Source organism: Galendromus occidentalis, unplaced genomic scaffold (assembly GCF_000255335.2).
Source record: "Galendromus occidentalis unplaced genomic scaffold, Mocc_1.1 scf7180000077530, whole genome shotgun sequence".
NCBI classification, from domain to species: Eukaryota; Metazoa; Arthropoda; class Arachnida; order Mesostigmata; family Phytoseiidae; genus Galendromus; species Galendromus occidentalis.
Window position 1 is genome coordinate 2,049,772 of NW_003805518.1, and position 69,731 is coordinate 2,119,502.

Genomic DNA, 69,731 nt, shown 5'->3' on the forward strand with positions numbered 1-69,731 from the left:
ATCATGCCGCAAATCGAGAGAAACGCAAATCATGAGGGCGGCAGGGACCGGAGCCAATTAACGGAAGGCTTGATCAGAAATGGGGTTAAAGGAATGTCTGACTGACCTGCCGTCTCAGATAGTTATATGTGGGACCGATTGACTGACTAAGATTGGGAGCCAAATACTTATCCATACATCAAGGGATCCTCAACAGACTAAAGAACTTTCGTTGAGGAATCCTCCCCAGAGATTTTGTCGCGGGGTTCACGACTTCACGACATCGCGATCACTGAGCGAACCTTCCTCTTCGTCGCGTCTTGTGGAGGGCTCTTGAGCCCCTCGATGCGTCGGATAAGCCTTCATCCATAGCCTCCTGAGAGGTGGAACCTTAATCTTGATTTGCGAATCTCCATGGACCCCTCGCAAGGAAAGTTCGCGCCTGAACGACACATAAGCGGAGTGCGTCAGATGAGTGAGGGAGAGATCGTGTATGAGAGCTACCTTCATCTCACGTATACATATTCATCAGAATGGCTGGTCCTAGGGCCGGAAAACGCTATGTATCTTTTCGGAAAGTTTACGATAGCGCTCTGAGGGAGGTAGGATGCGAGTTATTTTTGTCGATTGATTGATCGGTTGATTGATTCGTCCGTTGGTAGACTAATCGATTGCTCGATTGACTGACTGACTGCATGATCGGTTGGTTGAATTATCGATTGCACTCTCATTCCTTGTAACCAACTGGGAACGGTGGCTTGATATGAGGTAGGGTGACGATGGTGATTATTATATCAATGGAAGTTATGTACATAAAATTGTATTATATTTTTAGGTGTTGTTCTGGTTGCCATAGTGACGGCAGGTTTTCTGCAATGAGTTTTCTGATTCTAGTTCGACCGCCTCTCGTGCTCTGTCTAGGACCAGGGGTCGAGCCTGCGCTTGTGATTGTTTAAGGCGACTAGCGATGAATATTCAAACGACGTTGAGGAACACCTGCTAGGGTCGAAAGACAATGAAAAGCATGATATCTCTGACAAAAAGCTTCCGTCAGTAGGACGACTCGTGAGAGTTTTGTTTGAGGAAACTTCACTAACGCATTGGAAGCACACTCCTCGGGGATTTTTTGCGCTCCAGAGTCTTCCGTTGAACGGCTTCGTGGCTTCGTCATTATTATTGTCATTATTACCACCATCATCATCATCATTATTGAAACTGTCGAGTTGCCAGACGATTGAACAAGGACTTGATTGATTTGCGGCTCCCCTGCTTCCCTTCAGGGTAGACTAAGTTATCTTTTCTGATCGATTTAGTCAAGAAACTTTCGAGCTCTTGGCTCTGTCTAGTTGAGACGATGATGATGGGGAAAACTCACAGGGAATGAGTCGCTTCCTACGAAGAGTCATTTCGGATAAGAATTGGAGGCTATGTATTCGGGAATGCAGAGGAGAAGAAACATTCCCGATGCGATGTGAAGCACGATGAGGGATGAGGCAGGCACGCGCACGCTTGAGCCTGATTGGTCTGGCTGTGGAATAACTTATGCTCAGCGACACGGTGTCGAGCCGAGGAGCTGAATGGCCATGACGAGGTGTGATCGCTGATCGAAATTCCGACATCGATCACCGTCTATTTTTATTTGGTTCGCAGACAAGTTCTGCTCGACCTCAAAGGGATTAACATCGAAACGAGATATGTTAGGAACAGAGAAAGAACATCGGATCGAGGATAGTTGAGCGAATTCCAGCATGAATCTAGCAGATTCGACATTATATTTGACGAGTCTCTCAGCCGAACATAACCAAGACTGCCTTCGACAATTATGGAGTCGATAATAGTTACGATGATGATAATAATTACGATAATGATAACAATAATAATGACGAGACGGATTCTACCGATTCCTATCGCCGGACGGAGGCGAGGCAGAAGTCAGAGGAATATTCCTTGAGAGAAATCTACGATAATAGCTGCAGAAGCTGAGATGAAACTCTCGGCATTATAATTCAAGAGAAAGGAAATGGAGTGTGGGCGAGCAAGGTGAAGAACTGCTTCACGGAGTGTATTGAGGTCGTATGAGAACGAACATGCGAGAAGGGGAAGGTTGCAGTTATGAGATGACGAATAAAGAGCGTAGATATCATCACTACATGCAGTCGCAATTCAAGAAACCGTAACAGAGTCTATTCATTTATTATAATGGCCACGACTTATGGTGACTCGTTTCTTCGTCTCTCCTTCAATATTTCAGTGATAAGGATGCTCTGATCGAACAAGATAAACTGGAAGTCTAGCCCCCGTCAGACGCGAATCCCGAATACATAATTCAAAACAGTCTACTGTCTTCAACAGTAGGCCATTGAAATTCGACAGCTTTCAAATTGAGCACGCTATCCCTCGTCGATTCATTGTACGAAGGAACACTCGCATGGATGAGACTTGGCTGCGATTGCGGAGTGAGAGAGCCTTCCCTCGCGGCAGCTGCACCGTCTGGGCCATCGAAGGCAAAGAATTCTAAAACTCTACGGTGAGGGCAAATCAAGCAAGCGGCATGTATCTTCGAAGAGCTTTCTTCGTCTGTCGGGGTCATTGACTCTCCAGTTATCCCATCCTACACCACAGTCGACAAAATATTTGCCTGTCACACCCTCTAGGTCTTTGCTTACAGCCACGTAAGTGATTGCTTGAGCTGCCTCCTCAGGACTCTGAAAATAAAATGAGCAGTCACTTCCGAGAAAGGCGGCTTCGGCTGAGGTGCATCGTACTGACGGAATCTTGGTCTAGACGTCGTACGGGGAGACTCTGGGCGAGGAGAGTCAGCGAGGGAGATTCAGGTTAAAGTGCTCCGCACCTTCGCATAGACCAGAAACTACGAAGCGCCTCGAGCGACGTCATTGAGATTTTTTTCAAATGATTTTTCGGTGTTAATCCTCCTTATCGAGAATCCAATGTTTTCTTGACATGGGGGTGATCGGACTTAGATCCCGAAAGCGATTTGCCCTTGTTGCTTGGTTAATATGGAGGAAGCGGACCCTGCGTCCAAGGTGTGTGAGATTGCCAAGGCTTCTGGATGACTCACCTTCCCGAAAAGATGATATACGAAATGAAAGAATAAGGCCATCGATGTGGTTCCTTGGAGAGTGATTTTCGTCTTCGTCGCTCCGGGATGCACGGTATTAACATGGATGTTCTCAGCTATGAGGGAAGAATTAGCAATCATCAGCTGCTTTGTCATTGCGAAACGAGCAGCTTCTCTGAGATAGGTAGCGGATCACTTACGCTGGAAGAGTTTCGCGAGCTCTTTCGTCACCATGTTGAGGGCGAACTTGGAGTTCGAATACATCTGTAGAGGGCTTTCAAACCACGAATGTTCCCTGGTTGCATCTTCCGAGATGCATCCCAAGAATCCGACGTGATGTAAGTTCGAGGAAACATTTACAACTCGTGCAGAGGGACTCTTCCGGAGGATTTCTAGAATAAAAATTACATCCCTTGATGGAGCGCGTCGAAAGCCCTCGCTGATAAAGAAGAGAGCTGCCAGGATAAACGTTTGGCAGATTATCTCGAAAAATTCGAGGATGATGTGTTTCCCCCTTGTGGTCTCGGAATCAGGCATATCGTTCTGGATCAAGCTTTCAGTAATGAGAGTAATGAGCAATGACGATAGGCCTCAGGAATTGACTTCCTCAAAAGGCCCGATTCTCATGATAGAAGACCTCGCTGCCAAGCAGCTCAGTGTTTCCAGAGAAAATAAGAATTTGAAACTAAGAAAGCATCGGCTTAGAACTGTTCATCGTCTCCAAGTGATTTCCGACTGCAGTCCGGGATCGGTTCATAGATTATCCGCTTTCCGAATTCGCAGACGTCAAGCGGATGAGAGACGATTCATGGAGGCGCTCCTCATGCTCTCGCGAAATCCGGAGTTACAGGACAGCTCATTGTTTGGAACGTGTCTTGCTCCTCGTAAGCTCCGAGACAGCATGAACGAGGCCCTCCATTTGCCTCGTTCTTCGTGAGCGAAATCCCCGGGATGTTATCCTATGGATAGGCGATGATATCGTGTAAACTCCCCACTGCCCCTTATCACTCACCGAATAGAAGTAAGGTGAGATAAACCACGCTGAGATAATTTGTTTGATAAGTTGCTTCGAAGCCGTCCTCGGTAAATATATTTGTGCGTGCGGCTGCAATTTAGGTCAATCGGTCAGAAAAGGGAATGATCGTCAAACTTCCAATGATTCCCACACTTTATGAGTCGAAGGTCACCAAGGCCAAGTTTTTTCGCGAATGGGACTTCGGTGCGGCTCCGCAGTTCGGATAGTTCTGCAAGGTTGGATACCTTGTCGGACTATCTTGTAACTTCAAATAATCGTGATTCCTTCGAGGTGAAGCTTGAAAGCCGCCAAAATTTTCAGCAAACTTCTGAACAGCTTAAATGTATGAAGTGCTTTCTTGCGGGACGCGTAATTTTTGTTGCAGGACCTTGGAAACCGATACCGTGAAGCTCGACCAATCCGCCATGAAATCACCGGGTACATATTTCTTATAAGGTTCATGCTGACTCACGAATGACGGCCGCGTTGTTGATGAGAATGTCGAGGCGAGGCTCCTTTTCTATCAAATGTCGAGCTGCTCTCCTGACGCTAGTCAGGGAGCACAGGTCCATCCGGAGGAGTTTGCAGTCTCCCCCTAGATCCTGCGCGACTTCCTGGCCACGTTTGAGATCACGGCAAGCTATCCAGAGTCGACAGCCCCGACGGATGAGATCTCGAGCAACTTCAACTCCGATTCCTGAATTTACAGAGCGCCGAGATAATTTGAAAATGCGTGATATCTATTGCCGCAGTCGTAGCCCGGGCGCAGAACATCCCCAGAACACAACCGAGCTCCCATGTTTCGTTCCTCCCAAAAGTTGGGCGCCACGGACAAGAACTGTCGGCTCTATGCTCGGCAGGGAGCACATTGAGCTCGTCGGAGTTCGACGCCTATCTCAGTTTTCTTCTATCGATATTCTCGTGAAGACCGCTCGAGATGATTGAACGACTCGAGGAATTTGGCGACCGACTAACCTTGTGTGGCTCCAGTGATCAACACCACTTTTCCATCGAGGCGCTCCTTTCCTGTGAATTTGCCCCTGCTCTTCTCGAGGTAAATTTTCAGAACTATGCCGTACACAACACTGCCCCAGAGAAGCACGTACAGAATGCTCAATCCCAACATAGTAGCTGAGCCTCACTCGAGACGGAATCCTCAGTCAAGTTTTCCGTCGCTTCTCGCTACAGAGCTCCTCTTCACTGAACTCAACCCAACCCAACCAGGGATTCACTGGCACCATGCGAAAAGCACCTCGATGTTTCCCTCATTGGCGATCAGAAGCGATATGCAAAAATCTCAGGAGAGAGGCAACGCACAGGGGATTTTCCTCCCGAGAACTTCTGAGACGTCCGGTATTAGCACATAGCGAAATGGATTCTGTCGCACGCACTATCCAAACGTCTCATTTGTGGCCCAAGAAAGCGAGCCGAAGCCCTGTCGGGGTTCAAGGCGGGGGAGAGAGTTTTTCTGGAGTCGCGGCTTTCTGCCCCACGGTTACGGCACCACTACAAACGGATGAAGGCCATGTCTTCTCATTCGGTAGAGTCGAGCTGGGATGATTGAATGCGGAGTGATGGATACGATAGTAAGCGGATGTTTCTGCGGTCCCCTTCTGTCAGAGCCGCTGCCACGAATTATTTTGCAAATCAGACCTCGGATCCGGTCGCGCGTCACTTGACAATTTTCTGAGGTATCGGACCCAGCCCACGGACCCGAGTGTATCGCTTGAGCTAATATCCGAAGAGTTCTAATAACTGCTTACACTGAGCTCGGATTCAGAGGTTACTCCCGGTATGAGATTTCCGCGTCAAGCTGTCTCCAGAGCTGCATGGAGGAGCTAGGCCGCGGTCACGCTACTCCCTACGAGCGAGGGTAGCTGGTCATAGCGGACTGCAGGTTCGCTCCTGGGAGACAGAATTACGAGAAATGCGAACATCTGACGTATCGCAGACGGAATGCGAAATGCGAATGGCTCATGACTCATGATGAAATGGATGATATGCATACGTAGAATGCACGTAGGAGCGAAATGGGCACGCGAAACCCCTATACGGTGATTCCAAAGGACCCTAATGGGTGGCTTCGACTGGTAAGTTTCCGGGCCGAAATATGAGTTCGTAGTCTGTTCAGGCAACTACGCGAATCTGTAAACGGGGGGGAGGAAGACTACAAGGATGTAGGATGCCGTCCAATTCATCTCCCTCGAGCGCTTAGACGCGAATCAATTATCGTTTGATTTGATCGGAGATTCCGGTAATTCGTTCCCTCGTACCTCGTCTCAGAGTCGAAATCAGTGAGAGAGTTAACGCGCTTTACATGGAGGAAATCCCCTCTTGCGGCGATTTTTCCTATTCAGCGCCCATAAACATGAACCCGCGTGCGCTAGACACTTGCGTTGATCTTCCCCCTTCCGGGAGTCTTGAAAATTGTATAATTCGCAAGGCCGATCGGACAACCGGCTGCTCGGCAATCGAAGTACCCACTACGAGTCCACATGCGCAGACTACACGAGTAAGCCGGATCAGGCGAATCACACCGAATTTTCGGTCCTCGCCGCCTCTCCTCCTCGACCCTTAGAAAGTCAACGGAGTTCACCGTCGTCTAATCCAGAGGCGAAGCATACGTATGAATCTCTTGAGAAAAGAGCAAGATGGCTTTCCAAGGCTTCCCCCGTCGCTCTCGCCACTTCGGCGGAGTCACATGAGCTCCTCTTAGAATTTCGCGGATATACAGCGCATTCCCGTGCGCATGGACTCTCACCGTTCAACAGACGATTCGCGCTCACACTGACATCAAGACTCAGTCTCGCTCAGCTCGCGAAAAGCCTCAGTGACAGCCATTCCTCGCATACTGTGTTCTGGCCAATTCCTAAGTCCTACTGCAATCCTTCTCGCATCGACGGGAATTACGGCTAAACGACCGCGCTACTGTCGACATTTCCGCTCGTTGTGTCATTATTTATTCAATATATTCCTTCATTACCATGTGGATCATCTATGTTCTGCTCGTACTGCTGGCATCTTTGTGGCTGTATGCTAGGCTCACTTGCGGACGATGTGTTTGTCCTAGAGACCGAGTCTCGGGAAAGACTGTCGTGATCACTGGCGGGAACGCAGGTGAGTGGCGCTCTCTGTAATTAGCAGCTGCGGTGCATCCTACTCTCGATAGGAGGGTTCTGTCTGAGGATCATGCATCGATCGCGTCGGCATGATTCTGAGCTTCAATCCCTGAATTCATCGTATCCTGTGTGCTAAGGTATCGGGCGGTGTGTCTCGACCGAGCTCGTTCGAGGGGGCGCGAACCTCATCATAGGCTGCCGGAATACTGCCAAAGCTGAGAGTCTGAAGCTTGAGTGCGCTGAGAAAGGTTTCAAAGGTGAGATGTTCCGGGTTTTCCGAGGATTTTATTCTTCTAAGAACCGAAGCCCCCTGCGCTCACTCATCGGGCTTTGCCATGATCAGAATATGATGAGTGGCGATGCACTAAGGATGCGATGGACATTATTCCCCACTCCTCCCAACAGGTAAGATACAGGTTCTGCATCTTGACCTACAATCATTCGCAAGCGTCAGGAAGTTCGCTCAGGAAGTTATCGGCATCTCCCCGTCCATCGATGTTCTGATCAACAACGCTGCCCTCGGTGGTAAGTACGAGGAATCGGCTCCTCGATGGGTACTCGAAATTCCACTCTCTCAAATTACGCGTTTCCGCTCAGAAGACCCGCGAATTATTTATCCACCACTTCCTCGAAGACAGGGGCCGCAAGCCTGGGAAAATTTGAGATTAGAAACATATTTTCGTGCTTATGGATGGGAGAGAGATACCCAGCTGAATATTCATCTTTCGGATGAATTCCGACTCCATTCCTACAAATTCATGCTCCCTTCTCGCTAAACCATATCCCACCTCGCGAATGCTCAAGGAGTCTATGATTCATCTGGACCCGGATTATTATTGGCCGAATGCGTCCTTCGAAGAATGAATGTTTCTCGCTGGCGGCTGTCGGTGCGAAAAATACCGCCTCGATTCCCTAGTGCTGTTTTCCTCTGCGTCCATCGTGATCCATGATAGAGACGGATTGCGCCGTGCGAGGTTGAGATGTGAGACGTCCATCGTCGTCAGTGAACGGCGATTCCTCTCCGTATCCCGGTCTGGTTCCAATTAGAGTCTTGTCTGTCACTATTTGATAAGAAATTTGGCGCCGCAGTCGAGGAAAAAAACTTCTGAGAAATTTATGCTGGGGGCATGTTTGGAGAAAAGCTGCCAGAGCTAACGCGGCCAGGTGCCCCCTACGCAAACATCTGGCTGGACTTTAATCTCGGAATTCTGTTTTAAACTTTCCCAGTACCGGAGGAAATTGTAAAATCTGAGGACAACTTTGAAGTCACCTTCCAGACAAATTACCTCTCGCCCGTTCTACTGACTCATCTCCTATTACGTGAGTATTTTTTCTCAGGCGATTGTCATATGAGTGCCAAAGCCACCAATTAAAATGTGGTGCTAAAAGCCAGTCGGGATAATCAAGGCATGTCTCTGCTTGCTCTGTCCTGTTGATGTTTTTTCTGGAGAAGGGTGGAAAACGGCTGGATAACTACGTAATAAAGGAATTTCCGCAGCGATTATCAAACGAGACGGGGGACGCATCGTGAATGTTTCTTCAATTCAGCATTTGATGGGCTCCGAAGTCCGCCTAGCGAAAAACAAGACTTGTCCCAGACGGATAATGTGTTTTGGGAGTTTTGTTTACGGCGACACCAAGCTGGCAATGAATTACTGGACGCGAACTCTGGCGCAACGCTTAGCTGGAACAGGTAAATCCCCAGAAACTATAATCGCTGTTTCCTCTGGGGTGATAAAAGTTCCACGACTGGCGACTTATCGGTCTCTCGAATGGGAAACTCCACGACAAACCTAGTCGAAACTCCGAGCCGGAGATGAGGCTCATGACAATGGATTTTTTCAAGGTATCACTGTCAACTGCTGCCATCCCGGATTCGTTCTCACTGACATATTCTCGCACTCATACGGAAACATCGCGCACTTCTCGCTGAGACTTCTGGCTAACATTTATGCCAAGGTGGGTGAGCGATGAAAAATTCTCCCGCGTCCTGAGAAACACTCAGAAGCTTCGTGTGTCGAATATTGCTTTGCATCAATGGCTCCTTATCCCACAGACTCCGGAGGAAGGAGCTCAGACCATTGTTCACCTCGTTCTGTCCAGAAACGCATCGATAATATCCGGTAAGTAGAAGTCTTCGACCATAAACCTGAGTTTTCTCAATAGGACTACAGACCCGTCAAATTCTGATCACGATTTGAGCTTGGCGATAGGAGGACGCTGTCCTTAACTCGGACAGGAATCTGCGCTCATGATCCCCATGATGTACCTCGAATCTTCTTCCAGGCAAATACTGGTCCGATTGTGCCGAAGTACGTTTCCCAAGACGGCCCTTGAAGAAGTCTACGGCCGCGATTCTGTGGAGAAATACCATGGAACAATGCGGTATCGAGGAAGACGACAGACAGAGAGAGGAGATGTCAGGTTCCCGATGATGTGTGCGCCTTCCGAATATTCTCCAACGCGATCTGGCTCTCGACTTGTAGACTGAACCTTTAGACGGATTTCAATTCGTTTTCGCTCCTTCGACTTCATGCATGTTTCTATCGCGGGGAGGTGGTCGGCGGTTCTCCAGTAGGAAAGCGAGCTAAAGAGCCGAGCTGGTCAAGACGATCGAAGATTCCGCGATGCTGAGGGGCAGTGGCCCCCGCCGCTGCGCATGCACCTCGAAAGTACCTAAATCTTTATCGGAATGCTGCGTATTCTTCTGCTCCCCTTCGCCATAACAGAGACAGCCGGAGTCGGAACAGCTCCGATTGAGAAAGTCTTGTCTGTCCCATGGACATGTATCGTCCTTTGAAGTTGCTGTCGATCATAAGTCCGTCCAAGGTTCTCCTTTTATTACGTTATATGTATGTACGTCCTAATCACAATGTTCGGAACGATCCATTCTACATACAATAGAGCTTCTCTTGTACATTATTTGCTCACAGTTCTGCATGAGGAAATGCTGTTTCTCTCGACCGAATTGTGGAAGAGCGAGGTCTTCATTCATAAAGCCTCCGGTGAGTCAACATACCGCTCGGCCAGATGATGTCGTAGGTTTTCTCCGCTTGTCCGGACTACTGGACTACTCGGCTAAGAGCCGGGACTTCTGGTCCGAGAGGCCATCTAATTACCAAGCCGGATATCAAAATCCCCGTCAGACCAGTCTGCTCCCGTCCCGTTCCCAACTGTAGTGTCTGCCGCCGAGGAGATAGCGCTCTTCTTCTGGCAAGAAGACGCAGACGCCCCCGGAAATGGCTTCGGAGGATCTCTCTCTAGACTCGCTAGACCCTTTTGCTTCCACGGATTTAGAGCACTCAGAGATTTTGGAAAGTATTTATTAAACTCTTAATGATTATTCTATTCTACTCCAGAATATTCTTCGCCTCAGTCATAGATAACGCCGCGATTCTCCCTCCATACCTTTCTTCTCCATCATTAGCAACCTGATCCGCTTGCTCAGTTCGGCCGTTGCCCCATAATCGGCGAGAAATCGAATATTAATACTAAACTCGATTGGAACAATATCTGAGGGCGCTCCCACATCCGAACGAAAGCACGGTGACCGCGCCGAAATCGAATATGAGCTCACTGTGATTCTGCTTCTGTGAGGATGACTTGTCTCAAATCGAAGATTCTGAAAAAATCGCCGACACGCCCGAACTGCGCAAATCGGTATCCTAAGTCTTGAGATGCGGGATTTTTTTCATCAGGGGAAACAAGTTTTATTAACGATTCTCGTTGTAGTAGTTATAACTCACGTTATAACCTCCACCTGCTTTGGGGTTCTTCCGCTCTCGATCAAGTCAAGGTGAATTGCAGAGTACCTACGAGGGGTATTTTAGTCATGGAGAGTTACGTCAATATTGTGTTCACTTTCAATAATCATAGTTTCCCACGTTGTCAACGTCTCTTCCCGTCTTCAGCAATGGTCATTTGGTCTCGGATCTATTAAGTGGTTCTACAAAGTAACTCTCTCTGCGGCTCACTTCCTTACTTTCTCCAGTTAAAGAGTATGTACCCATTTCACCAGCATTGTCAACAAATGATTGTTGAGTTGGGATTCGACACTTCCTGACCGAGCACCTCTTAAATTCACTTAAATCAGAATTCTGAACAGATTTCCTCCGTGAATGACGGAGTCCTCCGACGTTCAACCGTGACTATCTTAAGATTGATTCAGGTCAAAATCAAGGGGAGACGATTCGTTCGTGTGTGATCTTACGCGAAGTGAAGATGCTTGCCGAGTTGTCACAGGTAACAGTGGGTTGGTTATCAGGTTCAAGTTTGAGGTCAAGGCCAAGGTCGTAGGAGGTCGTAACAATAAACTCACAAGGGTTCAAATGACATCAGTGGATCGCATAGAGACCGAGTTTGTTTGTGAAAGTCTGAATGTGAGTCGAGATTCAAACCTCTCTTCTCGTACTCGGGACAGGGTATTCTGAGACCCACATCCTGGCAACAAGCGAAGGGAGCTCACTGAACTAGAACATCAGAGATTAGGCTGGAAGTCTTCCTGGTCTTCGAAACAATCACGGCCTCGATCCTGAAGCTGTATTATATACCGGAGGAATCCTGCTCAAATTTCTCATCAATCGCGCAATGCCAAAGACGCGCAATTCCAGATTGATATCGGACAGAAACTCAAGAAGAAGCATGACGCAGCGAACTCGCTGTTAGAGAGTCTAATCGGTTCTCGTCTAGTTTTCAATTTGCCAGGACGTGGGTCGGTTCGAAGTATTCGCAGTGTGGGCTTCCGTAGGTTGGGATAGGGCTAGGCATCAGGTTGTCAGATATTGTATTCTTGTTGTTCTCTGTCAGAGATCGCTGTCTGTTTCGGTGATTTACTTGTTCATTCTTTCGTCGTGTCCAACTTCAGGGTCAATGATTATAAATGTTTAGGTCTCACCACTTCATATTGCTTTTCATGGGGCGGTAAAAGAGGAGGGCATAATAACCCCGAGTGGAAAAAAATCGCTTGAGGAGGAGCTCTTGTTTCGGAGAGACGAGGCGTCCACTCAAACGCTTTGCAACGGAGGTTTCGCTTTTGTGATCGGAAATCCTATGAGTATTGTCAACATGAATCAGCGGATTCACTTCAGAATGTTTGATACCCATTTTTCGTTGCATTGCCTCTGCATTCCGGATTCTATACAGCATTATCTACAACAATGGCGAGAAGGTAACAGCGTCTTTCGCAACAATGACTGATTCAGAAACGTATAAATCAAAGTCTACAAGATTCAGTAACAACTAACAACCGAATATTCCGAAGAGCCTCTTGGAAGGAAAAAACAGTTCTCCTCGCGGTTCTAGCGGTGTGGTTTCCAGAACAACGATATTGATGACGTTGTACCTCATTTGAATGTCAACTCTTTTTCGAACGATCCGACGCCACGAATGGTTCCCTTGCATAATTTGCATATATTCCAACGGCCTTCCATCGCAGACGAGAAGTCGCCGTCGCTATTGAGGTATTTGCACTCATCTCCCTGGATTCGATGGGAATCTCCCATCGCTTCTTTGTAGGTAAGTTTTCGTGAAAACCGGAGCCGGTTGGGTCGAACTAGTGGAACCCCGTTTTCTCTGAAGATGCATAAAGTTCATAGATGGTTCGAAATTGAACCTCGGGGAATATTCAGAAGAAGTCTGATTCGATTATCATTATTACCGCGAGAGGTTTCATTAGTTCTACCTGACCTCTTAGTTGGCGATAGCCCATCAACAGTAAAACGAATCCCTAGGGATCTCACTGGCGCGCATGGGACACAATTCGAGGGGTTTGATGATCAGATCCGGAGCATTTTGTTCGGAACATGAGAAGTCATTGGTTGGTGTCAATAACTAGGAACTTGAGAGGCTCTACTTGATAGATTCGTATCGCTCCCGCGATCGACGCGTACGTATCGCCGCGGGCGTAGTCACACAACGACGCCCACAGCAGCTGCACGTGAACTGCGTCAGTCCGCAGTCTCCGCCTTAGGAACAAGATGGAAAGCTTCCGGAACGCGAATGACCGATGCACATTGTGGGTAGGATCAGATATATCCCATGTCCTATTGGTGTTGATGTCATTAGAAGATTCCTAGTAACAAAGAGGTGATATTGGACAAATCAAGTCCTCTGCGTGTGGAATTTCTGGTTCTTAAATCTTTATCTAGTAGATCAAACATGCCTGACGTGACTAGCAGATACAGTATGCGGCGATTTCCGACTATTTACTAAAATAATATTATCGGACCGCAGGAACAGCTAGTCTATCCAGTCTGACTGCCCTATTAGGAGGAGTTCCCTAGAATTGTTGGAAGCTCGACACTCTTCTATCGTGCTTCTAGGTCAGTTCGAATGAGTTCCGAGTTTTCGTAACGAAGCGTTGTCTCTCTTCAAAGATTCTGTTCGTTTGTAGCTTTTCGAGTTTCTGAGTTGAGTTCAACGCTTCACTTTTTTCTACCGCCAGCCGAGGATCCGTCTTTAGACTTCGAAACGGCGGCAGTCGTCTTCGGATCACTGCTTTCTGTCGAACCCTTAGCTTGGGCACCTCTGATTGTTGCTTTGCTTGAGTTCGGCTGCTCTTTCTTGTTGTCTCTCGCAGCATTGGTCGCCGTCGGGTCTGATACGACAACCACTGCGGGAGTACAAGGAGTGGCTTTTTCGGCTGCCTTGCTCGATTTCGAAGTATCTTTCTTCTCCTTCGTAATGACTGTAGACGTTGGCTTCTTTTCGGGACTCGGAATCGGCCCAAGATGAGACCCCGGCGCTGCCGGAACCGCCGAGCCTTGGCTTTTGCTCCTCGGATGTACACTGCTTGAAGCTGCTCCGATTGTCGACGGAGCCGTTTGCGTAGCCGGAGTGGCAGGCGTTACGGATAAGGTAAGCCCTGTCGGGGACACAGGTGGACAGGGCGAGTTGAAGGGTGCCATGCTCGACACTATGGATGCTCGGTGGAGAGATGTCATTGTCTGCGATGGACTCAAAATTCCCGGTTTCCCGGGATCGGGAGACGGAGCTAATATCTCCATCCGAGGGAAGCAGCATTCCGAACGCGGCCGGGGTAATCCGCCGTAGCGGCTGCCCGTCTTGAGGAAGCCTTCGGGCCTATCATCATCGAAGTCCTCCTTGTTGATGACCGCATTATCATGCGATAGTAGCACCTCCACGGTACTCATGTCGACCTACGGGAAGGAGGAACGTCGTTAGAGGAGATTTGGTACTCGAGAGGCTCGGCTTTGGACAAGGCATCACACCACTCCAGACCGCACAAACGCCGTAGGTCTAAATGTCTACTTTGCCGACCGAGGAACTTCGAAGCATTTTTCTGGGCCTCATTCTTCTGAAAACAGCGGCCCACGAGTCTTTATTCCTATCGAGAGACAGTAGCTAAAGAGGTCTCTGCATTCTATCTAATCCTGAGAGAGATGGTAGCCTTAGTGTCTTCCTAGCGATCGCCAATCCGAGTGCAAGAGCCGATCCCTACAACCGTCTAAGTGGCCGTAGCGAGTGTACGATGCGTTCCCACACGAACAAACTACCAGCGCCACGCCAGCACTAGACTATGGACGGGGCATTAGGGAAACCTGATGACGTTCTTTGCTCTTCGCTGACCGGCCCTAAATTCGTCTCGAGACGAGACGCTCTGGAGCCAGGCAACGACCTACCGGAAAGATGATCGCAAAAAGGCTAAGCTCCCAAGAAGCAGTCTCCCGCCAAAATATCCGCCGAATATCCCCGGAAACAATACGTCGACGTCCCTCGTTCGGAGACAGCGTTCTCCGTCTCCCCTATGAGTTGCCAAAAGGACTGTGATTTTCCGAGTGCGCGTTCAATCTGAAGTGAGCGGCAAGGTAGAATCACCTGGCGTTTTGACCGATCCACAAGGACCGCTGTGCTCGCACGTGATTCAGATTCAAAAGGAAACAGTTCCGTGATATCGATCAAAGAAACTCGAGAGAAAGACGAGGGGGAAAGTAGTAGTAGTAGTGGTAGTCGGGTTAGAAAAGTAGCGAGGGCAGAGAGACAGTAGTTGGATTTGTGTTCATGGACGGCGCAAGAAGATGGGTCGTGTTGTCGCCTCAATACTAATCAGACAGGAAACATGCCATGGACCAGGCGGCAGACACAGCGAGGTGCGCTGATTCGGAGGAGGATGATAGTTGTAGTAGTTTTCGTAGAAGGAGGCAGAGGCGAGCGATTGAACTGACCGTTACCAGTAGTTACAGGAGTAGGATGACATGGCAAAGAACAACCATAGGAGGTAGGAGGTAGAGGACTCGAGTAGGCAAGGTAGTAATTGGACACGACTCGACGCGAAATGCCGCGACTTGAACAGACACGCCATAGATGAGCCGTTTTAAGCCTCCTGTTGTTGCAGAAGATACATAGCAGCCCAGTCAGTTTGTCTCTGCATATCTGTGGGCAAGACTTCAAACAATTGTAGTCGACTGGAATTCGATTTCCGCTCTTTCAGATCAAGCGCCTCCTTTCGATCAACCAGTCAGTCATCGCCATAATGAGTGGAGTCATCATCATCACCATAATGATCGTCGTCGTAGTAGCCAAGCTTTGTGGACGTCATAATGACATTCCTCGCCGCACCGGGCAGGATCACATCTTGCAGCGACGGAGACATCCTGCCCACTCGTGCGAGGTGCGGAATGCGACGCTAGAAAAGGTTAGAACGTTTCAAGCTCGTCATGAACGATGGCCACAATCGATCGGACCTATCGATTCCTCTCAGAGTGCCGAGGGTCGTTCGTTAGACCCATCGCGCTCCGCATTAGGCTCTCAATCTTGAAGCGAATGCTCCTGATTTTACGGTCTTCCTCATGAAGGAAACGCCGTTTTTTTCCGCGGGGGAAATTCTCTCATATCGCAACCCTACTCATTAGCTATGGGTAGGCCGTAGGCCTGCGCCTGAAGAGCCCGTGTCTTCGCGTCAGACTCAAAGTAATTCCTAGTTCTGAGCAAGAGCGGGAATCAAAGGGGATCCGTCGCTGGACAGAGGTGCTCGCATCCCGTTGCGAAAATTGAGATTCGATAGAGATAGTCGCTCACAACAGTTTCCGATTGGCTACATGAATTCAGGATTCGAACTCCGATTCTGTCCCCCGGGACATGACGAAGAGGAGTCCGAACGGGGTCCTCGGCTCAGAGGCGTCCGTTGTGATGATTCGAATTAGGCTAGGCAGGCTGCTCTTGAGCTACCCGGCGGTGCTAGACAACCGACTGATTAGTCTATCATATATGCGCTAATCCATGTGAAACCTGTCCGAAACGCTGCGCAGTGCACCTGTCGTTCCGAGCAGGCATTCTATCCTATCCAGCTTAGGGATCTCAACGGGGTATAATGGACTAAACTCATCCGGTCTATCGTGGATTCTAGAGCTCTGTAAATAGTTTACCTTGAGCAAATCTCCGTCGGAGTGTTGACTGACGACGATACTGGGGTCGATGCCAATTTTATTTAGGCGTTCGGCAGCGATGGACTCCATAGTCCGCCTTACAAGCGGGTATTGGTCCAGCACCGTGTTGAAATGTTCCACAGACAAAGAGAACAAATTGCAATAAGTCTCCGCCCGAACGGAGGCCACTCTTCGCGCGTTGGTCAAGAGACAGATTTCGCCAAAGTATGAACCGTCACTTAAGCTGGTCGCCACTTCACCGCTCGCCGTTACGATATCCACGATGCCCTCCTGGATAAAGTACATCTTTGTACCGATAGTTCCCTCTGCAAGAGGAAAGGTTGGAACGAAAAGTTAGTTCGGCTCCAATGATATCGGGGCGGGAGGTTGTCCGCGGACATCAAGTTCATGCTGATGACGTATTTTGGATTGAGAGACTCTTGATTTTCTTCCTCCTTCATCTCATAAGGAGGTTTCGACATTGAGCATTAAATCGAAATTCCCGTGCGTGTCGTTGCGAAGGACGGGCCTTGTTTGCTCGGAACGTGAAATGCGTGGGGATCTGGCCGTCTTCCGACACGCTAGGAAATACTCCCTCATCATGGTTCGAAATATGAGAGAGACTCGGAGTCTCAGCTGACGGATGATTCCGTCCCTCACTTGAATCAATTGCTTGCGGATTCCGCTTACCTTTGATGATAAGGTCTCCGGGTTGGTACACTTCATACTTGAGTTTCGTCACCACGTCAGAGACGAAGTCGGGATCAGCATTCGCGAAAAACGGCACAGACGCGACCAGAGAGCGACAATTATAGTTTACTACATCCTCGTGCAGTCGCTCGGAGAGTTCGTTGAGAATATCGTCTTCATTGAAAAATTTGCCCTGATATCGGTGCTCGAAATAATCCGCTATTCGTTGACGAAGGTCCCTTGGAAGTTTTCTGATGACGACGAGTTGGAGATGGAAAGGATAAAGGAGAAACGTCACAAACAGGCACCGTTGGGCCTGATAGGCTAGCCAATTAGATCACTGAAGTAGGTGGCTCATCCGTTGCAGTCTCTCGCGTCTCCCGCATCTTCCCACGGGATGAGAGTATGAGTAATAGGCTGGGGCCTATTTCATCATCCGAAGGTTCACGACAAACCTAAACTAGACTGGTTCAGCGGATAAATTAGACCGCCGATACTCAGGCCTGGAGAGCGGCGAAGGATGCGGCCGCTATCCGAGTGTGCCATTGTGACATGGGTTCGGAAGATGCGGTTCCATGTGTCAGCCCGAAGATCTTTTCAGCCCGATATGACATGATTGTTCTCACCACAAAGAGCGTGGTGCTTAGCTCCGTCACCCATAACTATCAGTCGCGCTGTTCTGTTCGGGCTCTCAGCGAACTCCCGATGCTCGGCTTTTCCTTATCGAAGTCTTGACCTTCATCTCAAAAACTCACCTATAAGCCATGTATTCTTCAACCTGTTTCAGTTTCTCTCTATAATGTCGCCTAGAGGAGTCAAGCGACTGGATGAGGTTCGTCGTATGACCGAGAAACAGAGCGTAGCAAGTGGCGCCAGAAATCATTGAGAGCAAGGTGAGCCACATGTCGGTCACAGATTGGGGCGGAAAGCGTCCGTACCCTGCAGAGGAAGATTCCAATGTTGATGACCCTTTCAATAGCTCCGGTTGGCCGAAACTTTCCCTCAGCCGTCCGCTTGGATAGCCGAAGATTTTCGGAGTTCCGTGACAGGAAGTCATTCCGTGAATATCAGGAAACATGCGGCAGAGGAATCTCATCTCCCCGACACGTCACCCTGACGGGGAAACTCTAAAAACCCGAACTCGATCCCGTAAACCGACGGGGTCAGGTCGAATTTGTCGAAATCAGTATGGCTCTTTAGAGAAGAGGAGAGAAAGAAAGAGTTTCGGCCGAAGACCTGGTGAGCTCGATTTCTTTGAGGAACATGGAGTCTCCCCCCTATCCCCACAGTGCGTAGAACGTCGTTTGTTTATGCATAAGTGTATGCTCGAAGCGTTCGACGAGCCTCTCGCATATCACGTATCGGAGGCCTGCCTCCCATTTCCCTCATCGTTTTTTTCAAGCGAACTCCGTCTCGGGATCCACTTTCCGCGCAAACTGAAAGAGCGGCCTCCGGCATCGGCGCGATGTTGCATGCAGAAGTTAGGGACGCTATCAATCGAAACAGACTGACGATTCCCACTACCCGTCGCGTCGGTGCAATCACTGCGGATCTGATTCCTTGAAGCCCTGGCTCACTAGTCGAGCTCAGGCAGAATGTACATACAGGGGAAGAGAGGACGCGGAAAGGGAGCGTCTACGATGCCGCCGGCAACTAGGCTTCGAGCCTTGTAGGACCTACTGCCTATGCGTTTTCATGAGATGATTGCGCAGAATAATGAAATGGATCCAATCCGACATTGTCCAGCGCCTTACTGAACTTCGACAAGTTGCTTCGTCGGATTCATCAGCATCGGTGGGGGAATCACACCAGAAGTTTCTAGAAGCATAGATTGAATCTGAGCACCTCCATCGGTTCAAAGGTCTATCCCGGACCCGGGAGATCCACGACCAGGGCATTGCGTCTTCAAGCCGAGAGTGGCATTTTGCAGCCGAAAGCGAGGTTCCTGACGACATCTATGCTTGGCTGTCGCAATCCGCCCGCGAGTGGCTTCTTTGTACGTACTTGAGCGGCGAGAGATTCTCCGGCGTCGATCAGCCTCAGCGACTTCCGGGAAGGAACGAATAACTCAAAGATTCTCATTCTGGTCGAGGCGCCGCGCTCTGAGCGCCGCCGCCGTCGTGCAGGTGCAAGAAAATTCCCTCTGCGACAAGGAGTCTTCGCGAGGCCGATTCCCTCATTGCCACAGAATAACCCGAATCGCCGAGCTTCCAGGGGAGTACGAGTTCATCTCAGGACCTTCCCCTCGCGAGCTGCTAAGTCAACGAAAGCAGAATTCGAGAAGCACAATCGCGTACTCGGCCTCGACGCAAGGGAGATATTTTTCTTAGTCCGCGAGGCTGCCAGCTGCTCAGGTGGACCGACCTGCCTACACAGCTCCGGATCTGACGTTATGCATAATTGCGGGGGAATTAAAATCCAATTAAGAGCTCAAGTCTGGCGGACCGTTGCTGCGCCCCTCGAGCTTGCTCCGCGCAGGAGAATGGGAAGGAGCTGCGGTACCGCTTCGCATTCACAATCGGAAAAGTTTCCCCTCGATTCCCGCGCGGAGTCTCGTATCAGCAAGAGCGATGAAGCGAACAACGCTAATGCCAGCGTTCTAGCTTCTCTCCTGGAAACATGCTCATCCAGTGGCGCTTCTCGGTATCATCGGAGCACAGGGAATTCGAGCGGGCGTCGCACCACAAGTAAATTGTATCTTGCTCCGAATGATCCACGAGCACAGACAAAACGCGTTCGTGAGCAGCTGTCGCCTTGCCGGCGACCGACCGACCGTCGCGTCGGATCGAGATGCGTACACATTGACACGATCATCTCTCACCGACAGTTTTCTAATTATCAGCTCGTTAATCAACGAGCGGGCTGCATTCGCCGGGATTCCCCTCCGCCTCCCTGCGCTCATGGATCGGATTGGCGACTACCAAGAAGGCATTAGACACCGGAAGGGTGTCTGAGTGGTGGAACGAGGGGATCGTTGTGGGAAAAGATCAAGGGAGACAGGAAGACTCATAAAGTTTGGTCGTGGTTGTTGTTGTCGTCGTCGTCGGTGTCGTAGATGGTGATGTTGGCGTTGCGGTGAAGGTCGACAACTTCATAGCATTGCTTATCGGTCTGTAGCGACATTTGCTGCGGATGTCGTTTAGCTCTCCAGCTAGCCGGCCTCTGTTCGGTGTCCAGCAACTTGACTCGTCCAGCTGCTTGCTATCGGCACGAGGACATTTACAGCGACAAGGGGGCTAGAAGCCACGCCGCGAGATGACCGCCGTCACCTCTAGCCGTAGGAACCAACCATGGTTACGGTTGCAATAGGGGAATCGAGAACGGCGCCGCGCTGCCTCAGTCTACGCTCCATGCTCCACGGCATTCACGTCTCACACGTCAAATTGAGCCACGTCACTCGTACCACGCTCGTGCATGTATCGAATTCGACCTTCGGTCGCTTACATCACTGGGTCGTCGTGTGTCATGCAATCTGGTTAGTCTAGACTACTATTCGAAATTAGCTTCGCCGAAACAAGGGATCGCGTTCCTGAATCCGTCGGACACAACGAGGACCAGCTCGAAATACGGTTGTACGCAGTTAGAAATGATGATTCATCGATTGAAGGAACCGTGAAGCCGATCGGCTTACCAACACTCACCTATACACAGCATATGCGACATGGCCTTGAAAAGGGCCCACGAGTACTGCTCGAACCAATCCTTCTTTGTGAGGTCATTGATAGCGACCCAAGAGTTATTAGGGAACCCTTGCAGCATGGGTACGAGGAATTGTAAACAGCCGCTCCAGTGGCCGATCAGAAGCATCATACAGATGAGGTTGATGATCTTCATGAAAACTGATGCCATATTCAGGAAGTATACCTGCGCGGAAGCAAGAGATCACAATTGAGATATCGGGTCCGCGCTCAGAATTTGGCTCTACCCTGATCGATAAATACAGAATCACCCTCTGAACCTCTCGCAGCTCGCTGTGAAACACGAGTCAACGCCGAAATCGACTTCGTTTAAGAGGGTCATCGAATACATCAAGCTGCTCCTTCCAACGAATGGTCGATAGCATAAGAGATGCGCCAATGATGTCCTCATGAATATATGTATATCCAGCCCCATTCAGAGTGTGGGAGCCATAATAAGCGAATTCGGAACAGCCGATAATCCGTCCACGAGGGTGTGAAGGGCGATCAATGCTTTCGATTCGAGGGGCTCTACATGTCATCTCTCTCATAGATTTGGGGCAATCTTCGGCCGGAGAACACGGGGAACTCCCCCGCCGATCATATGAGATCTTCCATCGATATTCCACTCACCTCTTCCCACTGGTTGACATATCGGACCAATCTGGACAGGCGTAGGAGTCGTAAAAGACTCAGCATTTTCGCGAAACGGAGAATTCTCAACGCACGTCCCGCTTGAAGATACGTGTTCACATCCTGGTAGTCTTGGATGAAAATCAGGAAGATGTAGTCGAGAGGTATCGATGATACCAGATCAAGAAAGAACCACGACCGGATGTAGTGGTGCGCGATTTCTTTCGGTTCAAGAATCACCTAGAAAAGCACTGGTGGTAGAAACGGATTCCACTCGGTTCCTTTCCGCACTGTTCTCATGAGCCAGAGTGAATTGTTCAGGTAAATAAGGGTCGGAACAAGGAAGTGAGGACAGAAAGTAGTCGTGCGGCTCCCTTGAGCTCTCGGTTCTCGCCCTGGGCTCCCCTATCGAATCCCTTGCGGGGAGGCTCAACTTCCACGGCGGATTCTCTCCTTGAGATCCTCGATATGCCTTCATCGAGTATATATCAATGTCGAAAAGGAGAATGGCCGTGTTCCCCTCCAGGAACTGATGAGACTTGAATGAGCGAAACGTCCCAAGGCCGAAAAAGATCTCGGAGTCAAGGTTCTCACGAGCGGTGTGGTTTCCCCACGAGAATCGCATGCAATATCGAACGACTGGCCGAGTTCACTACGAGATGGCCCGCGAACGAATCTCTAACAATCCTGAACGAATCTCTCTTGTGAGAGGTCACTAGGAAGCCTCGGTTCACACAAATTCGACCGACATCGACAGCGATCTTGGAACGCGTTGTCCGACTTCACGGCAAACATCGGGGGCAGCCCTGCTCGAAATCGTTGACGATCAATGCAATCAACGACCGGCATGGCATTGCGAGCAGTTCAAAGTTTTGTTATCACCATCGTACACGTTATGGAAATACGTTTGAACCGCCTTCGGACATTTATGGATGATGAATTGCTGCGAGACAGGTTCCGAAATTCGGAACACGATCCAGGAATAGCCGGACGGCCTGCGCTCCGGCACGAGATCAAAATGAATTCGATGTACAATGATCTGCGTCATAGGGGTTCCCGATATCCTAAATGGAAGTCGCGCTCTGCCCTCTGACGATCAGATTTATGTTTTTGCTTTTATAGGCATCAGCTCCGATTCCGTCGAGCGTGAATTTACGACATGGAGCGAGCGAAGAGCTCCGAGGTTTTCTCAGACATGTGGTGCCGCTTGCGAGCATCCCCCAATCCCATCCATCCTGTCATCGTTCTCATTCCTCTTCTGCTTCCATGCTGCTCGAAAGGCGATAATAATTGACCAAAAATTTCGGATGACGGCGCCTCACCTGTTCTGAGTTATCTTGGTTCATTATGCCCGTGCGGAAGTTAACAACGATATCTAAGAGGAAGATTGTGTCCGATAAGCAGTTGAACGCTATCCACCGCGCAGATAGATCGTCGTTAAAGAACGAGATGGCCACGGGAAGCACTATGAGATTCGCCACGAGTAACGTCAACATGCACAAGTCCCAGTAGAATCTGAAAATAAAGGAGAAAAGAATCAGTATAACAGCGAGATACCATTACAGGCCCTCCACGAGACTAATGCCGCGCGATTCCACACGAATGAGAGCGACCATCGTTGAGGACCCTCCTGGGAGAGGTCGGGAGCGCTGACGAGGACTCCGAACGTTAGATTTTCGGGTAGCCGCATCGGGCCTTCCGAGAGAAGGTCAGGACCCTTCCCTGGAGAAAATACTTCGCGCTTCTTGTCACCCGGACACCTTCGACATGGACTCTGATTTCCTGTGACTGTTACGCAAAACGCAAAGAACGAGCGCGCCGCTCGCTCGCTGAGTCCCTGTCGACGTTGACGGTGACCTGCAGGAGCCCAAGACTCTCGAGCTGAGAACTTTTTTTCGCAGAGATCCGCGCATACCTGCATCAGAATTTAAAGTACCGTATGGGCGCCTCTCAGTCATGTTGTTCTCCCTCTTTCCCCGGTGCGCTCCGAATGCTGTTCGAGCCGCTGGGAGCTGGGGACGAACGTGCGGATAAAGCCCGACTCCGTCGGAAGTCCTTTCCCGACGCGCTACAGCGGCGAACTTAGCGGTCTCGAATTTTCCTCCCTATCGGGATCGAGACTACGCGAGGGACTCTCTGGAGGTTAGGTATTCTGACTTGATGTCAGGTTGATCCAAATCCCAAATTATATTCTGAGGATTCAAATGAGGGTCGTGGGCTCTTTCAATGCAAATTCGAATGACACTCTTCAGCTCCGCGGTATCCCGTGCTGCCCTCGCTGTGATCAGAGATTCCTATCATCATCAGATTCTTTCCGTGAGATTGCATCGGGGACGATCACAAGAGACCGTTCCGCGTGAGACATCGATTCTGCGGGCCTCCACCGATTGGGGTACGATCCACGGGACGCACGGAGCTTGTTCTCGAATCGATTGAACATTCGGCAATCTTAACTCCACCATCTATATGTGTCGGATGCGATTCGACATCGATAACGAGCGTTCGATGGCAGACGATCGAGCGAAAGAAGTTCGAACGCCTACGAGAATAAAAGTCGTGCAAGAATTTGGAATCCGTAATCGGCATCGACGGATGAGGTGGCCCAGGCTGCGCAATCTCAACTCAGCGAAGTCACGTCAAACAAACGAATTCCAACGACGCCGACGGGGGCCTCCCATCGGTCTCGGCCGCGTATAGAGCTCCCGCGCGGACCACAGAATTCGCAGGATATCCACCGAGCGCTGGCGCCTCGAGAGAACCATGCGGAGTTGGTTCGACGAGCGCTCATCGTTCCTGCTGTTCGAGAGACACTTCTCGAGAGGATGCCGAGTGCGAGGAGGATTTCGGAGGATGAGCTGGATGAAAACACGGATTGCTTATCGAGACGCGAAAGAACAGCCTGCTCCGTGAATGGATTCCCGCCTGTACGTAGGTGCCTGACTCTACTCCCGAAGGCCTGTTTCCCTGGATCGCTGCTGCGTCGCAGCTTAAGTGAGTCGTTCATTGTTATCTTCCCGCCGGGACGAGGCCTATATATTTTCCCAGCGGCTCCGTCCTCGATTCTCCTCCCTCTCCGTGGATCTTTGACGCGGCCCGGCAACAAGTGGCTGGCTTTGTTGAGAAGTGCAGCACTCGCTGTTCGGAAGGAAAAGCCTTCCCCTTATCGAGACAATTATTGGGTGAGAATCAATAGTGAGGATCCTCGTCCATGGAGAAATGCTCCTGGTTGTACTGTCATCGGTTAGAGCGAGCTAAGTCGATTCCGCTGTGAAGTATCCGGAGAAATCAGCTGATTTTCGATTCCGGGAGGCTCCGAATTAGGGGACTGAAGCCGTCAGAATCGCGGGGTGCCTGTGCGAGGAAATTCCACACGGCGATCTCACTCACAAATTTTCCTCCCGCATCATACGGAAGCTCACAAGAATCACAAGCTGTATGCAGCATTTTGGGAAAACTTGGACTATACTGGAGCCGGTGCTAACGAGTCAGTGAGAGAACTCAGGCGGGAGGGGGCGAGCCTCGAACATTGCAGAGATCGACTTATCGCTGGAATCGATCGATTCAGAGCTGCACGAAGCATAGCCGACTCCATTTTCCACCACTGGGCCGTCGAGGGATCGTGCCACGGCGCAAAGGCTCCGGCTTAGGGCACGAACAACTCGTCGTCGTTCGTCTCCTTGCGAGAACACGCTCCGGCCAGTTTTAGTTCAATTGACCTTTCTCGTTTCCGAGGCCGACTCCAGCGCGGTTTTCTGAGCTCATAAAGCTCGACGGTGCGATCCCTGTTCTTCATGGAAGAGAAAAACTTCGTACGTATCAGACGTAAGAACGAAAATTCGAGGCAAAACAGGACTCGCGTATTGAGTCTTCCGTGCATCGCTTGAGAGGAATCTAACTTCGAGTCGGGTGCCGATTCCATACTCATGCAATCGCGCAGGAGTTGAACAGGAAATTCTATGGATTCCCTGATGGTTTCTGGTACGTCGTCGAGCGCTCGGGAAACTCCAGGACGAACTCGTCATGAGGCCACGCGTGGTGCGGTTTCGAGAGAATTTCCCTTGGTCCACGGGAGCTCCACCGGGCAGGGCCAGCCAAGATGCGAGCAGTTAGCGGGAAGAAAGTCTCCCGCGTCCGCGCCGGCTCACGTTTTTCATGCGTCCTCCCTCGTCTCGACTCGCATCTCCTGAGATTGTAATTAGTCAACTTTTTGAAGCTCACGGACCCGCTCCCGTTTTAGCGAGCCTGGAGGAGAGGAAAAACTTTTCCAGGCCACACGCTCGTGAGGCGGTTATAGGAGACGATGGGCCGATTCCGAGGGGGAACGCGAAACGCTAAGGAACGAGAATACAATCGATCTTGAAAAAATATGTAAAACCTCCCATGCGATGCTAGCGGAAAATTGCGATGCTCTGTGCGTGGTCCGTATCCCGGAATTCCGTGAGACAATAGATCACTCTCGGGGCCGCGGAGGCAGCTTCATTCCCCGGCGCCGTTGGGAAGCCCGGCGTACGGAACTCGGGCTCTCGAACAGACAGAAAGCTTCTGAGCGAGGAAAGAGCGTTCCCCCGTGACCTTCTCCGGCTTATCAACCCCTGCCGGATGCTGTAGATCTATCCGGACATCTGAAGTCTCGATATTCAGGCACAAGATTGAATTCAGGACTAAATCTCTTTTTCCGCTGCTGGCACGTGGAGATATGTTTGAATCTCGCGCTGGGATCCGAAAAGCCGATATCTCCTCAGGGTGGCCACCGGCGCCGATTCCATCGCTGCTTTTCAACGGGTCGAACCGGGTCTGGAGGCAGAATTGGCTCCGAGCATCGTTCTTCAAGAAGTGAATATCTCACAAGCCTGATAGATATTTGATTCGATGCAGCACCAGTATATACGTGTCTCCGTTTTGGGTCCGGGGAACCCCGGGTCCGTTTCACTGAGAGGGACGGCGCTATCGGTGAGATCCTGCTTCTGAGGTGGACGATTTTCAGGCTGAGAGATTTCTTTCTCCGCTGACCGAGAGCAACGGAGGAAAGCTCCAGCCGGCAAAATGATCTCGGACGACTGCGGTGCTCACCTAAAGTTTGAACAGGGATGGATCACCCAGTGTCCGGCCGCCTTTTGGCGTTGGCGTTCGTTCATCAGCGCCTTTTTGGAGCCGAATAGTTTCATAGCAAGCTTGTTGTCCGATGGTTGAAACAACGCCTCCAGTTGATTCCGCATGAACGAAGCCTTGACCTCCTGACCCGGAGCAGCCAGGGGGGTGTTTCCAGCTCCCATGTTGTGGTTGTTGTTTCCCAACATCACCGACGAACCGGGTGCCAACTCTTCCTTGGGTGTTCCATACAGCGAGTTGGTCTCGTCGTGCTGTCGGCCCGACGTGCACGCTCCTTGCTGGTCCTGAAATACGCAAGGGAAATCATGTTACAGAGAGATCGTTTTCCGAGAAGTTTTCACTTCTGGAGCAGTTTCCCCTCTCCCGGGATTCGAACGCTCTTGTCTGCACATATCTATCATCCTAGCGATCCGTCGATGAAATGTTGAAAGCTCTGGCATAGAGTTCCCGCATGGGATCCGACTCGAATCTTTCAGAGATGACTTGACCAAACTCATAATTATCATTTCTTCAAGGAGAATGTTTCTTTCCCGGACGTTGCTGATCGGATGCTTTGAATTCGAAACTCAGGTTTACTTCTAATTACAGCATTCAATGCGAACCCCAGCGGACGATCGCGAATCGCAGGATTGTGCCGCAATTAGAGTAACTTCCAGCTTCTTCGGTTCCCAGATCGTCTCGGTGCCGAGCCTTGTGCCTTTGGGATAAGCTCTTGCATCTACCGCTTTGGCACGGGTGTTTCGTTGCGTTTCCTTCTGCTTCTGACAGCTGTTGTTCGAATCAACGGACGCGTGCCGCGCCCGACAGTCTCGACGAGCATCTGCGAGCCCGACGAATAGTTGCGGATTATTGATTCGAGATTCGAGCTCTAGCGAGAGAATTTGCGGGAGCTGCCGTGATTCAGATGATTATATTAGTCGGTCCCGGCTCCTTCGCCGATCCCGGCGGAATATTCACTGTGATTCTCGCGCAGGTGGGTATGCCTCGGCGAGCTAACCGAAATGTTCGGCTCTAATTCCACCTGAGCCGCAACCTCATGTTATGACGCTCATCATCATGGCGGATGCCTTTGAGCTACTCTAGGTCCACCGAAGCGTCATCGTCATCGTGATTAATCATGCAAGCCAAAGAGCGCGCGGCCGGGCGCTGGGAGCCTATTCCCCAAACTTAGCTTCTAGTTAGCTGTTACCGTTTTGAGGACGCTCGGTCTACTAAAGTGAACTAAGTGGCAACCCACGGAAGTGCGGCGAGTAACAGAGCACACAATGAAGTGGTTATTTCCACACGAACGAGTTTAATGAACACGCCGTTCGTGCGTATACGAACCATTGCGTGCGCGGTTAGATTCTACTCGCCGCCGGCGGTTTAGACGCGCTAGCGCGCCCTCCAAACCTCCAAAGGGTTCAAGATCAGGCCTGGTGTCTGGCGCGCATTTCTCCGACGACGGGAAACAAGAATGAAACCTCCGCCTCCTCCTTGCCCCGGATGGTCGAGGGAAACTACTCGGGAGTCACTGACACCTCGCTGCTGGCACTACGCGTAGTCTCTAATCTCATAACCGAATCCATATTCTCTCCTAGGATGAGCTCGGCATGGCGAGAAGAGAAGGGAATCGAGCAATCGTGTTCAACTAGCACTTCTCCCGAAAGCTCACATCGGGATGTGTCTCACGAGGGAAGGGGGGAACTGTAGAATGCCGGTCTAAGAGGTACGCAGCGGTGATCGGAGATGAGGCAAGCTCAATCAGCGCGTGAACTCATTCCGTTTCTAGAAGAGTAACTCGCAATGGGTTCCGTGATGATCCGAGATCTACTTTGCTGGAGGCGATCGTTCGATAATTCGATCACGATATTTGCCAGCCATGTACGTCGAGACAGCGCGAAGAAAAAAACTCCACCATTGCCGAATATTTATCCTCTCAATAGCATCAAAAATCGCCTCAGGAGCGGAGGCAGATATCGATCTTCTCGGCGAGATCTGTGGAGCTGATCCACATCGAGAACCAAGTCAAGTCAGCCAGAAGACCGGCAAGAAAGTATGGTCTCGAAACTTTCCCCCCTCCCCCAATCTATCTTTCTGAGTCCAAGTCTCTGAGATCACTCGACCTGACGCACATCTACCAAAGGGGGAGAGGGCAGCACTAGTGGGACGCTGATCGGCTGACTGCTCGTCTCTGTTCGATGAGATCAAATCTCTCCTTGACGGGTCCAACTTTGAAAAGTTTGATCTACGCTCGGCAATGAAACTGCAATCAATCATCTAAAGGCCACACAAACGAACCTTCAGACGGACACATAGATGGACAGCCGTGAAGGCTGACGCGGCGAACGTTGGCGATCGGGAAGCGAAACCGGATGCTATCGGCTTGAAAGCTCCAGTGAACAAAGGCATATATTTCGCCAACTTGACCTCAGCACTCGAGGAGTTTGAACAGGGCCGACGTACAGTATACGGGAGCGCCCGCGGCTCTCCGCAAAATCTGAGTCCAAAGCCTGAACCTCCACATACCCATCCATTCACCCACCAGACGGAGAAATCCGAATGCCGGTTTCATGACGTAAGCGCTCGTGAGGAACCCTACCGCTTCATCCCGCTCGCCGAGTGGCCAAGGGAACAGGAATCAATATTTTTCATGATGCTCCCGAGGAAAACGGGAAAAACGAAGCGAGAATCGCGGAATTACGCCCCGTCTCGCGAAAGATCCCCACGTCGACGCACGATCTCCCGAGGCCATGTCCGTAAAAGGTCCCTTTTCGGGGAATATCGCTCCCAACTTTCGTGAACTACTGGCGAGAGTTTTTCTTGTGCGCTGACTGAGAGACGAACAAGACATAGAAAAGTTTCTCCATGATGAGTGAGGGAATTTCCTCCTTGCATGGGGAATTACTAGCTAAGAAGTTTGAACAGGAAGGAATTGCGAAGCTGGTATCGAACCGCGGAAGGTATTGGGACCGAAGTCGAACGGAAGCCAGGTGTTTCAGTCGAGCTACATTGAACGTATCGAAACTTGGACCGGCGGTCTGATTTCCGTTTTCTAATTCAAGCTGAGCACAAGTAAACTCATCCGAACGGAGCGATTGCCAACTTAGTAGGATCCGAAGTAGCGACAGTAATCATTCCTCTCATCAGAATTAAACTTACCAAGGCTCCGTTGACATCTATCTGAATCTGGTTGGAGCCTATCGCGTGGTCGCTGGCATCTGTATCACTGAAAGTTAAGAGAAGAACGATTAGCTCCGATCACCGATTCCTCCGATGATTCGAGTGCGGAACACGAATACCGATCGAGTTCTGCGAGCAGCGGAAACCAAATTCCGATCTCGCTCCCTCTCAGCTGAGATAGCTCGGGTCCGCGTGTCGATAGCTCCGTATCAAATTGTAAGTGTTTATTCGATCGGGTTTTGAAGTCTCGGGGCAGGCTAATGAGCGAGCTTGAGGTTTCTGATTTCGAATTCAAACGAGGAATTCCGAGTTTCATCGATCTCGCGCTCCAGACGAATGCCACCCTCGTGATGGAATCCGTGTAATTGAGGGAGCCCATTATTCGACAGCGAGAAGCAAGCTCTGCATCGATCTCGGGGACGATTACCAAACGACATGTCGGGATTGGCGAAGCTCTTTCGCGGCGAATTCGAAACTCTGAAGAGTTCAGCCGAAAGGCTGGAAATCTCCCGGAGACCGTGAACACTTCGGGCCGGTGATGGTGAAAACTTGTAGGCGAATCAGTAACTCATCAAATAGCTTTGTTCCGCTTGTTCCTTCAGGCTGTTCCCTTCTCGAAATGCCACTGTTTTCGGTGAGGAAGGGAGCCAACTCGCCGAGCGGCCGCAAGATATGATTCTGGTAAACGACGAGGAAACTGAGGACAATAAAGGTGTAGCGGCGGAGCAAAAAGTAGCTGCTGTCGGGATGAAGGTTCGCGGGCAAACCTACTCAGCGTTCCTGATCGAGGCAATTTTTGTGCTGCTTCTACGGATAGAACATTGCCCGCCGTCCTCCTATCCCGCGATGTCTGCGCAGAACATGTAATAGACAGATGAAGAGCGAAATAGTGGGCTATAAGCGCGCAACTGCTGCGAGTTGTCGTGGGTTCGTTAAGTTTGCTCCACTTCGCAGCGAGTCCCGCCATCGAGGTCGTACACGGACTTTCCCCGTTCGTTGGTTCTCACAAAACGAGTCGAAGGAGAAAAACAGCGTATAATTTGGCAACGCGCCCTCCCAATGTTCCTAATGACTCGAGACGGATGGATGATTCTTGCCCTCCGCAAAAGCGTTAGCCTGCTCGACTCCGACTGCTATCAGTGACGGATACTAGATAGCCTTTGCTCCGGGGAACACGTGAGTTCATTCGACGGGGGGAATGTATTTCGGAGCTACGCGCTCGGCAACATAGATCCTTCTCACCTTCATTCCGCATAGAGAAATTTGCATAATGGACCACGACTCGTGTGTAGGATTGGTTTGAGTGGAGATGCCGTGTTGTTCCTCGCACCTTCCGAACTTCTTCTCTACTGTGTTCTCGTCTCACCTTGGGAGCACCCTGCTGCTTTATACCAGATTTGCTATTTTCGCACTTCTCTGTCCCGGATCCCCATCTTTCCTCTGACATTTTATTCCGTCTTTTCTGTACGGTGGGTCTCATTGGAATCGCTGGGGACGGCAAAGCCATCTCGCCAGCCAAGTCCGAAGTCGAGAGCCAGTCGACCTGCGTATTCTCGAATTCAATTCTGATCCCTCGATTCAAAATCCAGATTCAGATCTCGTTGCTCCTTACGGAGCAGGCTAGCTTCGCGGGATTCCAGCCGACGAGCGAGATCGAGAACGACCTCTCTCATCGCGGACTTACAGATCAGATACTAGAAAATTCAGCAAAAACTACATCCTGCCGTGTGCTTATCCGGGTCTCTCGATACGCGAGAGGGTCAACATAGTAAGAGGATTCCCTTCCTCTCCCCTCAGGCATACAAGCTACGATTGTCAGCAGCCTTGAAGCTGGTGGACGGCCTGGGGCGCTTCGAGAAATGGAAATTTCATGACCTCTTTCCACCTGGCCTCGCGGTCGGCGTTGACCTGTATTCTCGCTGCCACTCATCTCATTTGTCATTTCCCCAATTTTTCACCGGCCGGCATCCTCTGCCATCCATTAAAGGCCTCTCCAATGACGCCAAAAGCTTTTCCTTTCCTTTCGAGTCACGAAAAACACGGAATTGCTGCCTGCCTGTCTGTCCGTCAGAAATGCGAGACCCCCTGACGGAATCCCCGCTGATGCCTCTGAGGATTCCACCACACCATCTACAACGTGTCAGCTATTCCGCAGGAGAAGCTTCAATAAGATTCTCCGTCGACGCATCGCCGCAGCCGACATCATTCCTCATTGAGCTTCATCCATCTGGGAATTTTCCGGACTCCTGGTGAGGATTCGGGAAGCGATCCCGTTTGAATCCGATCTCAACTGGCTCTGATCAGGACTGGAACTGCCCTCGTCAGAAGGCTGTGTCCTCCTCAGGATAGAAACTGTCGAGGTTGTGAGTGCATCGGGGACGAAAAAAAATTCGGAGCACCTATATGTTATACATATTATCATGAGTTTCGCTCGGCCCGTGCTCAGGCAGAAAGCACGGGTCGGAGAGGCGAGAATCGACGTGTCGTTCCCCGAACGCTGCCGATCCACATAGACACATGAATATTTTTATATTTATCTGTATATATACGATTCCGTTGGTGATGTCGTCACGAACTTGGTGCCGCTCGTGACGATGACGTCACCACCGGATGTCGAGGTGCTAAACGACGTGTGCGGACTGCAGGCTCAGAGTCGAGGAGGAACGCTACGGGACCATTCCGAAGACGACATAGATTGCATTCAATACACACATGCATATTGTGGTTTTATTGCCACGTCTAACACCGTGGATCCGTCACGAGCATTGCGTGCCACGCGGCCTGTTTCCAGCTGCCCCCGGACGAGAATATCGAGACATCGCGACCGGCAATATTCGTCATTCCGGCGAACGAAACCCCCAGATGATTATCACGAAAAAAGTTTTTCGGAAGAGCGCTCGTGGATCGCATTCGGGAGCCTCAGGACTCGCGCGATATCCGTACATCGAAAGCCTCGAAGAGAAATTATATATCAGCTCGGGACTGATCGATCGCGGGACGAGCAAATAAGTGCCTCCAGTCTGTGGACACACCCCGTTCCTTAAGTCGATCAGTCGACTTGAACTCGAAACTTTCGTGATCACATCGGACGAAATATGTATGTTGCGCCGCGCCGGATGACGTTCGAACACAAGGGCCTTGTATAACGGGACAAAAAATTGGGTATTCATGCGGAGAAACTCGGACCTGCCTTCCGTGATACGCTTGCGTGCCTTTGCCTTCGTTCTCCTCGAGATTTAGCTTCCGAAGCAATTCATTGGAAGCGTTTCTGCGTCTTGGAATCAGCTCCAGGCGCTCCACTGTGTGGTGACGTAGCTCGATCGAGTGGTCGATCACCGGCTTCGGCCAGCCATCGATTCATTCGACTTTACCCTACACGATTGGCCTTTCGGACTCTCTCGTTCAAAATAGTATTTTTCAGACTCGAACACCCTGCTCTCCAGCGCGAGTTCTATCGCTCTCCAATTTCTCCCGGAAGATTCATCGACACTGTCCGGGAGGACGCCGCGCCGCCACAAGCGATGATCGATGAATTGAGAGTACACTTCACTAGTTTATGTGAATTCAATTCGGAGAGGAATAAATCAAATCGGAAGGATGGAGCGCTTGAGCGGAAGGGATGGCTGGCAGACCACGATAAAGGTTCATGTACTCGGAAAAATCCGAAGTCGAAAACCAAGAAGTCCCCCAGAGCCGCGTACTTGATATTTGAGTTGCTCATCCCTTTGGGATTGCGTTCGATCCTAATCGGCTCTGATCTGGAACTTCTCATGCATAGGCGTCCTCCCCCCTCTGACGACTGATTTTCCGAGCGCCATGGTCTTCTGCTCAGCGGCCACACGCGTCATATGAGGCGGGTGACACGGAGGGCAGATCAGAGTCGAACAATAATAATCACAGCTCCTCGCAGACAGGCTCTTCGAGGGCCCCGATCGATCAAGCACGCAAGTTCTAATCTCGTTCTCGTCTGAATAAGTGAATGGGACCTTCTTCGTACTCTTCGTTTGACCCGTTATCTCGCAATTGATCTCGTACCTGAAGAGACAGTGACAGAGAGCGGGAGAAGGGGATCAGGAAGGGGGGACGGCATCCAGACGGTGGCATGAATGATATATACGAAGCCGAAAATAGAACAAACGAGCCTCTCGTATCCAACGCGAGAGTGCGGGCCCCAATAGCTGTGGATATGGTTCCGTACTCAAGAGACTCGATTCCGGATAGTCAAAATATTGCGCGACCGCCTGATTTCGAGCCTCGTGAGTCCTTCGTGCTGTCTTGTTCCCCCTGTCCTGAAGCACACGTCTGTTTTCTGCCCTCGGAGCCTCGATGGCCACTGAGCGCCGCTGCCCTCCTCTGGCAGTTTTGATCCTTCCCCTCCCAGCTGCTCTTGAAGATTAAGACCTCGGGAGCTATCATATCATACGTTGTTCATATCATACGGAGCGAATACGGAAGAGAATTATAAGGGTACCCGAATTAATTGCGTTGAAACCTCCAGCGGAACTCGGAAAGGAATTATTTATCATCGGGGAGCGTTCGGTCTCTTCCCACGTTAACTTCGACAGCTTCGATGCATCGATCTCGCCTCAAGTCTTCTATATCACCCTGCAGCCCTCTCTGCCTCCCCGGATAGCGAATGCCTTTCTATATCGCAGGAAACGTTTCGTCTGTCCTGAGATTTGTCTGGAACGTGCGTGACGACGCAAAGATGTTCTCCAGGCATGAAATGCGATTTCCAAGAATATATGGGAAGGAAACTCGTCGATGGGCTCTGATCGAAGTCTGTTGCGCTTTGCGCCGACGCAGGGAAACCCGCTCCTCCCGTCCGCGCGCAGTCAGCGTGTTTCCCGGAGCCGAGCTCCGGCTCCCCTCCTTCTTGCAAAGCTCTTCCCAACCGAGATCAAATCACGCGGGGAATCAAAGGAGCGTGCCAGATAGGTGTACCGGTCGAAAGCTACAAAACGAAACTCGAGCGAACATAAGGAAGGAGCCGAGCACTCACGTTGCGAAGAACGTCTCTCAGGAGGCTAACGAATGTTCGTTTCGGTAGTCCAACACTGGCGTCCTAAGTATTCATGCATTCAGACGAATCCTCCGATCGCGGACTTTCGGTGAGAAAAATCCGAGTAGTCATTCGAGTTTTCGGTTCTAAAAATAGTCCGAACGTTTCTCAACGCTCGACGACCTCTCAATCCAGGAACACGGCAGGACCTTGGGCGGGTCAGTCCAAACTCGCGGAATCATCCCTTCGGTCATGGGGATCGCGACGCTTTGTTCGAATCATGTATTCTGGATGTTTCCTCGTTTCATTTCCTCATTTCGGATCCCGGAACTCAACCTCAAAATGGATGAGTCCGATCGGGACTCACAGGCGGAGAAGCGTTAATCTGGACTTACGTTTCCCGCCTCCAGCGGAACCCTTATACCCATACAATCATCCTTCGGTCCCCCTGTATACGAATAAGCTCTCTTAAGCTAGCGCCCTGAAAGAGAAGGTGGCGTGGCTCTCCGAGCCGAACTTTGCGACTCTCGAAGCGCCTTTCAAGAGCCGAGCCGTCACATCGAGCCGGATCGAGTCAAGAGAGTCGGTGGAACGACGTTGGGGAGACAGGGGCCTCGCAAGCGGAAGCTGGAATATACGCACGGCGGCATGATTCTAGACCTGAGGGCCAAATGCCAGGTCAGAAACATCCTCGCGGAAACCGGATGCGATTCGAGAACAATCGAGACCCCGATTCGTCTCGTCCAGAGCGTGAGAATAAGTCGCTCGAATCCGACGATTCGCCCGAGACCCTTGCCAGGACATCAGAGATCGTCGATCGGCACATCCGGTCGGATCATCCGCGGGAGCATACATAAGTCCCTGAACTTCTGTCCGGTAGGAGTTTTCATTTCAAAGTTCGGAGGATTCTTTCCGGGTATGATGGTGTTCGTCTCACGCTTCCGTGGGAGCTCGCTCGGGAAGTTTGCGGTCTCAGAAAAACAACGTGGCGATCTCTTCGCATAAACCGTCATCCTCCTGAATTCTATCTGAATCCTTCCTAGGGCTCCGTGAGATGGATGCCACGGAAGACACCGACACTCGAGCCCGAACGCGCTCTGTGAAGATATTGATTTTGGATCTCTCGAGACGGTTGTTACTGTCATCGCGGCAGCCTAGACGCCAAAAGGAATATTATGTTAATTCAGCGACATCGAATCTCGTCCACCGACGAAGACGGATGACGTTCTCGGCGGGTAACTCTCTTTGTTTCGTTTCGGCTTTTTCATCGAGTTTGCATTCCGAGCGGATGCGATGCAGCAGCATTTTATCTGGAAATGTTCCAGCTGCAACATGTCGTCTCGGGATCCCCGTACCCTTGAGGGAGCTCAGAAGCTGACGTGAGGCGTCTGTCTGCCGTCCCGCGAGTGTGAATATCGTATGACGAAATACATATTTCGTCACACGAGACTTAAGAAAGCTTAATGAGTTCCTTCGCCACAGGCGAGGCTCACCGCCGAGAACCGAGTGCTCAGAGGAATAAGAAGTCGCGAAGAGAATCGACAGATGGAAAGACGAGCGATGAAGGACAACTAACCGAACTCTGACTAGGAGGCTGTCCGACAATGGAATCTCTGGCGGGACCCTTCCTCCGGGCGTGTAACCCACGATAAAACGGGCTATATTCAACGGCTACGACCGGTGTCTTTCTTCCTCCGTCGACGGGTCGGACGTGAGCCTGACGTCAGATACTCCCATTGGAAGCACCGACTTAGCTCCTCTGCCCCATATCCTATTTCGGTCTTATCTTTTTTTGTCGCGGTTCTCTACGCTGAAGGGATGGCAATGAACTTCCCCGTGAAGTTTGCTGTTGGAGAACATCGGGCTAAATCTCACGTTCGAACAGAGTACGACGAGCCCCGTTCGAGTATCATGACCGGACATGTAAATGAACAGCTGAGTGAAATGAAGTTTCTCCCTATCACTCTGAATCGTGAGCTGCCTCAAATCGTGTGGGATCTCGCTTCTCGGTAGACTCGACGTCACGAGCTTCCGGAAGAAATCAAGGAATAATGAAGCGGTCGGATAAATTCCGCTTCAGCGTCTCTCGCCAGTCGGTTTTTTTCGGATCTGAGGAAGACTCAAATCCGTCGATCTCTTCGTGAGAAAGAGGAATCACTGATACTCGACGACAATTTTCAAGCTTCAATGGGGAGGGATCATTCGAGCCCGCACCTCACCCGAATGGACGACTTGGCCAGATGAGAGAAGTCGAAGTTGGAATTCGATTCCGCTCGAGAGCTCCCGACACCGAGGACAGCTCACGGTCAGATTGGATCTTGATCTTGACACGGAGCGCTCTCCGGACGCCGAAATGGAGAACCGCACAAACTCTTTGCCCCAAGCCCGGGCCAACATCCGTGTCAGATGAGGGCGGCTCGTCAGCAAGCGCAAAACGTTATGTTACCACCATTGACAGGAAAAAATCTGTTTTAGGCCCCAATGACACGTGTGACAGGAGCGCCTTAGACACGAGAGCGTGTCAACATACACCGTGGGAAGGCCAGCGTGTAGCTAGACTTTTGTCGCGCTCACTCAGATTGTGGGAGTGATAGCTGTCAGATTCGAATGCGGCGCCGAGCGTCCCGTCACGATGTATGATTTGCTCTCTCCGGAACCGGAATCGCTCCCCGTCGGTCGTCACGAAATCAATCTACGATCCCAGAAACCAATCCAGCGCCTTCAAAACCTCGCACTCACCCAATTTTCGTATTTGACACCCTGACAGGGAGCGATCCCCGCCCGCAATTCGTTCTGGCTCCGGAAGAGAATCGACATTCGGGAGCTCCAACTTTCAGATCTGACGGATGACTTATTCCGTTGAACCCGTGGGAATCGATATGGGAAACTCCCCAGCTCCCGATTCTCATTGTATTCTCTGATTTTCGGGAAACACTCTTCCGAGACCGAGACCTTCGACGTAGTGTGGAGCGAGCGTAGTTGGTGTGAACAAGTCATTGGCTGGTATCGCGTCGTCGGAGGTCGGCAACTTTTCCGGGAGTGAACAACAATCGAATTACGTCGAGCGAACCGAAAACCAACGGAGGGAAGCGAACGACTGGGCGCAAGGACACGCAAACTACACGGCGAGCGAAGGAACGAAGAAACGAGCGGAGGTGAAACGAAAACGGAGATACACGACTGTGGACGTTTTTTTCGCAAGGTTGGCCAGCAATGTCGTTATCACCGTACGAGAGAGAATACTTCCCCGCCAGGTTCGGAGGCTGTCTTCTTCGTCGACGTTCTCGTCGTTGTCACAGCGGTCTTTGACTGTTGCTGTGGGGAGTATGTCGGCGTAATCATTGCATTGCCGGGGGTAACAAGCGTCCTGTCGGCCCACGAGCGAGAAGGCGTCTGTGAGAGTGAAAGACTAATCAGAAGTCTGGTGTTGCACTTTTTCTTGGCCTGAAGTCCGATGCCGAGTTGTCGACCATCCGTCCCTCCCAATCCCCCTCGATCCCGAGGACCGGCTTTTGGCAGAATTGAGCAGAGCTCGAGAAAACTCCATCGTAGCTCTTCAAACTTGAAGTTCCAGCTCGACGCAAAAATTTGCTGCGGGACGGGTTGGATGCTCCTCTTGCAACGTCTGCATGGGGAGCGCTCTCGAGGATGAATCGGCCTCGACCAATCTAGCGGAGTTTCAGCCTCGATGGGCGCGGGCCCTAGAAAAGCCTTGGTGGCTACCGTTGATGACGATATATTGTTCGTGACGACGTTCGCCGAATAATTGAGTAGATCGCGTGACTAGCGGGAATGTGCTAAGTGTTCCGCATTCTTTTTGACTTACAGACCCTTATTCACCAACGCCTTTCGTGTACGTCGCAGCTCGACCTGCCCCGCTGGTTCTCCTTGATGGTTCTCTTCAAGGGAGAAAAAACTTCGATTCCAGGGAACCGAGAATGAGCTCAACTCTGATCGAGCGATCACATCGTGCAACTTCAAGACTCCGATCACCGCGAATTGATTTCCTCACATGATATTCCGCCGGAGGATTGATCTGATCTCGTGGAACCGACCTGCATGGGGATCGAATCACAGACTCGAGAACATAAGATATCATTAGCGGATGACCGCGCGAAAAATCCTAGGGAGGAATGCCCGCCTTCTCGCTTTCTATCTCCTTATCAGCATTTTTTGAAGATAACCATGCAATGTTGCATGCTTACTGATTTTAACATATCCGAGCCTGAAGGAGCCTTAGCTGTCCTGATCGCACCCTTGCTCTACATATGTATCGTCTCGCTAGATCTCAGAAGCTCTCGTCGCGTCAAGTCCCAGGACGCCTCCGTTGTTTAAATAAGTTCGTCGTCGACTTTTCAGAGCGGAATCTGTTCAAAATTTAATTTCTCCCTCTCAGTGGGCGACGGTGAGACGTTGCCGCTTATTAGTGCGACACGTTTATTAACGCCTAACAGCCTTTACGGGAATATTCAAGCAGCGATAAAATTTTCATCCGCCGAGAACGATGAAAGACACTGGTGTTCGAGGGATTCAAGGGCGGGCAGCTCGGCTCCTCCCGACTCCGATCCACGTTCCACCACTCGGAGCAGAAAGAAATTCCCTGAAGGTCCTTATCTCGTCCTGAGTCGACAGCCAACAATGAATTCCGCGGAGTCAGTGTTAATACTCTCGGCTGATCCAGACGCACCAGGATCATGGCATATCCTCCCTTCTATTTGTGCGCTCCGTCACCGCGAACGCACTGGCGTCCCTCGAGAGGAGGCCGCTTTCTCTTTCAGAAAGAGCCTGCGATTTCCTCGTCCTTCGAAACGAAACGAAAACACACCTCTCGATGCTCCGTATCGAATATCGATGACTTGGCTCTTGCTCGCACGCTCGCAACATATTCATCGTATCAGATCGTCGTCGTAGCCTTCGTGATCGTCATCATCACCACCGGTGGGGCCGTCATAAATCATCATGATCACCTTCGGCCATCGTAGAGATCGTCAATATCTGCGAAGGCCACTCCGAGCCATCATCGTCAAGTGAGCTTCTGATCGATCACAGATTTCCGAAGGCTGATAGTAGCGCGTTAACGTCGAGATTTGAATAATAATCAGTCACGATGTTCAAGTTTGGTATTCGAGTTTCTTGCGTGTACGCGACCCAGTACAGGTTCACACGAGGAACGGGTCCGTAAGTCTCTCGGGTATCTGATCGACGAACGGAATTTGGGGAGGACAATAATCCCTCGTTTTCCAAGCCGAGCGGGAGTGTGCGCGCGGAATCCTTCTGATCTAATTCTACGACGCGAGTCAAGACTACGATTCGTTTTCAAAACTACGAGTGCAAGTCGAGTGCAGCTTTGAGGGCCTAGAGTTCTCAGCGATAAGTGAGTGGATCTCAAGAGAGGCTGGCACAATGCGGACACACGACGGAACTTTTCCGTTTCGCGGAACTCCCAATTAGCAATTAGCTGAACAAGGTGGACATAGAGACCCTTCCAGCGGTAACACGGTGTGCGGTCTAAAGTGTACTTGAAAGTAACTCTCTTTGCTATGACGCTACTCCCCCGCTCTCCATGGAACAGAAACACTCTTATGTGTCCGTCTCCGCTGCGTCGCCGGGCATCTCGGAGACAACAACGACAACGAGAATCCCATATGCGTCCGGGTGGTATTCTCATCGCAAGAGACTATTCCCGACGAGATCCGAAGCTCTTCGGGAGGAATGAAAAAAAGATGCGCTTTCAGACAACTGTCGGACGGCCTGCTTTCGGGTCGGAGATATGCGCACGCATTCCAAGTGAGCTGTCAACATACCAGCCGAAAACTCTCCTTTGGCCCGAGTGGAAGTGGGCTATGAAAAAACATTCCTGACGCCCTTCCGTATGCATAAACGATTGACTGAGTGAGATTTTTCAGGACCGTCGGCATCGCTCGAGATTCTCTTCGAAAAATAGGTCCTCCGGAATTTCTCGCGATTCTCTCAGACCTTCCTGCATTAGACGGTCGGGACGACCTCTATTTTCAATCTAAATGGGTATGGTGGGCAGTCGGAAGTCGAGAATGGAATCGCAGGAGGGAACGTACTCGGACTCCCTGGACTGTCTTGAGGGACATTGCGGACTTTTCCCAACACTTGCGGGAGCGAGAAGGGTGCTACGGCGTCGTCGTTGACGTCAGAGCTGCCATCAGAGTAAGGCAGGCTTTTAGAGCTGGTGTCTTAGTTCCCCTCGGGGAGCCCCGAAAAATTCTCTCATTCAACAAGTTGCTCGTGTTCGGGTTCCGCGACACCTCGGGGTCCACTGCCTCGTCGAACATAGCACCTTGCTGAGCTTGCGAAAACCTCTGCCGACCCAGTGGAGCGATGGGTCTTCGTTCCCCTGAGTTCATCACTGTGATTGCTCGCTCATCAGTGATTTTCGCTCATCTGCTATTGAAAACGTCATCGGCGATGGGAGCTTCCTCTTCTCGGACGTCGAGTGACCAGTAGCTCTGACCTCCTCCATAAATAATAATTTCGGCGCATGATCGTTTCCGTCTAACTGTTAGACACGCATCCTTCTTGGTCGCCTGACTGCGCCTTGTGTCCAATGTATCCATTGTATCCAGACAGTTGTAGTCGCAATGTTCCTCAATTAGGCTTCGCTTGAGGTCAAGGAGGAGCTCGGCCCCGGGCGGGCGGACAAGCAGCGGTTGTCTTGGGAACCATCTCAAATAATTCCCCGCTCATATCGCCCCCGTCTGGGATCCCCGAACTCGAGTCGCGGCTCTGTCTCATTGCCCCGACCCTGCCTGTAGCCTTTGCTAACTCCATACCGACGTCCCCTTTTTCCCCCGTCGTACCGATCTGTTGGTGACGACAAGCAGACTAAAGTCTCTGAGTTTTCCAAATATAGATCATTTGTTGTTTCTGATCTCTCGGATAGCAGCCAACCGGCAACAACGATTTCCTCGAAGTGTGACGGTGGCATCGTCGACGCTGACGTCACCTCGAGGACCAAGTTCGTCGGGAGAACGGGTTGGCGTTCCCCGAGCAGTTTGATCTGGATCTTGATATTTCAGCGTTTCGTTTTCTCCCCGATCGACGCGAATGCAAGGCTGGAATGAGATTCAAAAGTTCGCAATGATTCTCGGAGGTCGAATGACATCACGAGGGAAGACTTGAGAACTTTGACGGATGGTCTGATCTGGTGAACGCTACAGATGTGCAGCAGACGAAAGGAGCGAAGCCGCGATTTCCGCTCCTCGTCCAAAATGCTCGCGAGGGTCCAGCTCTCCGGAGAATATTTGAACGGCGAGCTCGCTTTCAATCCCCCGGGGAGAGCTCGTACATCATCGGAGCGGACTACATTAGTGACCGAGTTTTGGGTTAGTTAGGCCCGACGAAACGCTAGTCATACGCGGCGCACGAGCGAGCTGGTGAACCTGCCCTATTGCGTGCTGGGCCATTCCTGCTTGTCAAGCGCCCTTGCCCCCCGAGTCGGTACAGAGCGGGACGGAAGCCGCGGCTGACCGCCCCGTGCAGGGGCAGAATAGACACACGCTGCATGATCTCATCTCGGAAATATCCTCGATTGGGTTCTTGATATCGATGATTCGGTCGGAGCGGAATTCGCTGCTAACAGGTTCAATCCATGCGTTGCGACCCTTGTCGTCGACGTCCTTTCCCTCTACCGAGCGCCAAGTCGCTCGATCGGCCGGCCGGCAGACGGACGGTCTGCCCGGGGCACGGGGGGAGAGTCGAGCAAGTCTCTGTATCCAGTTAGTCATCCAGCGGGAGACAGCCGAGACACGCAGTCAAGGAGCAGAGCCACTCGACCAGTTCATTGAATGAGCGTACCCACCCTCAACTTTGCTTTAGTGGTATTGAATCTGGTCGAGGATCGAACATGATGAGCGCAACTTCGGTTTTCCCGACAAGATTACAAGCAAGGCCAGTTTACGATAGCGCTTTACTACGCTACGGACGAACACTCAACTCGAAGCGGCGGCGCAGGAATGAGCACTACGAGCTGCTAGCGCGGGTATCCAGTGCACCTGCGACGGCGCGAGCTCCGCTATTCAAGCTCCGCCGATTCGAGGATCGAATTGAACAACGGTGACGTGCGTGGGAGAAAATTTATTATTTGCCCGGTGGGCTCGTGCGCGGAGCAATGCGCGTCGGACGCTCGCTCGAATTCGAGGCCGATTTTTTTTCTCTTTTCAGTTTATGTTGTAAGCGACCTTTCGGAACATATCGAGCTCGAAATCGCGTAAAAACTCGCTCGACGCACAGCCCTCATCCGAGCTCTTCGATCAACGATTGGATTACGCAAGCTCACGTCGATATCACTGAATGATTCGATTTGGCTCTGTCAATTCCGGAAATTCCTGCAATCCGCTCCATAATTATTGCAGACCACTCACTGTGGGGCAGTGCGTTGGTGAGAGGGTTTTACGTCGCAGGCGAAGCTGGCCACCGATTCGGAGCTTTTATCGCTTTTATCTGGTGCGACAGGAGCCGGGGGAGCGACAGTCGAGCCACTGTCCGGCGCAAATCCCGACAAATGGTGAGATTTTCGCCGAAACAGATGGTTCCTGTGGACTTCCCTCGGCTCAGTCCCCATGACTCGGGTCAAGCGAGTTGTCCGCGATCAACACACATGTTCGAATACAGAGTGCGACATCAGCACTCGGCGGATTCCGGCTTGATTCAAGTGACGTGGGCAAAGCGGCCCACCGCTGGTTGGAGCGCTCCGGCGGAGCTGGGACGCCATGCCAAGAAAGAAAAGGTCGATCCCCGAACGCGTCGATTATCGCTTAGAATCGCTTATGTTATAGAGGTAGTTTCCTCGTCTCCGGCTTGCAACAAAGACCGCTTGGTGACGGCGACCTTTCAGCGACCCGAGACGTTGCCCCTCCGAGAGACCGGGTTCCCGATGTCCGCTTGTCTCAGATAATCTTCAGCATCGCTGCCTGAAATGCTTTCAGGGACGATTCTCCGTCTCTCAGGCCATAGAGGAGGAAGCGACGGGAAATTCAAGTCACGAAGATAGCGGCTCAAATTCATGTACGCCCCGAGAGGAAAATGTCCATGGTCCAGTTTCCGGATTCTTCCCGCTCCGAAACTTTGGAATCTTCGTCGAGGAGCCTGTCGAGCGTCTGCGGGATCTTCGCGGCATTCAGGAGGAACGACCTCGGAGGCCGAGTCGATGCTTGACTGAAAACCGTTTTGACTTCGAGAAGCCTGGCGTTGACAGCGACGCGACGTTTCGATGAAGGAATCCATCAGTCTTCGTCAACATCTCCAGAACTCTACATACTCAAGATCCGTTGTAGTATATCGAATGCAGAGCGTCGAACGGAGCGAGCATCAGACTCGACGCGAGATTCTGTTTCACTACTCGTCGTGAAGCGATCGTGTATGTACCTATGTATTTACTGTGCGGGGCTTTGGCTCGCGAACGGTTCCGACACGACGGCCGACGATGAATTCTATTCGGACAGCTATCGGGACTCTTCTCTGGGAGGACGACAATAGTGAGCCGTTCGAAGTAGACAAAGTAAGTATACTGTGTCTCGTCCCCTCGGCCGACATCGACGACGTCCTTGTCGTCGCTCAATTTCTCAGTTGGTTTGCTCCGAGGCCCGAAGGAAAACGAACGCCCGCCGGCTCGCTCGCTCGCCCAGTCGGCTACTCACTCTTTGCCACCGGAGCCAAATGGCCGGATGTTTCCAATAGAGAGAATTGATGTGACGAGAAGGTCCTTTGAGTAAGATGGACCCACAGAGCGGCTCGACCACAGGATTCAGAGCGCTATTCCTCGTCGAGGAAAGTGTGTCCGTCTCGTTGACGTCCGTCGCTCGGTCGAACAAGTTTCAGCATCGTTAGCTGCAAGTGCAGGCGGGCCCGCCTGCCCGTCTGGCCGCCAACCGAGTCGTCTTTCCTGAGCAGCTTTCTAGGCTTAATCAGGTGGAGGGAATGGAAAGAGCACTTCGGGCGCCTCGTTTCGCCCGACACCCAACGACTGCATACCGTGTATGGAGCGAAAGCAGCTGTTGTGCTACTCTGAGTGCGTCTGTGGCAGGTGGGTGCGCGCGCGGTGACCACCTGCCTGAGGCGGACTCCTTTGTTTTTTGCTGACAATACCATATCTGCCCGAGCAGCAGACCCGTTCCAGAGTCTACGCTCCGCTGTGATAAATTTGTTCGACAGCGAGGCCGACGTCGACGACCACGCTTTTGTCTCTCCGTAGTCCATGCAGGAACGAAACGAGCAGGCGACGCCGACGTGAGGCCCGCCGCACTGTGGCACAACCGCCCTCCGATGCGCCCTCCTTGATCCCCTGATGTTCCTCACCCTTCCGATGCGCTCCTTGATCCTCTGATGTCCCCCCCCCCGTCCCCCACCTTTCGTCCCCGTTTTTCCCCGAATAACTCTCTTTCTTTTCCACTTCGTCGCTCAGTCTCTCTCCCTGCTTTTCCCGGGGCAAATGCACACCAGGGCTTAGATCCCTTGGGAACTTCAACGACCACGTTTCAGCGGCCGCAGGACTATAAAGCGGGGATTATTGTCAACATCTTCTTCTGTCGTCAATTGTCTTACAATTGAACGGGAGCTTTGCGGGCTCTCCCTCTCTGGAATGTTTGACTTCGTGGCTTCGAGTTCGACTCTTACGTGCCCGATCACATGGAGCTGTCCTCACACGGTACGAAGTAGAGCTCCCGGACTGGGTCCAATCACCTGCGCCTGCGGCTCGCCGGGTGCCGCGTGTTTGAGGGAATCACGCGGGTTTCCACACGGAGGCGTCTCTGCATGCACGTGCATTCTGCGACGTGCACCCGAGGCAGGGGATCGCTTTTAGATATTGATATTTACGGAGGTAGGAAACGCCGAATCGGGAACAGAAGACCCATGGGGAAAGAAAACAGTAAGGAAAAAGAAGGGAAAAGCTTCCAGAAGCGTCTCGAGAACTAGCACAGGATGGCAAAGCAACTCAAAAAGAGCTTTGTGCACGAAGGTGCCGAGCACGTTGATCCGAGCATTGGGAGATCCGAAGTGGACTCTTCCGAGTGAACGAAAGGCGAGGATATTCTCGTGGGCCACCTCGGAATAAAACAACAAAAAATCCGAGGTCAAACAGCAGACGGAGTCGCTGTGCGGGTACGTAGTCCGGATTGCTGATCCGAGGATCGCAGAAATGGAATTGTTGTTCGCTCGGTGCGGTAGCTCGCGAGGGGTCACTAATCCCAAACGTGGGTCGGCGAGTGCATAATTTACGGTGGTCATTTGAAATCATCTCGCTCGGTGTTGTTCTCTCTTGTTGACACGATGCTCGTCTTGATTAGTGCGAATTGGACGTCCCGGGCTTCGGTGTATACAAAAGCGAAAGAGCATCCCAGCGGGATAGGGATTCCCCGGTTCTGTTTGGGGGGAAACTGTCGCACGCCTCCTGACCGTTCCCGGGAAGCGAGCAATGTCTGTCGTTGAATCGTAAAATTCATCGTGCCGACCGTCGGTGGAGCGTTTTGGCACCGTCGATTGATCCCGCTGAGAGCTGAATGTCGTAATTTACAAAATTTGTGCTAATTCTGGCCATTGTAGGCGATCTCAATGGCTCGCAATTTAATCAGGTGATGGCGTTTCGTGTGGTATGGTTCCAAATTTTTCGAAATAATCCGTGTCAGGCTTCCTCTGCTTTTAATTGGCACGGAGAAAAACTTGCCCGGCTGGTTGGTTCTTCGGTCGTTTAAGCGGCTGAAGGTGAGTAGAACGTGGTTGTCACTATTGTCGACGGCTGCGAAGAAGAAGAATCGACCTCGTCGCTCGGTCGAAAGTAGCGGAGGAAGAAGCAATGATTCAGTGTCACTAAAATTGGACGGAACTTCCTGCTCCGATGAAAATAGAGTGTGGACGGATCCGCTTTTTCGCGAGACGGGACAAACCTGATCGGTAGGACGTCGGCTCCTCGCGAGGGCGGAAACCATTGTAGCCGAGCGCGAAAATTACACATCGAGCACGATATAAATCTACGTAAATTTCACGGGAGCGCACGAATCTGGGCCGGGTTCACGACGAGGGAGGAAATCGTAATTCTCCTAAGGCAGACCCGACAGACTTTTGGATATGCCCAACTCGTGGAGATACCATCGAGATCCGGACAGAAGTCTCATCGCGCAGCGGGCCCGGGAACGTGTTCGTATTTATGGCGACGAGTCTCTTCTGTCTCTCTGTGGTGACCATCTCGACAGGAACGCTACAGAAGAAGAGTCTCAATCGGCTTGGGGTTTCGACCGTCCTCCACGCACGTCGATAGACGGTCGGCGACCACGAACAGTGTTTCCACAAGGTCTGAGAGTATTTGTGCGGTGTTGTGTCCACCGATGCAGCCCGCTGCCAGCGCTGGACATCCAGAGAGATGTAGCTACCAAACAAATGGCCTGGGACGCCGGAAGGTGAGGCTTTCAATCCACAGAGCACATCTCCTCGAGACCCAGGCATCAAAGGTTCGCTGAGACCCCTGTGAACCACGCTCTCCTGTCCTGCTGTGATACAGCCAGATAATGCAACGTCACTCGCTCGCTCACTCGTTCGCTCACTTGTCCAACCGCGTGGCTGGCTGTCTGCGAGCTCGTACAAAAATGGTTCGCGACGACGAACCAACAAGCAGCACATTCCCCCTAACGACGCACTCATCAGACGGTGCTGAATGTAAGTGAGTGAGTGCGAGGGCGGGAGAGAGGGTGCGGGCCGGCGGGAAAAAATGCAATGCTTGTGTCCTCGGTGTGGGCTCTGCGCCTTCGGAAAGATCATGAATGACGGAAGGACTCGATTCACGAGTCGGTACCGCATCACGCGATTAGTTGCGGCTTTCTCCGCGCGTTCGCAAACGTTATCTTTTTCTAAAACAGAAGAAAATATCTCGTCCTTTCTACTCACCAGGTTCTATTTGGCTGTTGGTTCGCGTTGGTCGAGACGAGTTCGTAGCGCTGGGGCAACAGGCCGCCCCCAGTCCTGATCTGACGCGCTATCACCATCCATTTGCTGTTCGCGGCTTTCGCCATGGTTTAGCTCTTTGTTTCAAAGTTCTCTACGATCTCGCGTGCTCCTCCCGCACCCCTTGCACGGCGTTCTGAGTCTCGCGGTCGAATTTTCAGAAACAACGTTCTCGCGAGATGTCCCGGCTGAGACTCTGCTCACGAAATTCGTTATACGTAATGCCGAAGAATTAGTTTCGCTCCCATGAATACTTTCCTCTCGGAGATCGGAACTTGTCAAAAATCATCACGATTGCATCACCACAGGAACTGGCGTCGACTAAAGCTTCTAGAATTTCCCGCTCAACTCTCCCGATGGTCGTTTTCGGTTGACGGTTTCCTCGCTCAGGGCTTGCTTTCGGGTTTGCTTCTTCAAATCAGCTCACTGACTCTCTTGTTTAGGCTTGTTCTGGCGAAGTGTAATCTTCCAATAAACGCTTGACTGGTCCACTGGGAACTTGATCGGTTGACGGCTGAAATCGTAGACGTCCTCCTCTCGAGATACTTCCCTCGCACTGGTAGTAGTATCAGAAGTAGTAACCGTGTATTGTAGACGTGACTACTCTTGGTCGATGCGTCAGTGGGTCTTCGATTTCGTCTGGATCCCAACTTGATAGAGCTATTGCGATGCTCTTGTTCCATTCATTTGTTTTTCCGTTCGTCTTACCAACGACTTATTGCGACTTTTTCATCTTTGACTGGCTGCTTTTTCTATGCATCCGACGGTTTTTCGGAATTCTTGTGTTTTTTGTTGCTCGAGATGCTGTTCGTTTCTGTCTAGGTTCAGGTGTGTCATCGTTATTGCCTGGGGAATTCTCGGAAGAGTGAAGTAGGTATGTAGATCCAGTACGAATTGATGATGATAGATGATTCACGGACTCAATGACGGTGGCCAGGTGAAAAGATTGATTGACTGATTGGTAGAAGGATAAGTTGGTAGACTGGTTGTCGATTGATTGATTTGATGAACGGTAAGATGACTATCTCGACTCGGGCGCTTCGTGCACCGAATCGATGATGCAACTAGTTGTCGGTCGCGGTGGTTGTGGTGAGGAGCACTCGTTCTACTGGTCTAGAACTCATGCACTTCATTTGCGATTACTTGGTTGATTGAATTTCAACTGCACTCGATGTTTTCGGAGTGGACATCGTTGTGGGTTTGTTGCTTGGTTGGTTGATGATTGGCGCACTGACTGACTGACTGATTGCTTGCTTGAATGATTGACGGTTAGCTTGGTTGACTGAGCGGCTCACTTGGTTGATCGCATGGAGTAGTACGATGTACGTTTTGAACTCTAAGGTGCTTTTGGTTGGTTCAAGCTTGGCTTCAGCGTCTATTGTATCCGTTCCCTTATTCTCTACTCTGTGGTCGTTCTCGCATCCTCGATTTGGAACAGAATCAGCTCCCTCATCGTTCTGAGCTCGGCTTGCCCCTAGTCTTCCCCAGACGTTGAAGTTGGATTCCAGCGTGGAGCGAAATTCGCGGTGAACAGATATCTTGCGTCAGAGGAAAAAATCGATGATGAGTCGCGAGGAGGCAGTGAGGAGACTAGACTGAGGGCAGCCTACGAGGCGGGAATGAAACTCGTCAGCTGTTCACCGGGTGGCTCGAAATCCGCGGTTCTCCTTGTCGTCGTTTCTCAATTCGAGAAGGAGCCACCGGAGTGACACGCTGCTTCTGCTTGGCTGGCTGAATGACTGAGTGGCTGATTATTGAACTGAGTGTCCGATCCTCAGACAGCTTATATCGCTTTGGACTCGAGTTGACCCTTAGCCGGCGTCCCCTGACGTTCTGACCGGGAAGTATCGTTGAAAACGCGTTGTAAGTCGCCAGGAGAACATCGCTACTCCTGTTTTAAGCACTGGAGCGACGTGAGCACCTCCTGTGACCACAATCGAACTGTCTGATTGGCTTCGCACAAACGGACCTCCGCCAGTCGTGGCCGTGGCGGCAGCGGCGCCAGCAGCGGCAGAACTCACGATTTGCCATGGAGACCAACCGAAAGCGAAGAGGGCGAGTTAGTGAGTTGAGTGAGGGCCGCAATCCACAATCAATAGCCCACCCACGGTCGCACGTTGCTGCTGCTGTACATTTCTTCGTCTCGTCTCTCCTTTCCTGATCTCACGCCACACGTTTTCACGTCGTCTATCGTCGAGAGCTCCGAGCGCCGAGGACGCGCGTATCCCTTGCACGGTCGACGTCGTCTCCTTCGGATGACACGCGATTCCGTGGCTGCTTCCGAGCGTGCCGGACGTGCGGTCTGCTTGCCGTATAAATGAGCCGCCTTTGCGGCCGATGCTCGTACTCTACACCGTACACTGGCCTCTTGGGCGAGGGACTCAGAAAAGCGCCACAAGTAGCGGAGCGTCGATCCTCACGGTGAGAATTCACGGGTCCCCGAGCATACGCTCCCGCATCGACGAAATTCACGGTCCGCACCGACGTCAAACGCGCTTCAAGAAATGCCTCAACACATCGGTTCTTCCGACAGCCGTCCGACAGACTCAGTTCGCCGCCGTCGAGCAGCTCCTGAACTGCACAGGGGATCGAACCGACCGACGAGCTAACGCAAGCACGCACGTTCGCTCGTGGGGAAGGGTGCTTCGGGAGCAGAGACAGGTAGTGTAGGAGCCACCTGGAAGCAGGAGGCTGGCAGGCAGGCAGACGGCCACCGACCCAGCCAGCCGGTCGCTCTCCAGCCAGCCAGCCGGCCGGCCGACCGACATGGGGAAGAGACAGGAGAGGGACTCGAAGCGAACCAAGGATTTCCTTCGGTACAGCTTTATAACTCGACTCCAACGAGCCACCGAAACCACATCGGTACAGCCAGAAGCGGCACGAGATGCGCAATGGCACTCTCGGGATCTCCAAGGCCGGAACGTAGGCGATCTACACGACATCTCGCCATGCGGTAATGCGGGCTCCTCGCCAGTGGAGGAGGTGATGATCGCTTGCCCCGTCCCGGCTGTAGAAGACGGCTGGCGTATCCGCAATGCGTCGTGCGAAAAGCGCATTCAGGGATCGCCACGAGTTCGAGCCTTTTGAGACTCTCCGTTGTTTGAATACACGAACAGGTACGAACAGCAAGTCCGCTGAGCCGAAAGTCTCTTGGTGAGAGGAAGAGGTCGAGACTCTCGACAAGCTCACTCAGTCATCGGACTCTTCGCTTCCGGGACCCCCAGCTCCCAGAGCACAGGTTAAATTACTGTCATTATAAATTTCTACTTTTGACTTAGAACTACGCTCCGCTCCTCGTAAGGGCGGGCATGTCATAGATGTCACCTCGCCCTGGAAAAATCGAGGAAGGGAGGTGGATCTTCCTCCCGATGCTTTCTTCCAGACACTTTCCGGGTTGCCGATCGGTTGGCATACGGCAGTGTGAACTTCACATAATCTCGGACAGGTGCACGCTACCTTTTGTGCACGAATCGCGTTTACTGTCCTCTGCGTGGACGCGCCGCAAAACTGTTGGAGCGGGTCCAAGTGAGTGCTGATCGGGGACGCCTCCGGGGCGAGGATCTATTGGCTCGATAGTCAGGCGCGATGACGGGTCGACAGGAAGCTTCAAACGTCTCGGAGTAGCTCCTCTCAGCTTCTTCCGCGGGAACCTGAATCAGTGGCGCCAACCAGAAACACGGCACGGAATTTACCCTGATGGGCTCGTTGCCTAGCTGAAGACGAGCTATCCCTCAAGTACGGGGAATGACCGATTTCAAGACTCATCACAGATAGTGTGACGGCTTAGTATCGCCTAAGATGTCAGTTGACATTGTCTTCGCCTTCTTGTTGACGGTCGATCGCAGACTCCCGTGGAAGTCCGAGGCGGGGTTGACGATCGAATAGGAATCTCAGAAACTTCCAATCGAGCCTTTCCATCGCAGAGATCAAAATTACGCCGGGCGTCTTCAAGGCCTATACTTCAGCCTGCAGGCTACTGACATGAATAAACCAAACAGCACAGCAGGATACGCTCGGACCAGCGATTGCAGCAGCCAGATATTCCGTTTGTCGTTATGAGCTCAGTACATACTTATGATCCATGATATATCAATGATTGCCCTCTCAGGTGGCCGTTTTCGAAACAGATTACCTGGTCGCGGAGCCGAACGTCGCTGAGAGAGGATATTGGGGTGATCAAGCTACACCGAGAGAGCGAGGAAAAGGATCGGCTCATCTTCGACCCGACAAAGAGAGCTCGGCCTGCAGGTCCTCGTTCTAGACCAGACAGATCGAACTAAGCGGAAATTAGATGTCCTCTTTCTCCCTAAACCACCGGATGCAAGAGAAGGAAGAGAGGCTTAGGCACCGGTCCCTTGACCGGCGGGCCTGCTGACAAGCCATCCAACTGGCGGTGTCGAACTAGGAAGCCGGTTCAGGGCAAGCTTAAACGCCGGAATGATCAGTCACGGATCCGACGTTAGGAACCTTTCTTCCTTCCACGACTCAAGGTGTCCCCGCTCGAATTCCTTCTCCTGTGTCGGCAGCGATTTTGTTATCTTCTCTGGATATCTTGAGATCACGTAATTAATCCCGACAGCAGAGCTGATGGTAAATGTAGAGATTCATTCCTGTGAGGTCACGTGGAAGTCACGCAGGGCTCACCGCTCCAGCGGTTCTTTGTGTCTTTTCGATTCAGTAGATGGACGACATCCTTCGCTTCTCGGTCGCAGCAGCACCGGCTGATCCTTCAGACGCTCCCTCCGACTGTCACGTTTTCTCCGCGTCGTCCGCGACGGGTCGACAAACTTCTGATTGGCTCTGCTGACGAGCGTTCGACCGCGAATTGATTGCAATCATATTGTTGCTCAGGATGAGCCGGCGCAGGACGAGAGGCGTCGAATTCCGTTCCGACTTTTCGTTTTGAAAATTCACGTGACGAGGACCAATGCATGAGAGCCGTGGGTCAACATCTACTTCTTCGGAAAGTCTTCTCATTTTTCGCCACCGTTCGCGAGAAAGATCTCGATAGTGACGTCAGGAGCTTTCCCGGATTCGTGATTTGCTCTTGTGAGAGTCATGAACATTCTCAGAGAAGTTCCCGCTGTTTTCCCGGAATCGAGCGCCGGTGTCTCTGATGACACGGATAAAGGGAAACGGATAGTGAGGGGGGAGAGCGAACGCAAAAAACTTGGCCGAGTAATCTGATTAGGAACAATGAAAGCGAACCGCAAGCTTCCCAATGAGGCAGGTGGAGATGAACAATGCCGCATCGGAAGCTCTGTGTATCAGCAGATCGTCCGCTCGGCTGCCGAATGTACGAGCGACCGAAGAAGCCTTTAGAGGAGGAGAGAATTCTAATCAAAACAAATGGTTTGCGTCGAAGTTTCACTCCCGCCTCTGGATCGAATTGAGTTCACTAGTTCCTCGTTGAAATAACCCGACGTTGCTCGTCACGAAATAATCTCTCGCGAACCTCGGATTGGGAAATACCTCTCCATTGGAATCCCATTCCACGTTGCTGGAATCCCCCAGATGCGATCCGAAATCGCAGGTCTCGCAGATTCGGGAATTCTAGCCGATGCAAAGCTTCGGGAAAAGGTTTTTGTGCTCCTGATTCCGATAAGAGACAGGAGGTGACCGTCGTTTCCGGATCTCTAGAGCGCCATGCAGGCTCCCACCGGAGTTAAGCCCGATAAAGGTTCACCTCGTCGATAATATCGTTTCTATCAGATGCACCTAGACTGCAAAGGTTTCGTTTTACGCGAATACATATATCTTCCGCTGAACGACCGACGTGTAGCGGTATGCGGAAAGCGTTCAGCGCCACCAATGACCCCTTTTATGAATGTGAGATACAGACGGCGTGCAGACGCTCCCACTGGTCAATAATAAATTCATTCCGTAGTTAGCCGTTGGCGACGTTAGACGAGTGTTCTCCTTCTCTATACTCATAGTCTGAGGTACAAGGGAAAACCCGGTAAATCCGCAACAATTTCAACAGTGGCGACGAGGATAACTTCTTGTGAAACGACTTCACGTGCAAAAGTCTCCAAGAAGCATCGAAACTCACGAAGATAAGAGAAATGGCGATCCAATTCAACGATTTGGCGAAAGTGATCCACGAAGCCGTCAAGGCTGCTCTACTTCAGACAGCGGACTCTCAGAAGGCCCTCATCAAAGATCTGATAAGTACGCAGTCGACAGATGCGCAGAAGATCACAGACTCCTTGAATAATCGCATCCCCAAATTCAACTATGACCCGGAAGCCGATCTAACATTCGAAAAATGGGTCAGACGCTACAAGCCGGTTATAGACACGGACGGAGCGACTCTCACAGAGACAATGAAGAAGAATTTCATAGTTTCTAAGTTGAACGTCAAGGAATACGATCGATTCATCGCTTATCTCCTCCCTAATAGAATAGAAGACGAGTCCCTTGATAATATCATCGAGACTCTGAAGACTCTCTTCAGCCAACCGGCATCGCTATTCAGGCGTCGTTTCAAGTTCCTCCAAACTAAAAGGGATGGAAAAGACCTCACTGATCTAGTAGGGATCATAAATTCAAGGGGCGAAGCAGCAGAACTCGAAAAACTCTCCCCCGAGAATCTGAAGTGCCTGGTACTCGTCAACTCTTTAAGCGCGCCAGAAGATCTCGAACTCCGTACTCGAGCTCTACGCAAACTAGACGAGGAATCCACCACATTGAAGAGCCTAGCTACGGAGCTCATCAATTACACTCAGCTCAAGCGCGACGCGACGAGCAGCTCCGATCAGATTCCAACGGTGAGCCACGTCCACAAGAGCTCAATGAAACTGGATCATCAGCGCGGTAAACCCCCTCCATCTCCTTGTTCTCGCTGTGGCGAAAAACACTGGAAACGAGACTGCCCATTCGCGAAAACGAAATGTAACAAGTGTTCCAAAATAGGTCACAAAGCGTCCGTATGCAGAGCTCCGAAACAGAGAGCGGACATTCGTCACCTCAAAATTTCACTACTCGAGAACAGCAGAATCTTGAAATCGGTGAGAATAAACGGATCGGATGTCACCCTGTTCTCGACACCGGAGCGGACGTAACGCTGTTAGCAGAGGAGACTTGGAGACAGCTAGGCGCCCTCAACTGCGGAAGTCAGACGTGAATCTGACTCAAGCGGATGGCTCTCCTCTACACATACTGGGAAGTTTTGATTGCATCGTAGAGCTGAATGGCACCGAGTTCGAGGGAAAATGTTATGTTTCAAAAGAATGTTCTCTCCTGGGACTCGACTGGATCAAACGAGACAAATGCTTCTACGAAAAACTTCTAGATGGCGAACAGAATCCGAATGCTTCACCGAAAAGAATCTCCCAGGCGACAGGATCAAAAACCGAACAAGGAAAATTCGCTATTGAACTCGAGCAAAAGTTTCCAGAGGTTTTCGCGGATGGTTTGGGCAGATGCACGAAATACCAAGCCTCTGTCAAACTGAAACCAAACCACACCCCAGTGTTCCGGAAGGCAAGGCCAGTCACCTATGCCACCCTTCCAGCGGTCAACGCAGAAATAGAGCGCCTCGAAAAAGCCGGAGTCATAGAACATACGCACCACTCCGACTTTGCGGCTCCTATCGTGATCGTGAAGAAGCCAGACGGAAGAATTAGAATGTGTGGAGATTACTCAACCGGTCTGAATAGCGTTATCGAAGACGACCACTATCCCCTTCCGACAGCCGAGGACATCTTCAGCGCTCTAAATGGCGGTAGATACTTCTCACAAATCGATCTGACAGAAGCGTATCTCCAGGTCCCTCTCGATGAAAAGTCCCAAGAGCTTCTCACAATCAACACTCCAAAAGGGCTTTTTAGGGTCAAACGTCTCCCTTTCGGTATAAAGAGCGCACCCAGCTCTTTCCAAAGGATTATGGACGAACTCACAGCAGGTCTGGAAGGTACCATGGCATACTTGGACGATATAATTGTGTCGGGGAATTCCAAAGAAGAACACCGCAAGAGATTATTCAAACTCATGGAGAGACTTCAGAAATTTGGTTTCCGCGTTCGACTCGAAAAATGTGACTTCCTTCGAACCCAGATCAAATACCTCGGATTCATAATCAGCGAACAGGGTAGAAAACCAGACCCTGCAAAAGTTCAACCTATTATCGACATGCATGCACCGAGGGACGTCGCAGAAGTCCGATCCTTTCTGGGCATGCTCACGTTCTACTCAGCTTTCATCCCGGAGATGAAGGATTTGAAGTCACCATTGGTTGACTTATTGAAAAAAGACGCGAAGTTCACGTGGTCGACCGAGTGCGACGGCGCATTCAAAAGAAGCGAAAGAAATCCTAATGTCAGACTCTCTCGCTAATGCGTTACAATCCCAATCTACCAATATTCGTGTCAGCCGATGCATCTCAAAAAGGCATCGGAGGCGTCTTGATGCATCGACTAGAAGACGGGTCCATGAAAGCTGTTCTACACGTCGCTCGAACTCTCACACAGACAGAGAGACGTTACAGTCAGATAGAGAAAGAAGCCCTAGCGCTAGTGTACGCGATCCGAAAATTTTCATAAATTCGTGTACGGGCGACGATTCGTGCTGAACACTGACCATAAACCATTGTTGGCCGTGTTCGGCTCCCAGAAAGGCGTACCTGCTTACACCGCTAATCGTCTACAGCGCTGGGCTGTGATCCTGCTCGCCTACAACTTCGAAATACGATACAAGAACACCAAAGATTTCGGAGAAGCTGACGCCTTGTCCCGCTGATTGAAGCTCGAGCCGAAGAGGAACCGCTAGTCGACTCAATCATTGCATCAGTCGAGATCTCGGTACAGAACGATTTTTCGAGCAGCTTGTCGAAACTGCCTATAACAGCGGAGACTATCCAGAAACAGACTGACCAAGATCGAGTGCTAGCGGAAGCCATGGGGTATGTTACCGAGGGCTCATGGCCGAAGATAGACAGAGAAAGTCATCTTTTCCCGTTATACACAAGACGCGAGAGTCTATCAATCGTCAACCGATGTTTAATGATGGCCGATCGCGTGGTGGTACCAACGCCATTAAGGAAAGAAACTCTGATCCTACTACATGAAGGTCATCCGGGAATTTCCAAAATGAAGGCACTCGCCCGAAGTCATGTTTATTGGCCAGGAATCGATGCGGATATCGAGAGCTTGGTCAGGCGGTGCGAGGATTGTCAGCTGGCGGGGAAACTCCCTCTCAAAGTCCCTCTTGCTGATTGGGAACCCTCCTCTTGTTGGTCAAGAGTACACGCAGACATTGCTGGGCCCCTTCGAGATCAGTATTTCCTGGTCATCGTCGATGCCCACTCGAAATGGCCGGAGGTCAAAATTCTGAAACAAGCTACGTCGGAAGCTATCTTAGCTGCATTTGACGAGGTCTTTGCCAGATTCGGGAATCCCGAAGTGCTAGTCACCGATAACGGCAGTCAGTTCAAATCAGCAAAAGTCAAAAATTTCTGTCAACCTCGTGGTATTCGACAACTGTTCTCAGCGCCTTACCACCAACAATCGAATGGACAGGCGGAGCGATTTGTCGATACACTAAAGCGAAGTCTGAAGAAATTACAGGGGGAAGGAACGGTGACGGAAAACTTACAAAAGTTTTTGGTACGTACCGAAATACCCCGAGTTCAGCATGTCCTGGAACGAAGTCCCCAGCTGAGATTCTCCTCGGACACAAGCCAAGAACACCGCTACGCTTACTCATTCCAAGCGAACGGGTCGAGAAGGGCCAAGATTCGGGTTACAAATCGAGAATGAAATCGGATTTCGATAGACACCACGGAGCCCGACACAGACAATACTATCCCAAGGAGAAGATCTATGGAACCATTCACGAACGCAACAGTCGTAGATGGGCCCCAGGCATCATATTAAGCAGCAAGGGAAATACGATGTACGAAGTCGAAATGGAGGGTGAGACGCATACGCGTCACGCCAACCAGCTTAAACCAAGGTATGCCATCATCGAACCCACACCCGATGTATCGTGGAATCAGTTCGGCCTACAGCTGGCACTGTCGCTGCCTTGTTTCCCGCGGGAAGGAGAAGATGCTTTTCCCAAACAAGAAAGTCATCCAAACAGTTTTCAACTCCCGATCGAGGAGGGCGAATCTCCCCTAGCGGAACACAGTGGCCCAAGTAATATCTCCACCCGGCAGCCGAGTCGAGACAGCTCGATCACCTCGGGTAGCTCCAGCGATTCCAAAGAAGAATACGATGTGGAAGACATGTCGATCTCCTTCGCGGAAACTGAAGACCCGGAAATCGGAGAACTCAGCGGACTGTTGGAAGCCCTACCACCCGGAGAAAGAGAAGCGGGTCCAAGCACTCCCTTGCGCACCGAGGGGCTTCCTCGAAAACGTGAGCGTCGCCCGCCACTGAGACTGCAGATCACTCACCGGGCCGTCAAACGCTACATGGAAAGACGTAGTCCACCGAAGCGTTCGACTGGGGGAGGTGTAGCGGTATGCGGAAAGCGTTCAGCGCCACCAATGACCCCTTTTATGAATGTGAGAGACAGACGGCGTGCAGACGCTCCCACTGGTCAATAATAAATTCATTCCGTAGTTAGCCGTTGGCGACGTTAGACGAGTGTTCTCCTTCTCTATACTCATAGTCTGAGGTACAAGGGAAAACCCGGTAAATCCGCAACAATTTCAACGGTGGCGTCAGCGGCGGTGACCGACTTTACTACGGATCGGGCTTTTTTCAGGCGAATTCCGTCGATGGGAAATAGAGGACGAGGAGGAGGAGGAGGAGAGAGGAAAAACTCAATCCACCTCGTAAAGTGAGTGTGTCGTGGACGTTTTGTCTCGCTGGCTCCTCTGTTGAGTCCCGTCGACAGAAAGGCCGATTTGAGAAGCTGCTCTCGTGTTCGTCTTTCTCACCTGGAAATGCGGGCTGGATCGAACGGCGGCGCTCCACAGGCACGCATCCAATATACGCTAGCGCGCTGCGAAGTCTACTCGCACATTGCGCCGACAGCTGCACTCACCTGCGCCTACCTGTCTGCCTTCGGGCTGTGAAAAGAAGGTTAACCCCTCGAAAAGAAGCTTCCGACCCGACAGTCCCAGCCAACGAACGAACAAACGGATATATTATATTTTCGCGACGGCCGTTGTGGTTTTTTTTTCTTTAATAAACTGTTCGTTCCGCATCGAACATATTGAGGAGGAGAGCCCCGGCGGGGGCGAGGGAGGGGCGTGAGGGAGCTCACCGAGCGCACATCGGAGCGTGAAGTGCGGCGGCGGAGAAAGTGCGGCCGAGGTATGCTTCATTTATTTTTGGAGACAAATCCGACTTTCTACTTCGCAAACGTGTTGTTGCTATCTCCTTCGACCGCCAATGTCTCTGGAGGGAGAGCGACGACCGCAGACGGAGGGGCAGGAAAACTCGTCCGCCAGCAATGTAGGTGGGTGTTTGTCCGGAGGGATGACCCTTTTAGTTTTGAAAAATCATTCGAACAAACTTCGCTTTCTCGAGGCCACCTTCGGCGGAACCAGATAAGTCTCCAATGGTTGGACCGCGGACGGGAGATTGGAACATCTATTCCAAGCTCTGGCGTGTCCAGTGTCCGAGGCTTCGACCCCGACCATCGGACTCCTTTGAGAGCGGTCGCAGCCGCCAAAAAGACTAACTCGGATTGAGGTGAATTATTAGCCCGGTGCCCACGCAAGTCGTCCGCACGCACACCTCCCGACGTGTCCGAGCACGGTAGAGATGTTGAATTTTCGTTGCCGACATTATTAAAAGAGTTGTCTCTCCAGGGACCCATGGCGACTCGGCTCCCGTTTCCCATGTTCTCCGGGGAGCCAGAGGACCTATCGCTAGACTTCCCGCCGTGATCGGGATTTCCTCCTCTCCCCGTCCCCTTTGATTTCAACTCATCCGTAGAGCAGGTGCTCGTGAGAGGATCATTTCGGAGATGAGTGGGGAAAATAAAGATTGACCTTCTGGGACCACGACGGTCCATCGGGGTCGGTAGACGCCGCACAATTGACCGACCGATGGGTTGTCCTCTGCCATCGGCCAACTTTGAATCTATCGTGACACAGAATTCCCATTCATTAGAAGTCCATTACTACAGTATCAATTGCGGAGGACATGTTGGCTGGGTAGAACGACGGATCGTCGGACCAATGGGGGGACTGCGACGACATTCGACCGAATTGACAGCTCCGTTGAGAGCTTGTTGAGGAAAATGCCCGTATACGTATTCCTCTCGATCATGGCTCGACAATGCCCATTGCTCGACGCGCTTGTCAACTTGGACAAATCTCCGCAGAGGGAGATTCGTAAAACGCCACGGACACGGGCTGATGAATAAGCAATAAGAAAAATCCGTCTCTCGCTACCGCGGAATCCAGTGACAAAAATCTTCCTATCAAGCGACACGAACAACAATAACAGGCGCGACAGAAGAGAACGCATTGCAAACAACGCGAACGGATAGAGTTTACAGCTGAATGCGCCCCGCGTCGCGAGGGAAGGCACCGTTCACGGCTGCGATGACGACGTCGCGGCGGTATGGCGGTAAGAACGACAACTACAATGGCGAGCGAGCAACAAAAACTGCACCATATACAGTGGTGGCAGCGAGTTGTCGGAAATTCGGGAGTTTTTAAGATTGTTGACGAGGATAGAGCCGAGAGGGTTCCTTCGACGGCGCTCGAGTTCGGCGAGCTGGACGGATTGATAATTTATTTACAGGCAAAGAGACGCCGGCCGGAAAGAACCGGCGTGAATTTTTTATATGGGACGCTCTCCTCCGTCTCGCCGCCTCGCTCCCGCTTCTGTCTCTCGCCATTCGGCTTCTCCTCTTCTAAGACGCTCCACCTCGTGCGCTGCCCCCAAGACCCCCGTCCCATTACCGCGCTCGAATCCGTATGTGCAATACATGTCCGCGATGCTCCGGATCGTTTGCCGTTCTCGTGGTGTCTCTGACGGATGTCCACGCATTTTCGAGCAATTCAATAATGCGCCTTCTCCAAGAGATTTAAAAGAAAGACTACGACCGTCGATTGACCAAAAAGTGTGTGAAGAAGCAGACAGAAAGCGGCGAGGAAGCTCTCCCCGGAACCAGGGAGGGCGGGCGGCCCGCGGAATGCTTAACCGATCCGCCGATCGGCCTTACTGCTCAGCAAATCAGCGAATGCGGAAGTGCGGTCGACAAACTTGCGTTAATCAACCTCCGGAGAGGAGCTGCATGAGAGCCATTTGCATCGTGATGACGGAGCATATTTTCACTCGACTTGTTGACAGGATCACAAAAGAAGCAAGGAATCACGCGGGCGAAGAAATAGCTCGGAGCGAAGGACGGAGCATCGTGCCCTCCGCGCAGTTCGCGAGGTGGCCACATTTGATCGCGGGCGATCTCTCCAAAACCGATTCCTCCTCTCCGATCATCTCCCCAAGGAAAAAGTAGGAGCGGAGAGCGCCGATTCCGCGCTCCCAGTCCAGAACGCGCCGCGGCAGGGCTGATGACGTGAAGACACGATGCTGCGGCGATAATGCTGAATTCCGGGAACGCAACCCGCGAAATGGCCTTCGAGATAGATGGGTCGTAATTCGAAAAAATGTTGGATAATCATATCAGCCCGCAGGTCCGCGGCAACGCCGCAGCGGGATCCATGCGCGGAACATCCGGGAAAATTCTCAGGACGGCCCGAGATCCACCTGATCGAAATTTTGTTGGACCCATTTCCAGAGAACGCCTCCCGGAAACGTAGAATATGCGTGATGTGGTGATGGGTTGGGTGCTCATGGATTCTTCATCCGCGCATAAATCCTGCCCGAACGAATTGTTCGCATCCAGGACCCTCCCGCTCTTCTAGTAGAAGCCGCCCACTTATATTAGATAATCCATGTAGGTCCAAGATTCGGTGATGTCGAAATCGATGAGGGTCTCGAGGAGCTCCGCTCGTCTGGATTTCATGCAGACGGCGATTAGCATACTTATCGAAATCTTTCGTAATCTCGACTTGGGCCTCCAGCATCGTCCATCAGCCCTTGCTTACAAGTCCTAGGGTCGTTGAGCGGCTCCCCATGATTCCGGCGGAAACCTCATCGATCAGTTCCTCATTCAATCTCACTCCTCAGCCGAGAGCCCCGGGTTGTTTCCACAAGATATCTAGACTTGTCTCTTCCATGAAGCTCGGGGCTGGAGCATGCTGTACGGGATCGGTTGAACAGAGGATGGGGCCGAGTTTATTCCCTGTGTTCCTACCGCCCTCCCCCAGCGCCCCGTGAGCATCCCATCAGCTTTCGCCGTCTCCGTTCAAGGCCAAGCTCCATCCGAAAAAAAAAGAACCATCGTCATCATCACTCTGTGTGACTTTTCCGTAGATCAATGCCATCTGTCCCTTAATCTGGAACCAGGTCTGCCATAACTTCCCAAGCGTCATCGAGCGGAACGCCGTCTAATTCCGTCGCCGTTCGGTACGTCACCTCCCTAAGGCTGGACAGCTAGAATCGACTGAGATGACGGAGAATTCCTTCCATCCATCTAGCCAAAGATGGTCCCCTGAACAAAGAGCATCGAGAATGAGAAACGACCGACGTGGATATAAGTCGACGCGATAAGATCTCATGGATGGAGACAATGCTTTGCCTCAGTGAGCAGTCGGTTCCCGTGCACAGCATCGGCGCAACTGACGGCTTGGCGGACTCCAGCTCAGCCATATAACACAAAGACCTATGTAGGACATATCATAGCCCCAGTTACGCCCTCCATTAGCTCTGGTGGACAAGCACTTGATTTCTCCAACGCTGGTACGTGGCAGTAGGGAGAGCTAGTGCTTGTCTATATGGGCCCATCAAGTTCATCGATCCCGGCTTGTTTCACGACTGGAAGGAATGGGGCTCTGCCAAGACATCTATTCAGTTCGCTTCTCGGTCATTCTCAGCGTCTTGAACCCTATCCATTGACGGAGTCGGCTTGAGCTACTCCTCGCAAATTATTCCACTTGGAAGCTCAAACGGGAAGTACTCATTCGCTCGCACTGCGCGACGGAGATGTTGTTGACCGACGATCAATCGCAGTGTTGTCCTGTCGTTCTGTTCAGATCCATTGCAGCTTCAGATTATTGACCTCTCGGCCTGCGAGGACGCTCGTCCAATGCAGTTCGATCGCTCCGACGCAAAGGAGTGGTATCGCGAAGCGGCGCCGGCGCCCTGTCGAGCAACAGGATCTTTCACCGGACTTGCCTTCTGTATGAGGCCCAGCCACGATGATTCTGCTCCGTTCCCCTCCTCTGACCGACCGGGAGAAGAATTTTTCGTGATCTATGTAGTATCTCCCAAATGCTCACACGATCTTTTTGTTTTAGGAAAACTGCGGCCCAGCTCATCCTTTCGTTGTCCAGAAAATCCGGTCGAAGGTCTGCGCATATTTCCCGAAGCTCATTCCATGCCTCCTTGCGGTCAGATTCCGGAAAGCTCTCCCTAAATTACGGGTTCGGCCATCTCATTTCCCGGGATACGTATCAAGAAAAGGATCGCGAAGAATCCTGCGAACAACGAAGCAAGTTCGCGTGCAAGCAGCCGAAACAGACAATTAGGTTCAAAAACAGCAGACCCACACGAAACGCGAACGAACCACCTCTGCCCTTCAGGGCCTCATTTTTTCTCCCCTGGCTGCCGAAACCTTAATTCCTCCTGTCAGTTTCGGACCAAATCTCAAGCCGATTCCACTACTGAGTTCCGGGAAGCCTCGAGGTATCTTCACGCGGGGGAAGGAGAACGTCTGGTGAAGACCATGTTTCTCGCTCAGTCCTCAAGATGCCCATGTCCCGCACGGGCATTACCTAAAACTTTCCTCGGATGAATTGTGAGTCAAGATCGAGCTTCTGAGAATCGTGGATTTAGCTCGAATGAGAGCCGGGGATTTATTTTCTACAAGCCTTAAAGTCGAACAAGAATCACGGACCGCTGTGCTCCCACCACCGAAACATTCCTCCACAGCGAGGCGAAAATCGCTTTTCGATTCAGACGGTATCGCGCTCTGGGCATTTCTCACAGTGGTGCTATCGATTTCCCTCGCCATTCTGATTCTCTCTGTCTACTTCGTGAGGGAAAAACGACCTCCAGGACTTGAAGCATCGACGACAGCTTGAAGTTGCGAGAGCAAGCCTCTACCGGAGTTGATTTCGCATATCGCGCCTGGGGTGCTATTATTTGTCAATATTGGCCAATGCTGCCGAGGTAGCCGCCGCCGCTTAGGAATGAGTCCGTCATGGCGGGAATTTCAAGGAGTCCGCGACAGTCCCGATTCGCGGCCGACAGTTTGAGATGAAAATGGTTTCCCCACCCATTTGACATTACCACTCGCGCAGGCAGAGAGGGAGTTCGGTACAGAGGGACGCCTCCGGAAAAATAACTTGGCATTTGGCTAAATTAGTGATTCCCGAGGAAGGCTACGAGCGGCCCTGGCAGCGCCGAGGACTCGTGAGCCACCTTTTGTGGAAGATCTTGCGACGGCTTTGCGCGTTAGAATCAGCTCTGAAGTTGACAGATAAGTCGGAGCGAGACAAGAATATTTCTCGAATTGATCCTTCACCCATACCTGGACCCATCAATGCGGGACCCATATCATCATGGGAGTCCCCTTCTCGATGATGGGTCAGAGAATTCCCCCGGAGATAAGTTCCCCCGGAGCACTGTGGGTGAAGCGATTCCTTTGACCAGAATCTGAAGGTGCAACACCGACCTCGGTGAGAAGTTCGAGTCCCAGAGGAGGAACCGACGGATCCGCTCGGAGATTCTGGTCCCCACCAGGAGAATCGTGAAGTCTGTCAGGAATCGGAGCTGCTAACCAAGGGAGTCTGAGCCGGCATTATTGACTCTGAGACACCTCACCAAAATGGACCGCCTCGGGAGGAGAAGCAAACATTTCGATCGGTCGAGTGGCTCAAATTGTACGAATTTTTCCAAACGTGACGCGGGAGGAAGAATGACTCGATGAACTAAAGACGAGCAGAGCGTCCTCCCTGAGCCCTGTCATACTGTCTGTTCAGTTGAGTGTCTCCTCGATCGAATGGATTCAAACCACGTGCGGGAAACTTTGCACGCAAACTTGTGCGACCCCGCGCCTGCGGTCATGGGATAACAGAGCCCTGGGAACGAACAAGAGAATGCGCATTGAGTCGGAGCTCTCTTACGCCTCACAATCGCAATCCAAGGGCAAGAAGTTGAGATATGCACTGCTTCCTCAGTGAATAATACCCTCACCCGCTGTCTCGTCAGACTTTCGCGATCTTCCCCAATATCTTCCCCTCGCAATTATCATATTTCACGCAGCTAGACGGACCTATCAGCTTTAGCGAGCGTTCCCGATTCCTGGCGATTTCCTTCGCCTGCCAAAGAGCCTGAAACTCCCTTGTTCCAACCGGGAGCCACAACGATAGCCGAGAAGAAAACAGAGATGGAATACGTGCGCTCGCGGAGATATGTTGGATCGATGCGTGAATTCCGCGCGATGCAAGCCTGTCGACTGGCCTATCGGTCTGCCTGCCTCCGGCACGAGGAACCGGCGGGCGGGCGGACCGGTAAATCTTCGGAAAGCTCCGCGCCTCCGTACGAGAGCGCGGAACGGAATAGCACGAAAGAGTACCCCGTCGTGACAGAAACGATTCATTTCTCTCATCCGCTTTCTCCGTCCCTCTCTCTCTTCGACGAAAACCTCTGAATTACTTCGATTGCTTCCTTTTGCTTGCTGTTGACAAAGATGGAAAACTCCCGCTCGAGTGGATCGCTGCCTCCGCACAGCTCTCTCTACTGCAGCCGCACGAGGACATACCTCTTGTCCTGCGATCTGTCTGTGCGTACGCGAGTCTTCAACGAGCCGGGGAGCCCAAGTGACTGTTGCTTGCTTTTTGATCGAAGCCTCGAGGGATTGAGGAGAACCGCTGGGAACGACTCGTTGCTTGACGTAATTAACGAAATTCAATGAGAATCACAGCCGTGATCTCATTCATTACCGATGCCGATCTTCACCGAGCGGCACCGGCGTTCGCGGCGCCGACGTCAAAGCCAGAAGCGACACTGAAGGGGAGCGGACCGTCTTAAGTTTGCAGAAATCGGCGCTGTCCGATGTCACGCGTTGATACTGCGATATCTTCCGTCCGCTTGACCGCATCATCGGCTCGAGCTCAATAATTCAATGACATACGTCGACGACGATCTTTTCATCTTACGTTGCTCGTTCCTGACTTCGATGTGACAATTCGTTCAAGGGCCTCGATTTGAGGACTCGAGAATCCAGTTCTCCCCGAGATGACCTCGTGATTGGAGCTCCTGCGAGAATGGCGGAGCGTGAGGCTCGACGACGGCTCAGAAGGAAAATTCCACGGCTGGGATTTCCCGTCGGAGCCTGGACCTCGGAGAGACTCCTTGACTGAGACGCTCTCCATACGGAACTTGGGGGATCCCTGCGTCCGCTGACACTGTCTCATATTCATGACAGCCTTACGGTTCCGCGGAAGGAGAGATTTCCAACGGGAGAGTATCTCTCCGCCGGACTCCTCATAATGTGCCTACCTCTGTGAACTCTTGGCAGGGCATTCTATCACTCGAAATCTCTGTTGAGACCTCGTCGTGAGCTCGCTCTGATATGCATCCCGAGTTGCTTCGCTCCAGGCTGCATGAGTCTTGCTCGGACTGAAGCCTCGAAATCTCATTCATCTCCCAACGGGTCACTGAGCCTCCATTAGAGACGTCTCAGTGGATGAATCACGACTTCGAATGACAGGAGATCGGACGAATTCAGATCGATGCGCAATCGACCTGGGCAGAGAATACAAGCGATCGATGCTAACAACGGAAACAATAGCCGCCGGAGCGAAGCGTCGTCGATTGCGAGGGGCGCACGGTGAATGAGCGTTTCCCTGGCCATCCAACAACGGGAATGTTGGCGTCGTAAATCCTCGTTGAGCTCCTCATAACCCGTCCTTTACTGCTGCCGCCGCGTTCGTTCTTACTCGTCAGAGTCGTAACTCGTCTTTAGTTATTCTCATGTCGGTCTTTCCAGTGGGATCCGTCGGTGCGGGAGCTCTCACGAGTAGTCTACAGGTTCACTTGGATATGGAGCGCATCCGCCCAACGAGACTTGAGGAATAGGAATCAAGCGATGAATAAATGAGAAAATTTCGAGTGGGTGCTCGAATCACTGGGAGCTCCCAAACATTCACAAGTGCAGCTCGTCAACCTCGCCGCTCGGACTGAGTGTATGCCGCTTTTGTCCGATGAATAGATGCGTCAACAGTCGGAATCGGAGTCCATGGAGCTTCAATCTCCGGCGTCAGAAATTTGAAATTCTCGCCGACTGCAGGCTCGGATGGTACGATAGGTCGGATTTCAAGAGAGTGACCGCATCAGACTCTATCCGTACTTACATCTTCGTATTTTGGCACCCATCGGTGCGGCGGGGCTTACTGTAATTAGCGAAGTGTTTCTCGACTCGTCGAGGAGACAGAATCAGACAGAAAAATGAATGGTTTGAAAACGTTCCTATTAACCAAGTCTATGGTGTGAGTGTAAGAGATTGCACTTCGAGAAAAAAATGGGCATTTCGACCTTCTGGATGGCAAGCCTTCCCAGGAAGATCATCCAGAACGATCGAATCAATGCAGGATATTTTCCGCAATCCGGGACTAGGTACATTTTTCGAATACTCGCCAAGCTCAGCGAGATCAGCCTAAGTAACGGGACGACGGATTCTCTCAAGCAGTTTCTGTATAGATTGACGGATCAACAGCCGTTCTACCGAAAATCTGCTATTGACCGATTTCGCTCTCGCTCAGTCCGATAGGGGACTTCCCTGCGGTTGGGTCCCCGACAACTAGGACTACAGGGGAACGTCCCACGCTTCAAAGACAAAAAGTATCAAAGCCGAGATACGTGGAAGAGGAATAACTTCATTTTTCCCCTGATCCAGTGAAGATGAGTTCCTTCATCGGAAACAAGAAACAAGGTTCCGTGACCTTCAAAACTTCCCACGGGTCTATGATCGCGTCCCCAAGACTCTGGCTCGGAGAGCCCCCCTCAAGCATCGGCGCGAAGATAAGCGGTGTCCGGAGCGAGGGACCCACCGACTTCGTTTACGCACCGAGTCCGTGCCCCACGACGTGACTTCCCCGGTGTTTACTCTCCGTCGTTTTCGCCGATCTAATCGCCATAGCTTCCACGCTGATAAGATTCTGCGATGCTCCCTAAACGAATGCGTATTGGATTGGGAATCACGAGATGCTCTGTAAAGAACTTCCAACTCTAGAAACTCACCTGAATCGTACAGTGTTCCTGTGAGAGGTGGAAGTGTTGTTGTTGGCTGCGAGTGAGCTCATTGCTGTCGTGCTTGATGACGAATCGCCTGTGGGCGGTGTCGCGGTGTCCGTTGAGTTATCGGGATGATTACTGGCACACTGGTTGAAATTGTTAGCGATGTTGTTCGAAGTGTTAAGTGGATCTGCACTTGAAGGTGTCAAAGTTGTCGTGATGAGCTTCGTGTCCTCGATGGAATCGGTCCGGCTTTGCAGACTCTGGGCTGCTAAATCTGTTGCGGTTTGATTATTTGTCGATGTCGTCGGCGTCGTCGTGATTGCTGTTGACGATGCAGTTGGGGGTGCTGTCGATGATGTTACATGTTGTTGATGTTGCTGATGTGTCGATTCGTTGTCGTTTTCCATAGGCACTGGTTGAAGTGTGACTAGCGGAGCCACGGAGCTCAGCGACGAGCGGTGAGGATGTCGGAAGGGAGCCCAAGACTCCCACTGCGTCGGTCCCAACGCCAGATGGGACGCGGACAAGACTTCGTCGAGGCAACCGTGACTCCGGCTGTTCCCTCCGCCTCGAACGGCGGGATTCTGTTGGTTGCACAGTGAACTCAACTCGCTGAGGTTCCTGTTGCACGCTGCTGTGTTGAAGAGCAAGTGGTCTACGCTTGTCGCCGAGTCGCCTCTGGCTCCCGGCATGCCACGATTTTGGTGAAGCAGGTGATGATGGAGGTGGTGTTGCAATTGTTGTTGCTGTTGGCAATGGCATTCGCCAGCGTCGACGGATCGAGAGGATTTCGAAGTCGTATTGAAGATTTCTCGCCGACGCTTGTGATCTCGGGCGCAAGCGAAACTTGCGGGGCAGCCCTGACCAGACCGCAGGTTTTCATGGGAGCTGAGGACGGCGCATTTATTACACGACGAGGACAGGGAGGACAGGGCAGGGTGGGCTGCGGTTGAGGCAGGAGGCTCACTAAGCGGACTAGCAAGAGGATTTGGGCTCCGTTGCTGCTGCTGCTGCTGAAGCTGCAAACACGAGTTCAGGGAGTTCTGGCTGTGCGCTGAAGAAATGATCGGTTGCTCGAGTAATGAGGATACGGAGTCCTTGCAGGGACTCAATGGCCGGCTCATGGAAAGTGCGCCCGCTGCTGAAGCTCCTGTAGATGCTGCAATCGATTGTACCGTATGGGACTGTGATGTTGCAGGCAGGTGTGCAGTTGCTGCAGCTGCCGCTGCAGACGTTCTTTCGGCGGCTGCAGGTGTCGGTACGCTCGGCGAGTGGCCCCGAGCGGCGGCATGGTTCGAAGCCATTGTTTTTGGACTGGATGGCTGGTTCAATGGCCCCGGTGACGTCATCAGTTCACTTCCCGTATGTTGCTTTAGGTCGCTGGTAGTCAATAATACGTCGTGCTCTCGCTGTTGGAGGACACTTGTTTGTTTTGTGTATTTGCTTGTTCTCATAAGGTGCTTTCTCTAGGAGGTTTCTCTGGTGGTGGATGGTGTTCTTCAGTCAGTTCTCTTCTGGCTGTGATCTCTCGTTACGTTTCTTTCGACGGCAAGATAGTCGATTGTAACACAGGTGTTCTTCTTCCTCGACTCGTATATATCAATCAAAGTTATGTATGATTTTTCTTTCCGAAGTCAGATCCTCTCG

General features: G+C 51.5%; 4 protein-coding genes and 1 pseudogene across 4 annotated transcripts; 2 read left to right on the top strand and 3 right to left on the bottom strand.

The window, feature by feature from the left end:
* Positions 1-2,501: 2,501 nt before the first annotated feature.
* On the bottom strand, positions 2,502-5,199 carry LOC100899382 (retinol dehydrogenase 13). The gene is made up of 6 exons (XM_018641397.1): positions 5,049-5,199; positions 4,546-4,770; positions 4,071-4,163; positions 3,259-3,450; positions 3,059-3,174; positions 2,502-2,684 (listed from the first exon to the last, which is right to left on the bottom strand). The coding sequence occupies exons 1-6, from the start codon at positions 5,197-5,199 to the stop codon at positions 2,502-2,504; spliced, it is 960 nt and encodes a 319-aa protein (XP_018496913.1).
* Positions 5,200-7,007: 1,808 nt separating this feature from the next.
* LOC100899522 (retinol dehydrogenase 12) lies at positions 7,008-9,627 on the top strand. The gene is made up of 8 exons (XM_003748428.2): positions 7,008-7,190; positions 7,330-7,449; positions 7,598-7,717; positions 8,420-8,512; positions 8,691-8,885; positions 9,039-9,151; positions 9,249-9,315; positions 9,479-9,627. Exons 1-8 carry the CDS (start codon positions 7,058-7,060, stop codon positions 9,625-9,627), a joined length of 990 nt encoding a protein of 329 aa, XP_003748476.1. The 5' UTR covers positions 7,008-7,057.
* Positions 9,628-13,614: 3,987 nt separating this feature from the next.
* On the bottom strand, positions 13,615-47,879 carry Ih (hyperpolarization activated cyclic nucleotide gated potassium channel Ih). The gene is made up of 11 exons (XM_003748429.1): positions 47,755-47,879; positions 29,826-29,892; positions 26,876-26,968; positions 26,646-26,809; positions 22,898-23,090; positions 21,576-21,815; positions 20,907-21,129; positions 18,021-18,204; positions 17,266-17,516; positions 16,576-16,901; positions 13,615-14,349 (listed from the first exon to the last, which is right to left on the bottom strand). The coding sequence occupies exons 1-11, from the start codon at positions 47,877-47,879 to the stop codon at positions 13,615-13,617; spliced, it is 2,601 nt and encodes an 866-aa protein (XP_003748477.1).
* A 5,997-nt stretch (positions 47,880-53,876) lies between these two features.
* LOC100899808 (uncharacterized protein K02A2.6-like) lies at positions 53,877-58,433 on the top strand (annotated as a pseudogene).
* Positions 58,434-61,659: 3,226 nt separating this feature from the next.
* On the bottom strand, positions 61,660-69,375 carry LOC108864923 (probable serine/threonine-protein kinase mkcB). The gene is made up of 3 exons (XM_018641398.1): positions 69,260-69,375; positions 68,088-69,131; positions 61,660-61,735 (listed from the first exon to the last, which is right to left on the bottom strand). Exons 1-3 carry the CDS (start codon positions 69,373-69,375, stop codon positions 61,660-61,662), a joined length of 1,236 nt encoding a protein of 411 aa, XP_018496914.1.
* Between the last annotated feature and the right edge of the window lie 356 nt (positions 69,376-69,731).

What these genes read in the sequence shown, in the direction of transcription:
- Ih (XM_003748429.1), bottom strand. Translation starts at nt 47,879, where the DNA reads ATGGCGAAAGCCGCGAACAGCAAATGGATGGTGATAGCGCGTCAGATC. An exon ending in CATCCCTGTTCAAACTTTAG is followed by an intron (nt 23,091 to 26,645) that starts GTGAGCACCGCA and finishes CTTTATTTTCAG; the next exon opens with ATTCTACTGGGACTTGTGCA. An exon ending in ACCAAGATAACTCAGAACAG is followed by an intron (nt 21,816 to 22,897) that starts GTGAGGCGCCGT and finishes GTGCTTTTCTAG; the next exon opens with GTGATTCTTGAACCGAAAGA.
- LOC108864923 (XM_018641398.1), bottom strand. Translation starts at nt 69,375, where the DNA reads ATGCCGCCGCTCGGGGCCACTCGCCGAGCGTACCGACACCTGCAGCCG. An exon ending in CAACATCACAGTCCCATACG is followed by an intron (nt 69,132 to 69,259) that starts GTACAATCGATT and finishes TTCAGCGCACAG; the next exon opens with CCAGAACTCCCTGAACTCGT. An exon ending in AGGAACACTGTACGATTCAG is followed by an intron (nt 61,736 to 68,087) that starts GTGAGTTTCTAG and finishes CATGAAATCCAG; the next exon opens with ACGAGCGGAGCTCCTCGAGA.
- LOC100899382 (XM_018641397.1), bottom strand. Translation starts at nt 5,199, where the DNA reads ATGTTGGGATTGAGCATTCTGTACGTGCTTCTCTGGGGCAGTGTTGTG. An exon ending in CAACAACGCGGCCGTCATTC is followed by an intron (nt 4,164 to 4,545) that starts GTGAGTCAGCAT and finishes CCTAAATTGCAG; the next exon opens with CCGCACGCACAAATATATTT. An exon ending in TCTCACCTTACTTCTATTCG is followed by an intron (nt 3,451 to 4,070) that starts GTGAGTGATAAG and finishes TTTTTATTCTAG; the next exon opens with AAATCCTCCGGAAGAGTCCC.
- LOC100899522 (XM_003748428.2), top strand. Translation starts at nt 7,058, where the DNA reads ATGTGGATCATCTATGTTCTGCTCGTACTGCTGGCATCTTTGTGGCTG. An exon ending in GATCACTGGCGGGAACGCAG is followed by an intron (nt 7,191 to 7,329) that starts GTGAGTGGCGCT and finishes CTGTGTGCTAAG; the next exon opens with GTATCGGGCGGTGTGTCTCG. An exon ending in GCAACGCTTAGCTGGAACAG is followed by an intron (nt 8,886 to 9,038) that starts GTAAATCCCCAG and finishes GATTTTTTCAAG; the next exon opens with GTATCACTGTCAACTGCTGC.